The sequence below is a fragment of the Peromyscus leucopus genome, chromosome 4 (assembly GCF_004664715.2).
Source record: "Peromyscus leucopus breed LL Stock chromosome 4, UCI_PerLeu_2.1, whole genome shotgun sequence".
Taxonomy (NCBI): domain Eukaryota; kingdom Metazoa; phylum Chordata; class Mammalia; order Rodentia; family Cricetidae; genus Peromyscus; species Peromyscus leucopus.
The window spans coordinates 114,967,254-115,039,342 of NC_051066.1; the positions used below are offsets into that span (position 1 = coordinate 114,967,254).

A 72,089-nucleotide genomic window follows, 5' to 3' on the forward strand; every position below is an offset into this window, starting at 1 on the left:
CTCATGGTTATCAGGGGATATAATCCATCGTGTGAGGGAAAGCATGATGGAGTGGCTCATTCGTGGCATCACATCAGAAGTTTCTTTTATGACAGCAGAGCTGGAACAGGTGGTGTGAAGGAACCAAGTGCTAGGTATAACCTTCAAAAGCCTGGGTCCACTAGGACCCAGTAGGCACAGCCTCTTAAAGGTCTCACAGTCTCCTAAAATAGAACTCTCATCTTGAAAACAATTATTAAAAATATGAGATTGTGGAGTACATTTCAGGTTCAAATCATAAGAACACTACAGATGAATATTAAGGAAGAAAAGTAAAGGGTATTTGTAAAATGAACTATATTGGCATATATAAAAGATGATGTAAATGTGTTTTGCTTTCAAATGTTTTTCTCATGTGTAATTTTAAAAGTATTTGCATAAACCAATAATTATACATCTGCACTGATGAACCGAGCTGTATGATGTTGTTTCTATGGCAATAACAGCACACACACACACACACACACACACACACACACACACACACACAAACACACACACACACACAAAAAAAAAACTTTAGAGAAATTTAGTAGCATTGAAATGAAGTTTTGGTGTATTATAAAACTTAAATGTATGCTAATACAACTAAATGCTATATATTGAGATGTTAATTGTGATCTCTAGAACAACCACTGTTAAAATAACCTAAGAAATGGTAAATAAAACAGAATTAAAATTAAAAGACTAGAAAAACTTATTCAATACAAAACTCATTAATCGATGACTAAATGAAACAAAAATGCAGCATAGAGAAAACCAATAACAGATTGATGGGTATCAACATTACCTGTGAATAATTACAAATGTAATTGGATACATATTCAAATTAAAGACAAAATGACTTTTTAAAAATTATGATTTAGCTATATGTCATCCAAAAAAGAAGTTCAAAATGAATATGTGTGTGTGTGTGTGTGTGTGTGTGTGTGTGTGTGTGTGTGTGTGTGTGTGTAAAATATATCATGGAGACAGTAACCAAAAATGTCTTGATTTCCTTTACTATATTAACTATGGTATTGATTTTATGAGTGAACATCTCACTTAAGGGATATCCATGTAGTGGACTACATGTTATTTCTGGATATGCTTGTGGAGCCTTTCTAGAATTGTTCAGTATTTGGATCTCTGTTAATACAGGCTGTTAAAGGAATGTGCATCATTGGTATAGGTAGGCATCATGAAACACATTGAGGCTCTCACCCTTATCTTTTTTATCCTCGTCATCCAAACTCAAGATTATTAGGCCTTCAGACTCAGACTTAATTACACCAGCCTTTTTGGTTTTCCATTGTATCGTGGGATTTTTCAGCTTCCATCATCTTTTCTTGGCTGCTTTCCATAATAAATCACATACAGACGTGCATACATACACACACATTATCAATTCTAATTCTCTGAAGAATTTTAATTGATACACTAAAATTAAACATACAATACTTGTAGTTTGTACTTGAAATGTTTCCCATAGATTCAAACAATTGAACACTTAGAACACAGTGGGTGGTGCTGTTGGGGATTGCTATTTAGGACAGTTACAGAACCTTTAGGAAGTGGAGCATTATTACTAGTGGAACTGAGTCACTGGGGGTAGGTCTTGAGGCTTTATAGCCTGGCCACACTTCCTATTCATGGTCATTTCTGTGTACAAAGACAACATGACCAAACACTTCCTGTTTCTACCACTATGCACTTCCTGTTTTCTGCCATGCCTTTCCTGTCATGATGGACTGTATCCTCCTGGAATTGCAATAAAAGATAAAACCTTTCGCTATTAAATTGCTTTCCTCAATATGTTGTGGTGGTAAAGAAAAAACAAAACTAAAACAGTAGTCTAGGGAAAAGAAAACTGTTACTAGACACAGAAAGTGATATTTATGATGTTAAAATGATTAACAGAGGAAGACAGTATAATAACTGAACACATATTGATTTAAAGGCGGACCTCCAATATCTATGAGGCACAAAGTGGGATCAAGGAAGGAGGAAGCAGACAGTTCAGTGGGAATGGTTGCAGACCTTAGTGTTCTGCTTTTGATAATGAATAACAAAATTGCACAGAAGAACAGTGAGGATGCACCAGCTACAAATAATACTAAAAATCAATGAGAGTTAACAAACATCTCAGAAAGATGATACCCAAGAGTGTCAGATTAGACGTTTTTCTGAATAGTGGACAATTTCTTCAATGGGTGGTAATTTGGTGCCTGATATGGCTTTTGAAAGAATCATGTAGGCTATGTTTTCTGACTATGCTGCAATGACTCCTAAATACCATAGGTTCAGTGAATGTATCTCAAAAAATTATAATGCTTTGAAATGAATGAGGACAAGCACATACACAGAAGTTGTAAGATAAAACAGTTGCTTAGAGAAAAACTTGATGCTGTCAACATACTTAATTAGAAAAGACCAAAGGTTTCCAATTCTCAGAAAAAGAGAAAGTGGAGGGGGAGCAAAAATAATGTCTGAAGTAAGCAAAATGAAGAAAAACATGAGAGAGCATACTAGTAATAGAGAATAGAAGAACAGTAAGAGAAAATCAAATGTATGGAATGTCAGCTCTTTGAAAGATCAATAGTATTGACATACCTGTACACAGACTAACCAAGAGACAAGGTCAGAATACTGAAATTATTAAACTTGTTAATGAAGCAGTTGATATTACTGCTACCTTACAAAAATAATTTTAAGGGATTATAATGAAACAAATAAACAATTACTTGCTATTAAATTTACAACCAGAATTTATAAGGTAAGAATGAGTGGAGAATAAATAGAAGATCTGATCTGCTATATACTAAACAGAGTTAGGAATCAAGAACTCTTTCTGTAAAAATAAGCCAAGATGAGATGGCTTCTCTGACAAAAAAAAAAATCAAATTAGTGGACCAACTATTAAAAAAAATACCCCGTGGATTTCTTAAAAAATGAACAAGAATGGGACACACTACCCAAATTACTAAATCAATCAAGTATTAGTGCCAGACAAACAGGTAAGAATAAAAATCCATGTATTAAAAATATTGGGGCTGGAGAGATGGCTCAGCAGTTAAGAGTACTTGCTGCTCTTGGAGAGGACTAGAATTACGTTCCTGGCACCCACATAGCATCTCACAACCATTCATAACTCCAGTTCCATGAAATAAGATGCACTTTTCTGATTTCCATGGGCACCAGGCATGCATATGATGCATGTAAATACATGCAGAGAAAACATTTGTATTTATAAAATTATATATATATATGTATATATATACATATATATGATAAAGAAAAATTAAAAATACAACAAACAGAATTTAGCAACATATAACATGAATTGTAAAAATTCAGTTCTTAAAGTTATCACAAGAAATCACAATAAACGTGCTCTGGATATTGGCTGATGTAGGGAGTGAACTAAGCCTTGAGTGAGTGAAGTCCTGAGTGAATGTGTACTGTTGACATGGGCATGGCATGGCAAGCACTCCAAGGCTTTTGACCCATGGAAAGCTGACAAAGCTTTTCCTCATATGCATCAGGCTCCAAGTTGGCAAATCCTTCTTCTCCCTCTCAAAGTATCAGTATTTACAGATGATTGAGCCGTGTCTACAAAAACTTCTTACTTCTGAATGCTTACAGCCTGAGATGACTCTCTTACAGAGACCTCCTATGAAAACTATTATTCCTAACTACTGTTCTGTTCCTAATGAACATGTTGAAGTTCTGGGTCGTTGGTGATAGTAAGTGCTCTCCATCAGAATGCACACTCTCACCTGTCCCCAGCTTTTCTGTGCACATGTCTGTGTGTTTGTTCTTTATCATTCCCTCACCACCCCTAGACAGTGTTCCAGGAGCCAAGTCATATCAGTTGGAGTAGGGTGAGGACTTTAATAGGGTGAGAAAATTAAGCAAGTAGAAACAGAACATGGTAGCTAAATTTGCGGTTAATTTACTAAATTAAATTTACTAAATTTTTATTTCATTTAAATTACTAAATATTTAATTTACTAAATGCAAGGGTTTCTGTATCCTTCATGCCCAAGAAGTGACTAGACATGGGAGGCAAGGAGGCAGTTTTGGCTCACCACAACTCAGGAGTCAGCGTAGGATCAAACTTCCAGAGTCTGACTCTGAGAGGTTTTAGGCATATTTAAGCAGAGCACAATTCGGTGAAAACTATTTTGGTGATGACTAGCTCAGTCCTGGGTGCACAACAAAGCATAAATAAATCTCCTTGAGGAACAAAGTAAGCTAAATACATATCAGATGTGTATATCAGACTACATTGAATCTCTTTGTAGAGTCCAAAAATAAAGGTTCTTTTTTCTTAAGATTTATTTATTTATTACATTTAATTTTATATATCAGTCACGGATTCCCTTGTTCTCCCCCTCCCGCCCCCTGACTTGCCCCTAGCCCACCCCCCATTCCCATCGCCTCCAGGGCAAAGACTCCCTGGGAATTGAGTTCAACCTGGTAGATTCAGTCCAGGCAGGTCCAGTCCCCTCCTCCCAGGCTGAGCCAAGTGTCCTTGAGCCCCAGGTTCCAAACAGCCAACTCATGCACTGAGTACAGGACCCGGTCCCACTGCCTGGATGCCTCCCAAACAGATCAAGCTAATCAGCTGTCTCACTTATCCAGAGGGCCTGATGTAGTTGGGGGCTCCTCATCTATTGGTTCATAGTTCATGTGTTTCCGTTCATTTGGCTATTTGTCCCTGTGCTTTTTCCAACCTTGGGTTCTATAGATAGATTGGAAATAAACAAGATTTTGATTAACTGAGAAAAACAAATTTATGATAAGGGTCTGGGAAAGGATCCAGTGCTGGAAAGTCTCTAGCCACACAGACAACAAAGGTGACCAGGCTAGAAAATATGTCCACTCCAGGCTTGTGGGTGAATAACAGGGTTTGTGTTCCATCTCTTGAAGGACCAACCCCGTGTGCTTCACATTGTAGGTTCCCCTCATGCTTATGTATGAATACAATGGCCTCGGTGACTCCTACATCTAAATACTTTTAAACAGATACAATACAGTATTTGGGACTCACTTATACTAAAAATTATTCACTATTTTCTGAGATTCACATTCAATTGGATCCTGCATGTTTTAACTAACAACCTTAGTATACTAGGCTATTCTTCTTAGTGCACTTGCTGAGGCCAAAGAGAATTAATTAAATAGCTACTGAAGTGGATAAAGAGATAAATGAATGAACAAATAATTATGTAGAAGTACAGTATGTGTCCTATGTTATATCAACTACAATTTGATTATGTATCATTGGAATTAGAGATCACCAATGGGGACCACAGAAGGTCATTTTACCTGGGCTACCTAAGTTCAAAGGGTTCTAATTTTGATACTTCATTCTAATCATTAGATTAACTTAACCACAAGGATGGGAGTAGAATATAGAATTAATGGAGGATGTTTGTTAAATTATTTTGAAGGTCTATCTTAGTAACTAGTGGTAACTGGTTAATAACCCCTACATTTCCTTACTTTCCAATTACCATGGATACAATTTGTCCTAAAATCTAGTGGCTTAAAACTACGCAAATTTCTTATGTTACAGTTCCTGAGGTCAGAAAGGATTAAATCAAAGCATTTGCAGCATAAGCATCCCTTTTAGGTCCCTAGGGGCAAAGGAATACATTGTCTTCAACCTTCCAGAGGCTTCTTCAATGTGTTTCTATGGAGGCTTCTTCCAGCCATGCAAATCACACTTCTCTGCTAGCTCATACCACCTCTTTTTCTGGCTGACATTCCTGGCTCCTTCTTGTAAGGACTATTGTGTTTAAACTGGGCCCACTCTGGAAATCTATTACAACTTCTTCATCCAGAGATCCTTAATTTAACTATAATTATAAAGTCTCACTTATGAGAGAACTTACATCGCAGGTTCTGAGTATTAAGATGTGGATATCTTTGAGGCCATTATTCAGTCTACAACAAGCACTATGCATTAATGTATAGTTATATCTTGGTTGTTTTTTTTATATATTCTAGTTAGTTAAAAAATATAATCTAAAATACACCAGCATTTTTAACTTCTATTTCTGCATTTTTAGAATACTCTTTGAGCCTCTTGTGGCTGTGAGAGGCAGTATAATTTCTTATCTCAATAATGGAAAAATAATATAGTGTGTTAACACCAAACCAGTGGTTTGCAATCTTGGCTTCATGCTAGAGTCAGCTGGAGTTCTTTAAAGTCCCAAAGCCAAGGCTGCACACCAAATTAATTAAATCAAGCTCTGTAGGGACTGAATCCAGATTTTAGTGACTTCAAAAGCTCTCCATGTAATTCTAGTGGGTATATAAAATGGACCACCTATTATCCCTTCTGTAACCATAGTTTGGGGGGCTGTGGGCAAAAGCCTCAGCTTTAGCAGCACCAATAAACTGGACTTGGCCACCTGTCACAATGTGCTAATTAAAGGGACCAGTAATGCTGAAAAGCAGAGAAAGGAGGTTTATTCAATGCAGCTACACTGGGAAGAGGAACAAATAGTCATCCAGTAACTTTAAGTCCAGCTTTGGGGTTCTGATAAAAGCTTAAGCTTAGGCAGAGAAAGAATTGGGACAAAGGGCAAAAGGTATCCTTAAATTGCCCTGTTCTAGATTTCCGCATAGTTACCGTTACCTCAGCTCTGGTCCTGCCAGGTAATCTGGAGAAAGCGCTTATTGCTTGAGGTTACAGTGGAGGTCAGAAGAAAAATTCTGCTCCAGGGAGCTTGCTGTCATGGATACTTGCCCTCGTGTGGGGGTGAGCTATCCTACAGACTTTTGTTCCTTATAAAACCCAAGGTGACTGCAGGTTTAGGGCAATGACTTATTTCTAGACCCTCAGCAAACATTATTGAGACACAGAACAAAATGAAGGTAGAGATGTCCAATTTTTATTCTGCCTTGAGTAATTTGTGGGCCTAAAGGAAGAGCCTGTGCTTTATAGACAAAGTAGTTTACTGGGCCTCTTTCACTTTTCATACCTAATATGTATTTTCTTAACTAATATGTATTTTCTTCCTCCAGTCCTTTCCTGTTTCCTCTTCTGAATACTTTTTTTCTCTGCTGCCTAGAAGTTTGTCCCATCTACCTAGTTAAGTACATTCTTTCTTGACCTCATTTTCAATGAGGTATGATTTATCCCAGAGAGAAGGGTGAACAAAACAGAATGCTGTGATTTAACACTAAGAGGCCAGTTAACATCTTCAAACTCTCTACCTCGCATCTGGTTTACTCTTCTAAAGAATAAAGATATTAGAATTAAAATTCTCTATAGTCTTTTCTGATTTGTAAGCCTTAGGATTTTAAGTACAGAAAAAAAATCAGAGTCCTATGAAAGTTCTGAGTTTCAATTTTGAAGAATAGATGTGATTTAGTTAAGGAATGGCTGTCTTAGCCTTCCTCTCATAGAAACAGAACCAGCAAGGATTTGAGAATGTATTCTTTACCTAGGAGGTCATCACAGAAATCATTAAGAGGAGGCAGGTGACACAAGCTGTACTCCCAAGATTAGGGTGACTATGGGGAAATGGAATTCATTTCTTGTAGATAAGTCTGGACATTGGATACCAAACATGGCCTTCAGGGTTATTCTGCATAAAGCGAAATAACAAGGACACAAAATCCTGACTGCTTGGTGGACCATTGCTGCTGGGGAACTGGTGACTTGAAAGCTCATGTAGTTTGCTGTTCATGAGGACTGAAAAGTCTATAGCAAGAGAAGGCTGTAGGCAGAGAAGCAAATGCTGACATTTGGATATCAGGTCAATGTGTACCACAGGGATAATGCCAAAGGGGACAGAAGCAGATGGTGACATGGTTGCTTCATTTTTGAAATGACAGTTGATTATTTCTACCTACACATTTAATAAAAATATGTAAGGAATAAGTAAATTGATGCTTTTGAAATACATGGAGGACCCATTTGAGAAAAGGCAGAGTGTTAAGACATTTTTTTTCCTGTGAAGTTTTTTTTTTTTTTTGGCGGGGGGATGCTTTTAGAAATCACATAAAATTAGCTTGTCATATAGAGAAGATGCTATCTCACAGCAGAGGTTTTTGTCCTCTGGCTATCCTCATCTTTCTGCTCCCTCTTCTATAATGATCCCTGAGCCTGAGGTATAGGGGTTGTTTGTAGATGTAGAAGTTAGAACTGGAAACCACAATTTGGCTGCTCTCTGAATTTTGACCAATTGTGGATTTCTATAGCGGTTTCTCATTGATGGGGAAAAAAAAGCTTCTTTGATGAGGGGTATGAGCAGCACTTCTCTGTGGGTATAAAGATAAGTGTTTAGAATAGTCACTTGAAACACCAGTTGACATGCCAACATGGATGGGTGAAATGTCACAAGGGTCTGCTCCTTAATGAAGTGTTATAGGTTCTTAATGCAGCAATTAATGGTTGCTGAGAGAGGGAAAATCAGTCTTTTCTAGGAACAAGTACCTGATAGGTTATCCAATTCCTAAACACATGCATATCCTAGCAACACCTAAGAGATTCAGCAGGCTATATTTATACAAATGTTATGTACACACAGACATACACTCTCATGCCCACAGGCATGCACACATTCATGCTTGTATATGCACACACACATGAAGACACACAAAGAGGTCATGAATTTGAGAGAATTGAGAGGCATGGAAAGAGGGGGAAGAGTTGGAAGTCAGAGAAAATGTTGGAAATAATCTAAATATAGTACTCATGTGAAAAATTCTCCCCCTCCCCCCCAAAAAAAAACCCTGAAAATGTAACAAAACAAAATTAGCTTATATGGAGACCAATTAGTTATATTTTGTTTCAGGGTATAAAATGCCAAGTTTTCTTAAATATTCATAGATTAAGGAGATTCTCAATGCTTCAAGCAAGTTAAAATAAATATTACGTTCAGGCACTGAATAAATCATGCTGTAGGTATTAAGGAGATGAGGTGTGTTGGAGCAGAAGGAAGACGTGCTGACATCTGTCTCTCCCAAACCTGGCTGAAGCCTGCAGACTTACACCATGAGCATAGAGAGCTGCTTTCTTCCCAGCGAGGAAGTAAGGTTAGGGCAGAAAAAGATAGTGACAATTAAGAGGACTTGGGAGAGGAAAGGAGTCTCAGCCCTGGGATCAGGTTTAAGGCCCTTGTTGGCTAAGAGTCAAGAATTTTGATGCAGCTGAACAAATTGCCTGTGTATGAGAGACAATGTTCCTTCCTTTGAGAGATATTTCAAGCACGTGTGATACAACAGCTAAGCCCAGCATGCTGACTCACGCCTGGAATCCAAGCCTTAAGAGACAGAGGCAGCAGGATTACTATGAATTTGAGGTCAACCTGGCCTGACACAGTGAGTTCAAGGCCAGCTTGGGATACACAAAACAACAAAAAGCAAGCTGAAATAGCTAGAGAAGCTTGTTTGAGACTATGTGTACACACACACAAACACACATATATATATGTATATATATATATACACACATATATATATAATAGAATCACTACAATTCTTCCATCCTTCTCTTCTCTCCAAACTCTTTTATATACTCTTCTGCATTCTCCTTCAAATGCATAACCTCTTTTTTCACTAATTTTATTACATGTATATATATTCCTAAATATAACATGTTTAACATGTATAATGTTACTTGTATGTGTGTTTTCAGGGCTGACCTTTTGGAACTGGACAACCCATTGGTGTTCTCTTCATTGCAGAAAAATACTTCTCATGTTCCCAACTCCCCTCAGTTACCTATAGTTCTCTGTGTAGGGCTTACCCACATAATGCCTAACAACAACCTATTAACATCAGTCCTTATACCCACAGGCAAATGTAGTCTTTACTTCTCATCAAGGAAACTTCCCTTTGCAATAGACAGAGATCACCCCTACCCCCAGGAAAAAAATCAGAACCAGTGGAAATTCAGTAATAAAGCTCAGTTCCAGTGGACTCCATCACCTAAGACTCAGGGAACTTTAAGGAAAATGGGGCAGAAAGACTCTAAGTGACAAAGGATCAGGGAGTTTGCTGTGAGAGTGTGTCTTCCAATAATACCAGAAGCTATGCCCATACAGTCTCACCAACATGACTGCCCAAAAGTGAGTAGAACAAGGGTGATACCAGTGGACATGCTAAAGTGGCAGGGGAAAAATGCCACAAGTCCTCAACCCTATTGTCTTTTTCTTTATAACCCTTCTCTTGATAATATAATGTATCTTCATCATATTTACCCCTAAATACTTCCCTTAAGTAACTGCCATCTTATTTCCTTTCTAATTTCATGATTTCTTTTTATAATTTTATTTATGTAATTAATACTCTCAGTCAGCTTAGTGCTGTTCATATGCATATGAACATGGGATCATCTACTGCCTGGATATGGAGAACTTTCCTGTGGCCACACTCCTTAAAAAAAAAAAAAAAAAAAAAAAAAAAAGTGACTATCCCTCCCCCAGCAGCCATCTGCAAATAGCTCCTAATCTAAAGCTGGAGCCTCAAGAGCCCCTCCGTCTTTCACTAGAATTTTTAACTGTCTGATTTTGTGCATGTCTTGTGTAGGTAATGCCTGCTATTATGTGTTCCTGTATATAACAATCATGTTATGTCCAGAGGACAATATTTCACATATACTTCCCCACCCTCTGGCTCTACATTATTTCTGTCCCTTCTTCTGTGATATTCTCTGAGCCTTGGGGTAGGGTGTGGATCATTGATAGGAATGTTCCATCAGTGGCTGAGCACTCACAGTCGCTTTGTTCTCAGCACTTTGAACAGTAATGTGTCTCTGCATTAATCACTAGCTACCACAATAAAAATGAAACAAACAAACAAACAAAAAAACCCAGTCATTCAAAACTCTTTATTTCCCTCCAAGTGCTGGATAGTTCTTGTAAATTCCCTTCTGCCATGCTATTGTTGACACAGACCCCAAGCATGAGATGCTGTTTGAGCCTCTAAGCCTGCCCACAGCAGTCCACTTTTCAACGTGGATTTCCTGCTCAATGTTTGTCTTTCGACAATCTACTTCTAAAGGTCTTATTGAGACACTAGACACATATGATAATAATAGAATATACTTGTTTGGTACTATGCTAATCAATGAAAACATATCTCATGTATTTTGTATACTTCTTCGGGGAGATGGAGCTTTCATCTTGTATGGCATTTTCCACATGGTTCAAGATATGTGACGATCTACCACAAAATGCGTCTTTAGCCTCTAAGTGCCTTTTTTTTTCTGTTCTTTGAGTTAATACATGGGAGGAAGGGCAGAGCAAGAAAACAACACTAGGTCCTTAGTATATAGATTTTAATTCTTGGGCAGGCAAGATAGTTTATCAAGTTAATGAATTTGTCTCCAGCCCTGAAGACCAGAGTTCAATCAAAGGACACACATGACACACAGGGTGGCTTTCCTCTGACCTATGCATGTGCATTGTGGTATGTGTGCCCATGTGTGAGCGCATACACACACACACACACACACACACACACACACACACACACACACACACCAGAGGCACAAAGAAGCACACAATAAATAAATATAATAAAAAGTTTAGGTCTTGGATATACAATTTTGTTGACTCTTTTATATGACAGTTTTCTTTTTAGTTTCCAAAAAATGTTTTATAAATCTTAAAAGGACACAGAGCAGAAATCTTAGAATAATTGCTGAGTGGTGGTGGTGTGCTGAATGTCACTGTGGGAGTCACAGCAGGGTGCAAACAGAAAGTGACAGGAGTACTGTCTCAGAGTAACTAAGTGAGTAAATGAGAAAGAGAAGATCTTCATTTCATTTTGGTACCAAATTCCACTGAATTAGCTTCATTTCTCCACTTTGTTTCTGTTTCACCCCCCACCCCCGCCATGGCAACACGTGTTGAGAACAGTTGAAACTCCAGTCTTCATGACAGTCAGTAAGATTATCCCACACAGAAAGCTCTCCTTTCAACTTGATGATCTCATCTTTGAACTTTAGCCGGTTAGGTTTCAGCGATCTTACATTTCTGTAGGATGAGCCTCTGTTACTGGTGATAATTTTTAATACCACTCTGTGGGGTGGAGAGAAAAAAAGCATTGGCAGCAGTCATTGGGATTCATCAAAGGCCTGTAAGAAAACCTAACACAAACATAAAACTGCACGAGAAGTATCACTCTAAGTTGCCTCTATGGAATATGATGTAAAATCCAGAAACATCCACATAGTTGTCTAGGAGATGATCTATAAACAAAGGCAGAGCTGCCTGGAACATTCCAGCACGGAGGATGAAATGGATGCCTCTTGAATAGGCACTGAAAGATCTTTCACACTTTCTCACTTTCCAGTTCAAAGGATCAAAGGTGATGTGCAGGTTAAGTTTCCAGGTTTTATAATCAAAATATTTTTGATAAAACACACACACACACACACACACACCGACTCACTGTCTGTGTAACATTGGATACACTGGATAATCTTTGTTAGCATTGTTTCTACACTGTAAACTTTTCCATAACTCCACTATCTGAAGATTACATATTTCCTAAGGTAGAAAATGTTCATTTTTATTATGCATCACAAACATTTTTACAAAAGACTGGGGAAAACAACATAGGGAGAGAGGGGAAGCTAACAAGGTTGCAAGTAAATTCCCAATTCAGCCAGAGCCCAAATGGCGTTATTTATTTCAGCTCAGCTCATACCAAAGGAAGTGAGGTGGGGGTATACTAGTCAGTCTCCAGCTAAAGCTGCTCTTGTATGATTGGAACTCCCAATCCTCCTGATACTAGGGATGCACGCAAAATGGAGTTAATAGCTTGAGTGTTTCCCTTCACTAGAAAGCAAAGGCTCCTCTCTGTAAAAAACAAAGTGTTTATATAGCAAAGTTGGGGCTGGGGACATGGTTCAAGTGGGTAAAGCATACACTGTGCAAGTATAAGGAAGAAAATTTAAAATCCCTATCACCCAGGTAAAGGTCAGGTGGTCTTGATTTCTTGTCTATAGTCATGGCACTGGGAGGCAGAGAAGCTACCTAGCTAGCTAGCTACACTATTCAAGTTGTGTATATGCGTGCACACCTGCACACACACACACACACACACACACACACACACACACGCACACACACCACATACACACATGCAAGATGTTTAGCAAAGTAGAGAAGAGTCTAACTAAATGGTAGGGTGTATTGTTCAATGTGGGGTGTATTGAATGTGTTCTTAGAAAAGAATGTGAGATGTGAGACTGTTCACATTCTATGTCTCTTTAAACAAAAATACAACACTATCTTGTCAATGTGAAGGATTGTGTTGCTGGTACAACTTTGCTTACAAATATGAAAACAACAAGAAGTGGTGATAGATTGAATTGTTAATCCTCTACACCTATATTTATTTTTCAAAACAACTCCAGAAAACTCACAGAATAATGTTCACGTCTAAGCCTTTACTTAATTTTAATCCACTTTAGAAATAGAACCACCCAGAAGACACATGTGATCACCTACCATGTAAGCCTGCTTTTGAAGTTTCTATAATCCTAGAGTCTGAAATGAAAGAGTGAAACTGGACTCTTCTCAGTCTTACTTGATCATTTAAAACTTTTCTCTGGCTGGATGTGTGAACTTTAGAACCCCACTAAGTTCTGTGACCAAGACTTAACAATGATTTTACAAACAGCCTTACATGTGTTGCATTATGATTGAAGAAAACTATGTATGTTGTCATTTTATAATCAGAAAACTTAGAGTTCAAATAGACTGCTGTGGTATGTACTGTCCCTCCTTGAAGAAAAAGGAAGTCTGTCTTAGTTATAACTGGTTAGCATTGGAATAGAAAGCTCAGCTCATTTGTCTTGTATGATTTTCACTTTTGAGTTTGGCTTGGGACCAGACTGACAGACTCTACCCAAACATTTTTCCTGCCTCATCTGGCTTCTTGTTCTTCCAGCTCTCCTAAGTGCTTTCGAATTTGTCTTGGCTACTTTTCTGTTGATGTGAAGAGTCACCATGACCAAAGCAGCCTATGAAAGAAAGTATTTAATTGGGGGATTACTTTCAATGGGTGGGTTCATGACTATCATGGCAAGGAGCATGGCAAGGTAGCAGTCATGGAGGCACATTGTGGGAACAGCAGATCCTGTTCTGAAAGTTAGAGAGAGAGAGAGAGAGAGAGAGAGAGAGAGAGAGAGAGAGAGAGAGAGAGAGAGTGAGAGAGAGAGGGCACTAGCTACTGAGCCTGGCATGGACTTTTGAAAATTAAAGCCTATGACATGCTTCCTCCAACAAGGCCATGCTTCCTAATCCTTCCCAAAACAGTTCCAAGTAGGGACCATTCATTCATAAATGAGCCTATGGGGGCTATTCTTATTCAAACCACTGCACCACTCTTTTCTGGGAACAGCTTTTCAATAAATCACTTGCACATAAATTCTCCTCTCAGAGATAGCTGACAGAACATGAATTCAAAAGCATGTTCTTATAAGTTATAAGACAAAGGAGAAGTCAATGACACAATTTGTTCAATATCACAAAAGAAGCAAGAATGCTTCAGTTCAGCTCCTATCTGCCTTCTTCCTAAGTTATGCTCTAACAATCACTGTCTGTGTTCTCCCAGCAAACTGAGTAGACAACACCAACTAAAATAACATTAATAGTGACCCTGGTAACAGCCATTCCTTTCTTCTCATCTCAGGAACATTTATTTGACAGATACAGAGAATTGAGAGAGGAAAGAGCAAACTATGTTAGTGTACTTACGTAGCTTGAGAGAGTTTTTGTTTTTTGTTTTTCTCCAGTGAAGGAAAAACTTCAGACTGCATCCAAATTTGGAAAGCAAGGTATTGGAATTAGTTCACCAAGTCTCATGTGGAAATGTGGCCCCATAGGAAGGTACCCCCGCCCCCTTCACTGTCATCTGTATTGTGTGAGAGATGCATGTAGAGCTTTGCTGGCCACTTGCTCTCATTCTGTCCATCCAACCTGCTCTGAATAAGTCCCTGCAGATGCATGAGCTAGTTTCAACCTGAAACTAGACCTAATCAAATTACCTAGTTGCCTGAAGTTACTCCAGGCCCTGCCTCAGAGTTTGCCTTCAGAGATGTGCCTGAAGGAATGTCACTTTCTAGGTTTTGATTGCACAACTTCTCTTTGTTTTGTTTTGCTTTTTTCCCCTCTTCTTTTTATTAATGCAAGATCTTGAACTGTAGCCAAGGTTGGTCTCAAATCCATGTCACTCTTGCTTCAGCTTCCCAAGGGTTGAGATTTTAGTCATGTGCCACCAAGTTGAACTTAAAATTTGTCTCCTTTAGCAGGCATGAAACTATGTGCTATTTGTAGAGAGACAACTCCTACATGAATCCATAATTAGACAAATATTTGTATGGTGTTTTGAAATAACCTGTCTTAATTGACTCATTATACAACTTGCACATACTAATGTATAAAGAAAATAGTATATACTTATTAATAGAGTTGTCTAAAGAAAGGGACTGGAATAAGTGTTGAGTCCAGTATTATAGCCATTAATAACTGCTCCAAAGTTTAATAATAATCTAAAAAGTGCATCCACATTACATAGAAAGGTAAGTTTGTGAGTATGTAGAGAGGCAGATGATAGACAGAAATAATAGAGGCTAAATCGTCGAGAGACAGCCGGGACTGACCTACTCTGGTGATGGGATGGCCAAACACCCTAATAGTTGTGCCATAAACCCCATCCAAGGACTGAGGAATCTGGATGCAGACATCCACGGCTAGGCACCTGGTGGAGCGCTGGGAGTCTAATTAGTGAGAAAGAGGAGGGTCTATATGAGCGAGAATTGTTGAAACCAAGGTTGGATAAAGCACAGGGACAAATAACCAAATGAATGGAAACACATGAACTATGAACCAACAGCTGAGGGGCCCCCAACTTGATCAGGCCCTCTGAATAGGTGAGACAGTTGATTGGCTTGATCTGTTTGGGAGGCATCTAGGCAGTGGTACCAGGTCCTGGGCTCGTTGCATGAGTTAGCTGTTTGAAACCTAGGACTTATGCAGGGACGCTTGGCTCAATCTGGGAGAAGGGGACTGGACCTGCCTGGACTGAGTCTATCAGGTCGATCCCAGTCCTCAGGGGAGACCTTGATCTGGAGGCGGTGGAATGGGGGATGGGCTAGGGGAAGGGGAGGGGGGCAGGAAGGGACAGAAGAAGGGAATCTGTGGCTATTATGTAGAACTGAATAGTATTGTAAAATAAATAAATAAATAAATTTTTTTTTTAAAAAAATAGAGGCTAAATCATTACATCAAAACTATACATTAAACATTTGATTGGAATCCAGGGATATCTAATTCCATGCAGTTAATTGCTATTCTTATTGCTATGTTTCCTTGTATCCATAGTTTTTACTCCTTGCCAATTAAGAGCTGTTAGTGGATAAATTTTGACTATATTATCTTCTTTAAAATGTGCTACACTTTCTAATTTCATATTTTGGGACACTGGAATTGCATAATCATTAAATATTAAGTAGTAAACATATTCAATAGGAAGAAGGTATCCTAAAGGATAACAGAAAAAGTATGACAAGACAATTAAGTACCAATTTTACTCTAAGGAGGAAAAGCAGAGTAGCCCCTAGGGGAATAGCCTGTCTGCTATGTAGCTCAAGCATATATCAGGCAGAGATATTTGATAGTAAAGGTTTTCCATCTGCCTTCTAAGAAAACGGATATCTCTGATTTTTATGTTGTTTACAGTTGTAATAGAAATGGACTGGCCTGACATTTGTAATGTGGCTTATGGTGTCAATCTTATACAATCATTTAAAACCACACCCAAGACTGATGGCAACCAGGATAAAGACCTGGTATTTATATGCAATCAGGGGTCTCTGCTGAATATATCCAGCTGCATTGGAAAAACAAAACCAACTACATGCAAGGCTGAGGTCAGTCAGCAAGCCTGGGCATCCTGAGGCACAAGGGTTTCTACATCTACCTTGTTGATGTGATGGGAAAACATCACCTCATTCCCATTAGTGTTAATGGAGCCAATCATATGAATCCACCACATATCAATGCATATCCTCTTGTGTTTTGATATCTTAATGCACAAAATTACATCTCTGGGGGAAAGCTAGCATCCTCGTAAGTGCTCCCGATTCCCATTAATGCTAATGGAACAGAGACACACACACTCACTGCTGCTCAGGAAAGTGGGCAAAATATGGAAGATGATTAGGTTTGGGGAGTATCATAAGAGACTTGCAGAAGCTGCAGAGATTGCCTAAAATGATCACTTTCTAGGCTAGCTGAAGTACTTTCATTATACACAGCTATTTTTTCTCAGAATCATCAACAGATAATTGACCGCATTCTGCTCTTCAGGAGGGAAACTTTGATACTGATATCCATTTGAGAATAGACTTGGGGTGTACTGAACAAAAAAGCGAGTGGGAAGGGTGAAAGAATCCTAGATATTCTTGTGAAAACAGTGAGGTGAAGGAGCTGGAAAGAGGGGAATGTGGGGGCTTCCTTTTTGTATATTGTCCCTTAGGGTGGGAAGCTCTGGCCCAGACTGCCTATAAAGCTTCCTCTATATAGAAAAGTCTGACCCAGGAAACTGCCCACTGCTTCTCTATCTGCACTTTTAAGTTGCTTTTTTTTTTTCCTTTTAATTTGTGAGAAATGCGAGATAAGCAATTCTGGCCTCACCCCCACCCTTTTCTCTCTGTAGAGAGGGGACTGGCACAGGCTCTTGTGTCATCTGAAGTTATTTCCGAGGTAAAATTACACCACTTGGAGATAAGACTGTGATCAGAATACAAATGAAAATGAACATGGAACAGCCCTCATTTTTCTTCTGAACAAATTTTGGCTGCTGCTTTTCATCCTATAGAACAAAAGTGTGTTCTCTGGTGAACTTCTGTGGTTTAAGGAAGGAATACATCTGGGTGTGGTACACTTGTAGTTAAGACCATCACTTGTAGGTGGGATCCAGAGGGTGCAGAAGAATACTAGGTGACTTCATTTCGGGAACACAGTGTATAAAGTTTTCACTGTATGTATTCACAACTTGTTTTAAGGGTAGAACAAAGTCTATCCTTATGTCTCATAGTCAACATTTCTAGAAAAACAGTTTCATTAGATAGCCCTTGGATGTGATTCAGAGGGCCAAGGACAATTCAAGGGAAAAGAGAAAATGAAAAAAAAACAAAAACAAAAACAAGAAGACAGGAAAGAATAAGTGTTGTCGTGAATTAGATGTAGGAAGATGTTCAAATCCAGCCTGAGTTACAGATTGTGCATTCAATCCCTCCCTACAGAAGTGGCATCTTTCCTCTAGGCAGGTTTTTGTGTTTTTCAGTGGTAAGAGTTTTAAATCTATTCTGAAACTCTGATGTAAGCACTGGAATTTATTGTCAAGAATATATATCAGCAGAGACACAACTAAGCTTGAAGTATTCAAGATCTATCCTTCAGGTTTTTAGGGAATATATAGCAATGAGACTGAATGGACATTGTTGAGACACATAGGAAAACAAGGGGTTGTATTACTTGTGCAAGCAGTTCAATAAATAATGTAGACAAAGATGAGATTTAAGTTGTACTGTACACCTACAGAATTATTTGCTTACACACACACACACACACACACACACACAGCCTGAGTTCAGGTGTTATACTGGAATCATTTAAGTACAGAAGAATCAATTATTCTTTCCTAGTATTCCATTATAGAGACACTCACGTTCCTCATGCTCATCTGTCTCAGTTCTGGTGATTTCCAGAAAGAAAAGCAGTGTGTTGATACAGCATCCATGCCCTCTAGGACATCATTCCTGTTTCCAATATTTACCAGCAAAGAACACCCTTCAAAACTGTCCCATGGGGGTAGAAATAGTAGATGACATTGTTTTTAAAGCCCTTGACAGACAACAATGCAGTTGTTAAACCCTGCATTTTATAAGCCTTCAGAAATAAGAAAACTTTGCTCTGTGCGGCTGAAAGGTTTGTATTTAACAGGGTGATAACAGCCACACAATGGGAAGAGTGTCTCCAAAAGTGAGCAAGAACCAACTCCTTAATCATCTATGTTTTCCTTGATTCTCCAAGACACAGATTACTGTGACCTCAATTACTACTGAAGCAATGTGTCTCCTTTTAGCTCCTTATTTCCTAAAGGGGAGGAAAGAGGTTTTTCTTGATAAAAGTAAGTAAATCAGATAGAATAGCATGTTAACTGCTTCATTGTTTTATATTTTTCAAATTATTCTTAGAAACTGGTTCAAGTCAGTTAAAAGAAGAATTGAATTATAGTTATATACTTAAACCAGATGGATCTTATATTTTAAAAACATCAAAGTTAATTTTCTTGTCTTATAATTTCGTGCCACCATTACAGGCTAATCAAGCTTTTGAAGTTTTAGAGAAGGCCACAACCAAGATAAGGACCCTATCCACAAACTTATTATTCTTAAATATGCTTCCAAATGATTGTGACTGACTATCTACTTTGTAAGTGACAGGGTTTGATTATTGCTGTGGCCTCAAGAGCTATTAAGAGACTCCTTTGCTATCCTACTTCTAAAAGAATTGAATTTCTCCTCTGTGAAAGTTTCCCAGTTCAACTTAGACTCTATCAAGTACACTGAATTCTGTGCCATGGAGAACTAGGGGAGCCCTGTGGGTTGACTTATTCACCTGACATGCATCTTACATCTTCTCTTGTGTCTGTCTGACTGCTAAACATAAAACTTAGCAACTATGAGTACATAGACATGGAACTCCAAATGTATTTCTGGAAGGAACAGGACATCTGTTTTCTTAATTTCTGAGGTACTTTTCATAAGAAGGGTATCCATTCAGAAAGACACTTATCAAAAAGTGGCATTCACCATAGTTTTCCACTTGGTCCCTCTCTCTGCTTGGCGGTAGATGTGCAAAATGTCAGATGATGCAGAGTGAACAATAGCATTTGATTACTTTGTAAAATGAATCAGACATATGTAGAAATGGGTTAAAAACATTTAATATTTATAACACAATGTGATCTGTTAACCTGTTAAATTCAAACCTACCTCAGTTAATGTGAGTCAAGCTTACTAGAGAAGATAGCAATCAAAGATCTATAATTCTACACACCTGATACTACCAACTACATATAGACATAAACATAGAAAAAAGTTTCCAAAGTGACTGAGTCTAATACGAAAGGAGATGAATACCCTAAAAAAGCCTGTAGGTGTGTGCATATCACACTATTTCTTGAGAACATGAACCTGATACCCTCTATTCACTCAGACATTTATCCCTAGGTCACTGACATAAGACAGTGCATGTTCAAGGTAAGTGCTGTACCGAGCTCTATGTCTACATCACCTTGCTTCTGGTGTTATTTCCCTCGGTGCTGTTCTCAGAAGATAGTCGGAGTTACGGTACGGTTTGAATCACAGATAAGGTGTACAACTTTCATCTTCAATATATATTGAATGTAGTCTGAAATGTATACCAAATGGCAAAACAGAAAACCACATCATAAGAAAGAAACTTTGTCAATTAGCTTACTCACAACCAAGAATTAAAAAAAAATTCCAGCTGATAAATGGTCATGCATCTCCATTTATTCAACCTATACTTCTGAATATTCTTTCTTCTAATTTTATACTTTAATCTAGAAAGTGGAAGCTATGTTTGAATTGTATCTAAAGTAAGAACGATTAAGCTCTAAATAAGATTCTGAGGGATAGATCTGAGGAAAATCCATAGTGGATCTTGGGTGATCAATGTGTGTGACTCACACAGTTCAACACTTAAGCTTTCCTTTGTTTATTCACTGTTCTTTCCTACACTAAGCTTCTATATTATAAATCTTTGAAGATATATTGAATAGGGTTCATTAGTCCAGGTAGGTAGGTCAAACTGTGAAAGTAAACAACTTGGTGATTTCAATGCAGAAGCACAGCAAAGGTGTGCTTCTTGCCTATAGAATACTAATCAAGCTTTCAAGGGAGAATTACCTTCCCCAAGGAATGTGTCCTTTGTACAGCTAGTCATTGTACTAGACTGATGTTGTGCCATAGAGTTTAACTATACCAACAGAAAGATGTGGCATCCTGTCTATCAAAGCAAACTAGGAGAATATGGAAGAATGCATGGGCTTTCCACAGAGCATCTCTGTCCTCTCCCCTTTGGCAAGCATGACCCACAGCAAAGGGACAGGGGTATTTACTCTCCTTATGTTCCTGGAACCAGATTTGAGAGAAGTCTGTGTTACTATCTTTATAATCTCAAAGGAACAATTTCACTCACGCTAGAAAAATTCTAGCTCTCAGGTTTTAATTTTACCCCCTCATAATCCCCAGGTGCTCTGTTGACACAAAGGCAGGGAGCAGAGAAACAGCATTTCCTTTTGTTTGTGCTGAACAGAAGGGCACAGTGGCTGGTGTTTCCAGGTCATGATTTATTGGTTCCTCTGAAGCACTGCAATGCTGTATTCTTCCAGGACACTCAGCAACACAGCAGGCCTTTTTAAGAATCCCAACTGGCTCCCAGGCTGAATACAAGAGGAGGAAAAGGCATCAGTTGAAATGGAAATCTGCTCACACCAAAAATAGACCTCTCATGAGGATTGTCTTGAAAAAGAACTCAGGGCTCAGTAGTTCTGGGTGACATATGTTGAATCATTTAAATTTTGTTTCTCTCGACAGTTTAGTCAAAAATAAAAGAATTTAAAACAGTGAAAAAAATAAAAGGATTTTAATGTTAAAAACTAGCTCAGGAATTTCTCCCAGACCAGGGTAGCCAAAGCATTGGTCAGCCCAAGCTGCTTTCCATTTCCTCTTCGTGTTTCTGACACATAATTTCACAAACTCTGTTACATGACAGTCCTGTAATACAGGCTATTTTTGTCCCACACCTCTTCCAAGTCATCTGGTTATCCTCTCAGGAAATGTGTATCTAACATTTTCTCTCTGTTCTTTCTATCATTAGGGCATTCAAGGTCCCCTTTCAAAGCTGTCGGCTCCCCAAGCCTTTCTCTATGCTTTGTAAGACACAGCCCTTTTCTCTGGGATCTCTGGTAAGTGGATGAGGACTTAATCACACACTGACCAGCTCAATAAATGTTGTAAGTATGGTGGCTGTGCCTTTTCAGAGAGGTCAATTGGTTCTTGACACACCATTTTGCCTTGGGACTTAGGAACAACAACGAGAGGCTATAGTGTAGGGGCACTTTGTTGGTTGTTTGGATTGACATGACTTTTCTGTTAACATGTTATGTAACACATTAACATGTGGCCTATGTCCTCTGGCCATCTCGGATGATTTCATTTCATCCATCTACTTAGAAATGGGTGCTAGGTCTGAGTCTTCATGGATCATGAAGCTAAGCCACAAGTCATACTGTTCCTTTTCCAGTTTGAGCTGGGAAAGTGTCTGAGGATTCCTATTCCTAATCCTTCACCTTCTCCTCTGTGATATTTCCACACTTCTTTGCTATGTTGCTTTCTTCAGTAGTGGAATATTGACCCTAATCTTGCCCACTTGTGCTCAAATGACAGAATTTGATCAGTGAGACTAGCAAGTACATCGTAAGAGGAGAATGTAGCCATGTTTGGTGGCTGGCTTAACATAGTTTTCTCTATAATCTGCCTTAGGAGGAACTTACTTTTTGTATTTGTCTGGTTTCACAATTGCCAGGTCCCACCTGACTGTCAAACAGTCCTTGAAAGGAAGAGTGAGGATTGAAAAATAATAGATATGAAAAATAGAGACATAAAGGATAACATCTAGTGTAACAGACATAAAAGAAAAAGACAGACAAAGAAAAGCACCAGGAGAACCCTGAGTTTATTCCTTATGGGCTTTTTATACACCAGCAAGGAGAGAGGCAAAAGACTGGGTTTTCTTCTCAGCTGTGTCATTTTATTTGGATATTTAAGCTCTTTGGGTCTCAGTTTTCTTATCTGAATAGGATCAGTTGTAAATTATACTTCATAAAATCATTGTAGAGAATTAATGTTTTAAGACAAATAGAATACATAGGATAGCACCAGAAATTAGTATGTTCTCAGCAGGCATTAGCTATTTTTATTATTATCATCATTATTTAACCAAAATTGAGGGCATGTAAGTCCACAGTATACTGCTGGGTACCCTGTGGAGAATTTTGATGAATATAAGACTTGGCTACTATGTCAAGAGAATATATAATATAATATAATATAATGTGTTAATTTTGTATCTTAAATTTTTCTGAGTTTGTTTACTCGTTCTAATAGTTGGAGATATTAATAATTATTGTCACACACTAACTGGTATATGAGCAAGCAAACATTAAAAAAGGAAACAACTCAACAAAATTTTATGAATCTCTAATCTTTAGATATAAAATTTCACCTGAAAATAAAGAGATACATAGGATTTTGTTTGTTTTCTATTGAGACAAGGTCTTCAGTAGCCTTTGCTTGCCCTCAAACTCACTGTGCAGCAGAGTCTGTCTTGAGCTCCTTACCCTCTGGCTTAAACCCCCAGCCCCAAAAGTCTGGGATTGCAGGCATGCATAGCCATGCCTAACTAAGATAATTTTACTTCTTTTCCAACATGGACACCTTTGTTTACTTTTCTTGCCTAAAACTTCTGGCCAAGACTTTCAGTATTATATTGAATAGAAGTGATCACAGTAGACTTTTTTTTTTTCATTTTTCTTAAAATGTCTTCAGGTTTCATATATTACATTTATTAAAATACTTTCCTTCTATTTCTTCTGTCATGAAATAGTGATGAATTTTGTCAGATTTTTTTTATTCATTGAAAATATTTTATAGACTGGACTATTAACATATTAGCTGATCTTCATATGTTAAAATAACCTTGCATCACTTGACCATGATTTGTAACCTTTTAAATGTGCTGTTGGGTTTGGTTTTCTATCTTTGATGACTTTTGCATGGATATTTGGTAGAATTTTGACCTATTACTTTTCTTTTTTTATGTCGTTTTTGTCTGGCTTTTATCTAAGGTTAATGCTGGCTTTACAATGTAAAATGGAAAGTGCTACTGACTCGTCAGTTTCTTTTTAAATAGCTTAAGATAATTGACACTAATTAATTATGCTTTAAATATTTGCTGAAGTAAAGGTCATAACTAATCCTGGGCTTTTCTATGTTTGGCATAAATAATTTTTATATGAAAATATATAGAGAAGTTGCTAACATATTGAACAATGAATATATATATATATATATATATATATATATATATATATATTCACATTTGCTCTATTAATTTGTTGTTTGGCAATCATCTTTCCATGTACATGCACAAATAAATACATGCATATAATCACAGTTTTTGTAGATCACTATAAAGTAGGTCATATATGTAATTGCTATGATAACTATATATTTGTAGAGTCTAAGGATGTATATTCTAAGAATAAAGACATTTTATGTAACTATAGTTAATCAAGGTTTGCAGACTATTATAGAACTATCTAATCTAAGATCATATATTTTACTTAATTATCCATCTCTTTAATTTCATTTAATATGAGACTGTTCCTCAGCCTACTTTTAGACTTGCTGTTGCATTTTCAGATAATCATCCTGGTCTTGGGAACATTTGAAGATTTTTTCACGACTATATCAGAGTTATACAGTCTTGCACAGAGTAGTACATTCTGTATAATTATTCTTCATCCAAATGGTTATCTAGTTATTCAGTTTATCCATATAGAGATAGGCTAATATTTCTGCAGCAAATACAAAAGTATATTAAAGATGCAAAATCATGCAACTACATTTTCCTCATCAAAGTTTGTGAATCACTGATGACTCTTACATGATCAGATGTTTCCCATAATGGTTTGAAAGTCATGATATCCTGATAGTAATCAATATTCTGAGTAGTGGCCATCCTTCTCTCTTATATTTTCAATGACTTTTCGAGCTATTTCTGGCACTCAGGGATTACTATGATTAAATAACTTGTTGCTTAAATGACACTATATTTGACCAGCAACAATTCATCAAAACTAGTGTCCATGTCCCTAAACTAACATAACATTGTGGGGGGATTTAAGCTATTTTTAATTTTATGCTTTCAAATAAGCCATCCTGGGTAGATTATTTTCTATGATTTTTCCTAAAATCTCATGAGTTTATGGATCAACTTTAGAACCGTTTCCTTCATTAATATTTTGTTATAATCATGGATGTAAGCATGTGGGCCTTTGTGGAAATTTGTTTATTAGTTACATAGATTTTATCTAAAAATTCTTCTCTGTAGAAATTGCCTTGGTGGATACCTTAGGTAGGGCTTTTTGCTGTGAAGAGACATCATGACCATGACAACTCTTATAAAGGAAAATATTTAATTGGGGCTGGCTTATAGGTTTAGAATTTTAGTTCATTATTATCATGGTAGAAAGCATGGTGGCATGCATACAGACATGGTACTGGAGAAGTACTGAAAATTCTACATCTGGATCAGCAGGAAGAGAGAGTGACATTGGGCTGGCTTGAGCTTCTGAAACCTCAAAGCCCACTCCAGTGACACACTTCCTCCAACAAGGCCACACTCACTCCAACAAGTCCCGAAGCCCCAACAATGCCACTTCCTATGAGTCTGTGGGGGCCACTTTCATCCAAACCACCACAGTAGACTTTAGACATCAGCCTCACTTCCTGGCCATAGACTTAGTGTTCCCTAAGCTTTGGGCTCAGTTGTTTTCTAAAGTTTGAGATCAGCTGATGCTTAAACTCAACATGTTACCAGGCAACAAAGACCTTGACTCACAGATTCTGAAAAGAACATATTCTGACCACGTTGCTTTGTGTGGAGAAGGAGATGAGAAATGAAAGAGAGTCATAGAGCTTGTATATTTTTAGCAAGCTTCTTGATAGCTCTACAGTTGTGGACCAAACTGTCCCTATCAGAGATGCGAGTTAGATGTGCTCTCTTACAGATTATCCCAGGGGAGCAAACAAGGGACAATAAAAGAAGTGACAAATCACTAAAACATCACTTTTTAAAAAATACTCCAGGTTATTATCTAAAGTTAAGAAACAAACCCATATGTGCCAGTCATTATTGGTGTATTATCTTCAGTATCAAGACAGCACACCCCAAACCAGTGCTATGAATATCTGCATCCTCTAAAGAATTTAGACAGTGGGGACATTTATTCCCTATAGTCAAGAATCCTCTTGGCTCGGAAGCAACCTGAATCAATAGTCAAAAAAGTCTTGAATTGGAATCTTGTGTCAAATGTACCAAAAGATCCTTCTCTATAAAATCTTGGCAGAAGCTGAGGCCTTGTTGCCCTATGGAGGGACTCAGGGTCTTGCTTAGCTGGTTCTCTGGAACCATCTGTTTGTTTCTTCCCTTGAGACTTTTGAGACCTCTGTTAATTATAATATGAATAAATAATGAATTGGAACACACATCCCTTTTCCTTTAGAAATTTGCTATATTCCAGGTATGCTGATTTGAAGTCTGAAAGCCAAGTTTATTACCTTTCTGACCTGCCTCCAACCAAATGACAACCTATCCCTGTAAAAGCTTCTACTTTTTCAGCAGTGTTTACAGCCCCATTCAAGAGCATCATGACCTCTACTTTGCATTCTCCTCTCTATTCATCACCATGCACACTATGCAGCCCCTTCCAACTCAGGTAGTGTTTTCTATATCCTCTCTGCCTTTCTTCCAGACCCCCTTCTCTGCCAGTTACTAGTGACACCCTGTGTCAAGAAATAGGTTGACAATGCATTGTCTGTTACCACAACTCTTGCCTTTGAACTTGCTTTCTGTCCGTTCAGATTCTCTCTATGAGCACGCCTGAATCTTGACATCTATGAAAATACAGATCAAGTGTTACATAAAGTCGAAGATTCCACACATTAAGACCAATTTGTTTTTTCTCCCATATTTCCTGGAGTATTTATTTGTGGTTATTTTTTCCCACATGCTATTTGCCATTTTATTACCGGGGAATACATCTAACTTTGACACTGTAGCATCAGGTGCTCTAAGAAAGGGAATGTATTTTATTTCCCTCTTTTCCCATCTCTTCACCATCTGCCATTCTGAAACATGATGGTCAATCTACAGCTTGTCCATGTCTGGCATGGTCCATAAAACATAGCTACAGAAAGCAATTTCTGCCCTAGAACATGGCATATCCTTCTGTATTTGTACACCAGATCTTGATTCTTGAATCCCCGTCTTTGTGCCTTTCCTTTGTTTTTCATGTCTCTCTCTCTCTCATCTAGTTTAGTGACCATTACCGCTTGTGCATTTAGCTTTTGTGTTTGTTTCTAGTTTGACTCCAACTCACCCCTCTTTGATTTCCCCTGAAGCCTGAATAAATAGAGCTTTCCTAAAACACATGCCTACTTCGAGGTTTATAAATGTGTGTGCTTTGTAGCCCATGGGAATACTCAACTCAGTTTGTTTTCAGCAAGTATTCAGACTATCAATATGATTTCGTTTCAAGCATCCTTTAAGAAAAGCAGAGTAGCAAGGAAAGTGAGAACTGGTCTAGTGCTAACTCTCCTGTAACTCTCCTTTGAGGAGAAGGCAATGAGTCTTAGACCTTCTCCTGAATTTCCTGGTGGAACACACACACACACACACACACACACAGAGAGAGAGAGAGACAGAGAGAGAGAGAGAGAGAGAGAGAGAGAGAGAGAGAGAGAGAGAGAGAGACAGAGACAGAGAGAGACAGAGTGAGAGACACAGAGAGAGAGAGGTTGGGGGAAAGACAACAGGATAGATATAGACAGCAGGACAGATCAGGATGTTCAGTGTATTTCTGCTGCCCATATTTTCCATCAATCTTTCTCCCATATTTAAGAAAGGAGATGTCTATCCTATTAAAATTTGGAACTATTGAGTACTCTGTAGTTGAAAATGCTAAAATATTCTTTTTCTGGTGTGAATAAAGCAGAGAATTTATTTTATATTACATTTAAAATTTCCATATGACCCCTCAAATGGTCCTTAGTTTTAGCTATTCTTCCCCTCACCCTCCTCTTACCTTCTCCTCCCCATTTGATTTTACCATTCCAGTTTCCAATCCATTTATCCATAACTTTCTATTATATTTTCCCTTTCTAGTGTGACCCAACCCTCCACTCATTTATCTGTGCATATTAGCTGTTAAGTTTTTGATAAGAAAGCTGCAATCCATACTGACAGCATCATTTCGACTTAACTCCATAGCTATCCAAAGAAGTTTCCAATATTTTATGTTATAAAAAATCTGTAATATATTATACTCAATGCCACAGCTAGTTTTTAGGCACATTGGGCTGTTGAGTACTTCATACTGCAACTGATAAACTTTAATTTTAATTTAATTTAGTAATAGGTGACCAAGCCTTATGATATTGGATAGTACAGATTTACAGAACAACAGAGAATAGGCAGCATATATTCAGAGGGCAAATTTTATATGCCAAGAGGATAATGTAGAAAAGTCCTAAGTATATTGTGAGTGCTTCAATTTTTGTTTTCCAGGATGCCTCTTCAGGAATAATTGTGCCCATTCCACTTAATAGACACTTGAATTTTTAGGCATGCCATTAATAAATAACTGAGCAATAATTTTAATCCTAGCATGTCTGAATCTTGAATCTTCTCTATGTGAGTTACACTCTCTGTTAATCCACAAAGAGGTCACTTTCTTATATTTCTCACTTTCCAAGCAGAAGTGTTTTAGTTGCAAAGCACTCTGCCAGTGGTAGTTGCAGATGATTTAGCAACTGATATTTTAGGCAGGGAAAACACATTCATTCTGGATGGAACTCTCTTAAACTTGAGAAGCTCTGAACTCTGACATCTCATTATTATCACAATTACAGCAGGAAAAGGAGCTTTAAAGCCAAACCCTAGCAATTACATGTACAAGGGTAAAAGTATCTATTAGTTAAAATGCATAACCCAGTTCAATTTTACTTAAGATGGTCATTAAGAAGAGGTCCTGTGATGCAAAAGTGAGGGTATGCCCATATGTTCAGATCTGGATGTCAAAGCCCCATGAATATGTTTTTAGTTCTTTCAGCCTGTCACAGATGTCTTCAGTAAATTATTGTGTGTGAGACATGGTATATCTCTGTGGTCTTACCAAAACACAAATAAGATTCTAGCTTGGTAATGTATTGATTTATTATATAACCACATGGCAAATGTATTTATTACAAGCTTAAAAAATGTCCCTCCCAAACTATTCAAGGCAAACTTTGTAGTTAGAACCAGCCAAATCAGAGGACAGAACTATAAGTTAGAGATTCTCAGCCATGTTTGTTAAGAAAACACATCTAGAATTAAGAATGACTATCTTTCCATTCCTAGTTGGATAATATTTTGCTTGTTGATTTGCCCATTCACCCATCTATGTTTGTACAGCAATATATTTTTTTATACTTTAAATCTGAGTTTATTGAAATATTTTTAAAACCCCCCCACAAAGGCAGACAAGTCCAGCTAACATTCTGTGCTTCTACAGAGGAATGAAGATTACAGCATGCTAAATCCAAATCTATGAATGATATACAGAATCACAGTACCATCCACCTGGGGCTTACACACTACAATTCATCAGAATTGCATTCTGTAACCAGATGCCAAATTATTGCACAAGTGTGTAGGCCTAGCACATTATCTCCAGGCAGCACAGTCCCCAGCCTCATTCTAGCTAGCATCAACGCCAGAAAGTAAGTACCAGATTTTAGTCACATGTATGGAATCAATAACAAACACTTAATTTACCTGTCTATCAACCTACTCTTGTTAGACATTGGCAGATGGACTAATTATTAACAGACATTATTATAATCACTGCAAACTCTTAGGACCTAAGAGTCACCTACAGCTGAAGCTTCATAGCAGCTTTGCAAAACTTTGTTGGTCCAATAGTAAAGTAAACACATTTCCTAATTGCCTTGTAATGACCTGACAGATCAGTCTTTAACTGATTTGACCTGTCTATAGCTCAACTCTATTATCTTCTTCCCTACTTGCTAGTTACATAATGTTTTACTTAGGCAGGGATTAAAGTCTCTTAAGGGGAACTAAGAAATGGGGGAACTAAGAAAACTGGGTGGTTCTGCCATCTTTCCTATTAAATGGTTCCTTTTCCCCAAAAAGCTGTTAAAACTGAAATAGCACATCCATTATAAGGAAGGCCATGCTGTCAATCTTTGTGAACTACTTCATCAGAAGATTCCGGGGTGCTTCTCTGGGGGAATATTTTCTTCCTGTCCACTTCAGATTGACTGATGCTCATCTGTTATAGACACAACTGAGGTTACAGGATCTTGCTGGCCTGAATGTGCTGAATGTGTAGACCAGACTGGCTTTGAACTCACTGAGCTGCACCTGTTTCTGCCTTCTGGGTGCCGCGACTGAGGCGTGGCTGCCACTCCTACCTGACCATATCCCTTTTGAAAGCAGTATTTTCCTGTATCCCAGAATCAGAGAAAACTACGGTTTCTAGATCCTCATTTGGAGGTGGCATGGTGGCATCTTTTATTTACTCCTGCTCTGGCATATATATCTCTTCATATTAGAGGAAGAAGTTGGTGTGGGCTGCTGATAGGCTCAGGTCACTCAGAAGGAAGTGTCAGAGGTCTGTGCATCTCTACTTTTTTGGGACAACATGACAGGTAGAGAAAGGGAACCGAAGATTTCATTTCTACCATCTTAAATGTCAAGAATATGAGAAGTAACAGGTTACTGCAGGGGCTGTGGATTCTGCCCCATACATTTTCCTATGGCTGAAGGGCATGGATTTCCTAGAGGAGAAGCTAAGGTTTCAGCTCCCCTGAAGACGGTACTGAGGGAACATAGTTCAGGCTTTCCAGCACCCTAAGAAAAATGGAGTCCCCTTCCAAAGCTAGACTGAGCACATGATTTTCCCCTTTCCTTCCTTTTTGACATGGCATTTTACATCCATGTGTTGACATGGTGTGTGTTACATTCCAAATTCTGTCCAAGATCCTGTAATCTCAGTTGTGTCTATAGCAATATATTTTTTTAATTTTCTGGTTTTACTATTTTTATTTTGAAATAATCACAGAGGCACAAGAAGTGTCATAGGGAAAAAAATGATCCTGTGAGTTTTTCACTCAATTTCCTCCTTGTAAACATTTTGCATGTTTATAGCACAATATTCAAATCAGGAAGTCAACATTAGTAAAATATGCAAAACATGTTCACACTCACAAGCACACGTGTATGACTTTATTGTAGTGCAATTCTTTGTAATCAACAGCATAATCAAAATACAAGAAAGTTCTTTTTAGCATGACTTCCCCATGTTGACGCCTTTATATCTATGCCCACTTCTTTATGTGATCTCTGTAAAGCTCAAACCTCTTCTCCATCATTCTAAAGTTCTTTTAGTAATATTACATAATGGAATTGTGCAATTATTTTATAGTAACTGTTTTCATTCAGCATAATTTCCTAAATGCTTATCCAACTTTATGTATATATTAATGGTGTTCCTTTTTCTTGCTGAGTGGTGTTTTAAGATATGAATGAATCAGTTCCTTTAATGATTCATCCATTTTAGGTTACTTAAAGATAAATGTGTATTCAAGAATTTCTGGGGATTCATTTTAGTAGAGTGACTCACAAAGTTTAGATGTGAAGACCCTATGCTTTAACTTTGTTGATTACAGACTAGGGTACAATTTCTAATAGTTCTCTTTTAGTGAAAAAAGAATTGGCATAAGGTGGACATTTAGAGTCTGAAGATGTGGCCATGATATTAGCTCTGGATGTTTGCAGATGCTTCTGAGAAAAGAGATCAAAAGTAAGATTCAGGGCTGGATAGGTAGCTCAGTGGTTAAGAGCACTGGCTGCTCTTCCAGAGGACCTGTGTTCAATTCCCAGCACCCACATGGCAGCTCACAACTGTCTATAACTCTGTTTCCGGGGGTTTCAATACCCTCATACAGACATACATGCAGGCAAAACAACAATGTACATAAGATACAAATAAATAAACTATTTTTTAAAGTAGGTTTCAAATCAGTTCCTGAATTTAAATCTTTTACCTCCAATTTCTAGATTGGCAGAACATAAACACTGTATTTTCCAGGGTGCACAGATCTTGTGGATGTTAAAGATCTTGTGAAAAGTAAGGAGTTCTGGAGATGGGGGATGGCATAATGTTATAAAGGAGACACAAAAGAAATGAGGGCACTAACTGGGGGTGGGGAGGGAGGGCAATACAGAGAGACCTGGGGGAAAACACCGAAAAATGTTTGGCAAAGCCATACAGAACCCTAGAATTTTAGAAACTTACTTAAAAATACTCAATATTATAGTATAGATAGAGAAAAATCACACACAGAGAGAGGGGGGGAGCATTTTAATGGAGCTGCCCATGTGGTAGGATAATACTCTACTCAGTGTCTATAGCCTATCTAGCAAAGGCCCCTTGTTAGGCAAGGAATGCCTCTCTTTAAGTTGTTGGTTGTGAGGGGGACCTAAGAGACTTCTAAAGCAACATAAACTATTTCCATCCTTCTCAGTTAATTGCCTAACCATGAAGTTAAGACCCTGTTGCTGAAGATACTACAGATTTCTCCCACAAGGCTTAGAGAAATCTAGCTGGTACTACCTGGAAGCTTCCTGCCTGAAGGTTAGCTCTCATAGTGTTGGGAGATGCTATGTAAGCATCCAAGGGAGCAAAGTAATAAGCAGCCATACTCATCCGTCAAGCATCAGAACTGCACAACTGGAACAGCAAGGTATCCTCAGTGGTGCGGTGGTATAGTCGAGGCACTTCTATCTCAGGGGTAATTAGCAGCTATGTGATTGGACCTACAGCCTGCTCAACTGGAGGGAACTCATGCCTGGAACTAACTATAAACCTAGTGAAGAACATGTGGCCAGAGAGGTCAGAGGCCTTAGAGGAGAATGTATTACTGCTGGGCCTGAAGTGATATAGTTTACAATGGCCTTCTAAATGTTCATCCTTATACCCATAGGTAAGTAAGTGCAGCTCTCACCTCTCATCAAGGGTGCTTTTTTTTTTTTTTTTTTTTTTCAGCAGACAGATGCTATTACAGAGATTTACAACTAATCAAGATGCACTGAACAAGTTACCATGCTGTGCCCAGCCTCAAACGGGACATCTATGAGACAACCCTTACACTTAAGATCCAGGAAACATTGCAGAAAAGAGAATAGAAAGATTATGATAGCCCATGGACAAGGAGGGCTGAAGCATTATAACATCTTCTGTATGAGTTAGGCATGTTCCTCCCACCAACTCTCAACAATACGGTTGCCTGCATAAGAGCTGAAAGACCCATATTAGTCCATGCAACATGCATGAAGGAAAATTTCACAAGATCTTGCATCTACATGAAGAGCCTCAGCAGTGCAGTCAGTGGCTACTAAGGAAGGGAGAATGGTTTTTATAAGAGATGGAACACCTATTTTAAGAGCTCAGCCCCAAACACATGCAAATAAGGACGATACTAATTGAACTCAGTAGGTTGAATGTGTGTGTGTGTAGATATATATTTGTGTATGTTTATATGTGTACACATACAAAGAGGTAATGAATTTGATGTATTAGAGATATTAGATGGGGCATGTGGGAGGAGTTAGAGAATGGAGAGAAAGGAAAATGATACAAATATAGTCTACTTATACATGAAATTCTCAATTTAAAAAAAATTTCAAGAAGTAACAATTCAGAAAGTCTGAGGGGTGCTGAGGTCCCAGTTTTAACACACTCTAGAAGATGCTGATGCAGTTTCCCATGGACTTGTCTTTCAACAACACTGCATGAACTAGTACCTAAGTTCGCCTCATAACTTAAAATGCCTCGCTTTCTTTAGAGGGACTTAGAAGCTAAGGATGACAAGCATGTAACTGTCAGGAACACAGAGCCTGCAGCTATGGCACTGAGAGAGCTGACAGGCATGAGTGGCACACCAGCCAGGGATGCTACCTCCTGGGATTACCTGGGATGGTCAAGTGGCAACCTCATAACACCTCTTAAACCTGAGCAACTTCCTCTGATGAAGCCATAAATAAAAGCATGTTGTGTTTGGCTGTAGGAAGCTTTTTGGTATCTGTTCTTTAATACCCAGAGTCTCCTGTGGGTACCTGAGAGCCTACTATAGGTGACCTGAGGGGCACTGAGAGGAATTTAGTGTAGCAGTCTCAGTGATACCAGCACCTCCTGTATCAATGTTGCCAAAAGAAAATGTCTTTAAAATTTTGTCTTTGTTCTGGGAAGTTAGTGTATACAGTCTGAATCATTTTACTAGATTTGATAATTATTCCCAGTGGGATGGAGATGAGTTCAAAGTGAGAAGTCTTGTGAGGATTATCATTGCTGTCAGGTCTAGGCCGTTTATGTGGTGGTGCTCTGATCACTGTGGGGTTAAGGTGAGTGCATAGCCCATCAGATCTATCATGATTGGATAAGACGACACTCAGCCAATTGACTCTGGGAAGAGCCAGATGGTATTGCAAGATCTCAAGTCAATTCTACTGCTGTTGACTAAGACCATCTACAGATAGCACATAAAGGAAGACATGACTGTACTCCAAATGTTCCATGTGGACACAGAAATGTTATCTCACACATTTTTTTACATGTTTTGGAATATTGCTCATCTTTTTTTCCCATCTCACAAAACAAAACCATTTAGAAATGTGAAAACAATCTCAACCATACAAAACATAGAAGGGCTTTAGGTCTCAGACCCTAATTTGAACTTTGGTTTAGTTGAACCTTAAAATGCCAGGAATCTAGGGTGTGAAGACCTTGACTTTACTTGGCATACTCCACTTAAGGAGGAAGGGTTTGCCTTTCCAGGGGATTGGGAGAATTCCAAGGAATACACAATGTGTTTCAGAGGGGCACATATATTTCATTCACTGTCATCCACCTGGACGATCTGATTCACCAGTGTTTACTACTTCCTGAGAGCAGGTCTGCCTCGCTCAGGCTCTGAGCAGGCCACTCTGCTGTGGTTTGTACTCCCTGCATCTGCAGGTTTCACCTCTATTTTTAATTGTTATTCCTTTTTTCCAGCATGTGCTGCTGAGCGGACTGATTGTACCTGCTCACAGCAACCCTTCAAAACAATCTCTAGCTCTCTTAAGACTCCCAGAGGCTGGAATCTGTGCTTCTTTGAGTTACTGTGACAGGATCTTCGTGCTTGCCCTGGTTATAGGGTGAGCATCCCCAAATATCACCCAGGTGCTTCTGGCGGCAGAGAGCAATATGACCCCTATCTGATTATCACTATTAGGAGTGACAACAAGCACAAATGTTCCCTAGGCAGATAATTAAAGAGAACCAGTCCCCAAGTGGATGCCGTCTTTTGTGTTAACCTTTCCAGTTCTTTAATCTCATCAGTGAAGTTTCTTAGATCAGACAAAGGGGGCAGAAAGTGGCTTGATCTCTGTTTGAAGAAGAAGAAATAAAGAAAAGGAAAAGGGTTGAGCAATTTCCCTAGGGTCACCAAGCAAGTCCTTTACTGAGCCAGAATGAACGTGTACAAGTACGAAATTGTCAAGCTTGCTAAGTCCTTCTACTATTTATAAAAAATCCCTAGTCTCTTCAGAACAAATTTACATTTAAGAAACTTAGTTGGAGCCGGGCGGTGGTGGCGCACGCTTTAATCCCAGCACTCGGAAGGCAGAGGCAGGCGGATCTCTGTGAGTTCGAGGCCAGCCTGGACTACCAAGTGAGTTCCAGGAAAGGCGCAAAGCTACACAGAGAAACCCTGTCTCGAGAAAAAAAAAAAAAAAAAAAAAAAAGGAAAAAAAAAAAAAAAAAAAGAAACTTAGTTGGATGCATTTTCAGGTACAGTACTTGTTTCCTAAGACCTTGAGATGAGCTTGAGAATTATAACATTCTAACCAGAAAGAAAAAATAGAAAGAAATACAGCTTCCAAGAGAACTGGTAAGTCATTACCAGCAAATAAACGCTTCTATAGGAGACTGTTGTGTCATAGAAATTGCATACACACACATGTGCATACACACACACACACACACACACACACACACACACACACACTATTATGCTCATAGATTAGTGCATTTCTCAATCTGCATGGTGATTGATTGAGCAGCCATAAATGAGAAATCTGTATCACAGCCCCTCCTTTTTGAGATCAGTGATCATTGTGGAAAAGGAAGGGTGATAGGATGGCCAAACACCCTAACTATTGTGCTAGAAATCTCAACCAATGACTGATGGAAGCGGATGCAGAGATCCATGGTCAGGCCCCAGGTGGAGCTCCAGGAGTCCAATCTGTGAGAAAGAGGAGGGATTGTATGATTGAGAGTTGTTGAGACCAAGATTGGAAAAAGCACAAGGACGAATAGCCAAACTAGTGGAAATACATGAACTATGAACTAATATCTGAGGAGCCCCAACTGGATTTGGCCCTCTGGATAAGTGAGACAGTTGATCAGCTTAAACTGTTTGGGAGGCACCCAGGCATTGGGACCAGGACCTGTCCTTAGTGCATGAGCTGGCTGTTTGGAACCTGGGGCCTATGCAGGGACACTTTGCTCAGCTTGGGAGGAGGGGACTGGACCTGCCTCGACTGAATCTACCAGGTTGAGCTGAATCCCCAGAGGAGTCCTTGCCCTGGAGGAGATGGGAATGGGGGGTGGGGTGGGGGGAGAGCAGGGGGACAGGAGGAGGGAAGACAGGGGAATCCGTGGCTGATATGTAATATTAAATCAAATTATAAAAAATAAAAATAAAAAAATAGGAAGGGGGAAAGTTTGGAAAATTCGGAGGAGACAGATAACTACGAGGAAACAGTATTTTCCAGACACAAGAGGGGAGGTACTCCTGTGAACTCACGGCAGTGTGACAGCATGTATGAGATCCGTGCAAGCTCAAGCCAGACAAAACTCCAGCATGGAAAGGAGAGGTAGGCGTGAAGCCCCACCACCAGCTGAGGAGCTATTGGCAATTGATAGGTATTTCGAGAGGACAGAGTCAGTTTTCTTTGAATGTGTGGCCCAAGGTAGGTTGAACATACTCCAGTGTGTATCTAAGTACTCAAGAGCATATATCCAGCACTAATAGGATTGGAGGCATTTGTTTGTTCTTGTTTTTTCGTTTATTTATTTTAAAATGAGCCCACAAAATTGGTGGATATGGAATAAAGATGGATGTAGGAAGAGTTAAAGGAGGCAGGTAAGCATGATAAACATACAATGTATGAAATTCTCAAAGAAAAATATCTTAAAAGACAAGAAAAAATCAAATTGAAATCAGAATTAACTTTATTAAACTAAATTGATAATTTTTAAAATAACACAGCTCATTAAAACCACAGTGAGGTAGCACTACACATCTATAAGAATTACCAAAGTAAGAAATAGTGGCACCCTCAATTGATAAGTGTATCAAGGTTCTCCCTGGTGCTATCATTGGGGCACAGTAGGTAAAAGGACTTTTTTGTTTATTAGTTACTTGCATCAATATTACAAGCTGTGGTAGTTAAAATTTAAGAAGGTGTGATGAAACCTGCCTTTTGCTTACCCAGTGGATGTAGTCCCATCCCACTTATGGGTAAATTTTGTTTTTAACTTTGCCTTAAACATCCCCTGTGTCTGACTTGGCAATTCTATTTATAAAGATTTGCATTGAGGAAGTATTGCACAATTTATATTAAGTAATCTCTGCAAATAGTTCCAGCATTGCAGCATTTGCAAGATTTTCAAATAGGTATGTAATATCTCGTAGTTACATATCTAGAGAGTATATACTGTGAACATTTCATGAACTTTAATGCAGACATGAAATTCAGATTTTCATAAAGTAGTAAGGCAAAAGAGGACAACAGCATATGGTTAAGTTCATAGGCTTCAGGCACAAGAGGACAGCAGAGTTTTTGGGTACATAGACTTCAGGAAGAAGAGGACAGCACCATGGTTAGGCATATAGAATTCAGTCTAATGAATTAAGACCTAACCTGCATGATGTGTGGCCTTGGACAGGACATTTGACATCTCTCCATAGCAACCATCTCATCATAAAATAATTAAGTGGTACTGAAATTATGAGACCACAAATTAAAATCTGTACACTGACTGACAGTAAATAACAACTGATATTTTTCCAGATTTTTTGCTATTTTTAAATCTTCTTACAAGAAGCATGTATCATTTTAGAATTAAAAAGTATGCAAAGTAAACAAAGTTGTCATGAGAGAGAAGTGAGCCGTAAAATATTGAAACAGGTACATATCAGTGGCAACCATTCAAGATGGACCTTGATTTCTCTGCACTGTCTCCCAAATGGTTTGTGATAAGGGTCTGGTATGCTTATGAAGGAAGGCTGTGTTAATCAGGGAGTAGACAGCATTCTTCAAGCAAGTCTATGTGCTCTTCAGCTTTCTCAGTGCTACACACCTGCAGCCTGCTTTCACTCCCATGCCTGACTCATCTGTACGTATTGCTCACTGGACCCTGTGGTCCCCAGCAGCCCCCACTTAATGTCAGTAGCTACCCTCTTCCCACCCCCCTCCCGGTGCTACTGTTTCCTTCAACACCATCTAACTTTTAAGTTTAATTACCTCCGTGAAAACTTGTACCCGTATAATTCCTCCAATATGCTGACCTCTCTTTATTGAACATCCTTTTGTATTCGGGTCACCTGGAATGATTCAGCATTTTATGGTGATGCAGAGAGCATGTTCTTATGGTAGTGTCTTCTGTAGAATTCTGAGAATGAGCGCTTGCATTTTTAAATCCAAGGCTCTGTGGCCAATGCTGTTTTCATCTTCTGTTCTGCTAGTGAGACAGGGTCACTGCTGAAAAAGAGGTGAACCATACTCATACAGCCTGAATTGGTTTGGTCTTCAGGGTCTAGATACAGGTGTGCCTAACTATGAACTCAGCTATTTGGGAAGATAACCTACAGGAAGTAGCTATTCTCTGTTCAGAATAATTGTGTGGTGCAAATAAACACGAGGAAGGACCTTGTAAGATCTGAACTAAAACATACCCACTCAAGGCAGGAAACCCAAGTTTTCGAGATATTGATCTACACAGTGTATATATCTGGGGGCTTGTCAGACAGGTCTGTCAGGAGGACATGGAGGACAGACATATTCACTCACTGAACAATGTTTCCAGCAAGACATCTCTAGTTTAAAGGTAATCTTACACAACCCCAATATATAAACAAATTGAAGTAGCATTTTGCCGAGATAAGCATGCTTTCTTATTTTAAATTGATGATGCAATCACTGTCAAAGGAACTGCTCTCCTCACTAGTTAAAAGAGCCCGAATTATGGATGCTAGCTTCTGGTATACTTTCATCTCCACTTTGCCGGCTGGTTTCATGCTCTGTTGTTTTGAGCTACAAAATCATGAAAATTTTGATCTGGCACATGTAATGAATTTTAATGGATACGAAATTGTGGGTTCTGTTGCTTTGCTGTTAAAAAGCCTGTCTTAGCATCAAGATATTTTTCAATCAAACTTGAAAGTGTGAGAAAGAGACGTCACATATTCCAGTTTCTATGCTTACTGATTTCAGATTATTCCAGCAGTTGTTTACATCATAGTGTCTGCAGCTATTTTTTGAAGCATTTCAAAAGATTGAAAATAATGTAACAAAAACTTAATAAAGATCTATATTCCACTAAGAGTTTTCGTGTTTTGCCCTAATTGCTTCAAAGTTCTTTTCACATTTATTAACATTGTGTTACAGATATCTGAGACTCTGTCAGCTCCAGCATCAAAGACAACCACTGTTTAGAAATTACTTATTTTTCCAGTTCTTGATAGTCTCAGTATTCTTAATAATAGTATAGACCTAACATATAAAGTTCTCAAGCCTCAAAAAGCAGATTTCTGGGTGTCACCTCAAGAGATTATGAATCAGTTGATCAGATAATTTTCATTTCCTTTAAGCTCCAAGAAAATAATGTTATTAATCTATGTACCAAATTTATCTCATTGTTTATATATATTTCCTTATTTTACAAATATTTTGTTTAATTTATTGTTTTTAGAAAACAGTTTATGCATAACACATCACTTTTAGTTCAAAATTGTTTGAAGGTCTGGACATGTGAAATATATATATTACATCCATACTAACCACTGTAGAACAGTGGCACATCCATTTCTCTGTTGTTGATAACTCCTGCTTTTCACATTCTCAAATGAATATGCAATGAAGTAGTTCCAACTCACATGCTCATCAATAATCTATAAAAGTCTTCAATTTTTCTCCTTCTCAACAGCACTCAATTACGTTACACTTTTGTTTCTCACAATCGATGTGAGCCATTCATAGTTCATTGACGTTTTCAGTTTCACTTCATAAAGTTTTAGGTGGACAACGTTTTGTTATTATTGGTTATTCATCATTCTATTTATGGAAATTATACACTTGAAGTATTTTGTCTCATTATTTTGTATTACAATATTTTATTACTGGTTTTTCAATAAGTAATTTTTCTATACCCTCTTTGTATATTTTTAGAGATATAAGTAGTACAATACCATTCTATCTTAGAATACCACTAAGGAAATTTATTTCTGTAGGTGGAAAATGATTTACTGCATGTCATAAAAGAAGACATGTGAATAGCAACAAGAACACAGCATGGTGTTCTTTCACTGTCACAATAAACTTAAAGTAACCCAAAATTTGGGGGTGCTCAGATGGTCCTGGTGCTAAAAAGCCCTTTACGTGAACCTTGGTGATCTTAATTTGAACCTGGAACTCATATAGAATTGGATGGAAGGAACTGACTCTACAAAGCTCTACTCTGCATCTACATACCTGCCGTGGTAGACACATACCTCACACATCACACACACATGCACACGCCCATGCACGCGTGTATGCACATTAAGTAAATAAATAAATAAAAATAGACAAATGGATAAATAAATTCTTTAAAAGACCTCAAATTAAAAAGATCATTAGGATCAATGTTGGGGAGGATGGGCTGTAGTTGTTTTTACTCTTTTGCTCTTTTTGGGGCCTGCCACTGAGCTTCCAAATAAATCACACAGAGAGACTTATTCTTACCTATGAATGCCTGTCCTTACCTTGGCTTATTTCTTGCTAGTTTTTCTTAAATTACCCTGTCTATCTTTTACTTCTGGGCTTTTTCTTTCTTTATTTCTGTATATCTTTCTTTACCTCTTACTCCATGGGTTGCTGTGTAGGTGAATGGCTGGCCCCTGATGTCCTGCTTTTCTCCTTTTCTCACTCCTACATCTCCTCCCAGATTTCTTGAATTCTCCTATTTATTCTTTCTGCCTGCCAGCCCCACCTATCTTTCTCCTGCCTTAATATTGGCTGTTCAGCTATTTATTAGACCAATCAGATGTTTTAGAGAGGCAAAGTAACACAACTTCACAGAGTTAAACAAATGCAACATAAAATAATTAAATGAAACATTTCTTTGCATCATTAAACAAATGTTCCACAGCACAAACAAATGTAACACATCTTAAAATAGTATTCTACAACAATGGGCATCTACAGAAATTCTGTATCAATAACCAGAGTATATATCAGTGTAAGTAAGTGGAGCATCGCTAGGCACTTTTGAGTAAGTTTATCATGGACTTACTCCATGATCTAGCATGTTTGTCATGGATGTACTCTCAGGAATGATGAGAGTAAGGCTTTACCTATAACACAAACACAAATGATTATAATAACATTTTTTATGAATCATAATACATTATGTACAATAAAGGAAGCCGAGCACAGAAGAGAACATACTCTAGAATTTCTTTTATACAAAACCCAAGACCAGTTAGAATGGTGCCCACTGTCAAGCCTGAGAATACATGTAAAGACAATACCTGGTGGCATTCTTGAGGTTCCTAGGAAACATGTAGTTCTTTCTGGAGGCAATTACCAGGTTGTACATATAGGTAAAAGTTGCATGGTATTGTAAAATCAGTCCATGTTACTACACTATTCCTCAATGAAGATACTATTGAAAAAATATATATAAACCTCCCCTCCTGTATGTGATTGGGTGAAGAACACTTATAAGGGAAAGGAAGCTGAAATGTACTTTCTTATAATATAAATGCATATACTCAAGAATTATTGCTTGTATTTTGAAAGTAATCACAATTAGAGATAGGAAATAGACTCTTGCCAGCCAAAGGAAAAAAAATGAGGCATTCAAAAAGCAATGGAAAATGTAAGGAACAGTAAGCAGAATAAAATCAATACTTCTGGTGTTTCCTTCAGTGAGGGCAAGCTAAATTGTCCTAAGAAAAGCACAGATGATGAAATTCACTTACAAAATGCAGTCTTATTGTTTACAGCATACAAAAGAATGGGGACAGAAACACTGCTAGCAAACACAAACAAAGTATGTTCAAAGTGCAAAAGGAGTCATTTAAGAAATGTCATCCAACCCTGTACTGAACAAAAAGAAATTGAGGATGTACATGTACACAGATATGCATGTACAGTATATGCAAATTAGATATGTTTTCTGAATATTGCTGCTTTTCAATTTCCAATACTAAAATATATCTTTATTTTTATTTTTTAAGTGTATGAATGGTTTGTCTTCTTGTGTATCTGTGTACCATGTGCATGCCTGGTACTCACAGAGGCCAGAAGAGGGAATTGGATTCCCTGGAAATGGAATGGGTACTGCAAATCAAACCCCAGTCCTTTGGAAGAACAGCCAGTGCCCTTAAAACCCTAAGCCATCTCTCCAGATCTCCAAATGTAGTTTCAAAAGACAGTAGCTTACATTGAATAAAGCTATAAATTTATGTTATTGTCTTTTACTAAAATCTTTGATGATATTTAATGGTTTAATTAAATATATATAATATACTGAATGAAAAATATACATATAATAATAATATAATATGCTGAATGAAACTGAGACAAGTATCTTAGACTGGTGTGATTCTGTGTAAAATGTCATGTTGTTTGTTTGATAGAAATGGCTATAGATTTATTTTGCTGAAAAAAATTTATTACTGTTTTGCAAAAATCTGAAGGTAAGCCACAATAACAACTGTAACTATGGTCACAAGGTAACCTGATGTTCCCTTGAATATCTGGAAAGAGCACAGGGAATGCCCTTTTACATCCAGCATCACGACGCTCATCTATTTCTGTTGCCAGAAATGTAGCAGGAAATAGCTATGAAGACCACGTGTTCCCCTGGCTGGTTTCCTTTGCTGTAGTGCAGAATGAAGCACTGGTATCTGTGTCTGCAAGTTTGGTTTTTTGTGCATTCCAGGGCTAATTGATTCTATTTCTGCTTCACTATACAAACATCTCCCACTTGTATCTTCAAATTTTCATTTCAAATAACTTGCATTTAATCAAGAATCAATTTCTGTCTTAAATAAATTTTATCATGAAAAATGTATTAAAGAAAAAAATGTATTAAAATATAGCAGACCAAAACCATACCAAGCATAAAACAAATGCAACATTTTTCATGAAGTATTTCTCTTGTGATGAAGTGTGGAACATATTCTCTTACTGTTGTAGTCAGCTGGGAGTTCACAGTAGAAAATGCATTGAAGCAACATGCTAGCTAGGGCTTTATTTTCAGTTAATGGAACATGCTGTCCTTGTTCTCTATGTTTGAACTTACTTGTAGAATTTGAAGTAAATGGATGAGATCACAGTCCTGAAGTCAGAAAGGTCAGTGAATAACAGCACCTTTTATATCCACAACACGTTTCCACAAAACCCAGGTACCTGGGGAGGCTTTGCCAACTCAGGAGATGCTTTAATTACATGGAGGCAGCAGGGAGTCTTTCATTTAGAGTAATACAAAAATGAGTTACCCACAAAGTGACACTTGTGATCCTCAGTGCAGTCAATGTTTCTGTTTATGAGTTTTTTTTCTCTCAATATTTAAAAATGTGTTTAAAATATTTTAAAAGGAAAAATGGATGGAGAATACTGGGAAGTTAGAAATCTCTCTAAAGACTAAAGTATGTAGAGAAGCTTAAATCAAGAATTTATGGAATCCTTTTAATTTTTAACTCTCTAAACCCATGCTTAAGTAGAGCAGTGATCATTAATATTGTTATTATATTAATTATTCAAGAACACATAAAACTTAGAAGTAAGGTTGACTTACACCAAGTCAAGAAACAATCCAGCCCTCCAGTGGATAGTCAATCCTCATCCCCTTTGTTTAAATACAGTGAGTGATAAGAACATCTCAGGATATGAACATAGCTGAGCAAGTGCTCTTGTGGTATGATTGAGCATTCCTTGGGTATATGCCCAAGATGTTCACATCAGCATTGTTTGTAATAGCCAAAACCTGGAAACAACCTAGATGCCTTTCAACTGAAGAATGGATAAATAAAATGTGGCACATATACACAATGGAATACTACTCAGCAGAGAAAAACAATGACATCATGAGATTTGCAGGCAAATGGATGGATCTAGAAAAAATCATCCTGAGTGAGGTAACCCAGACTCAGAAAGACAAATCTGGTATGTACTCACTCATAGGAGGATACTAGATGTGGAACAAGGAGGACTGGACTGCTACTCACATCACCAGGGAGGCTACCTGGAAAACAGGACCCCAAGAAAGACACGAGGATTGCCCAATGGCGGAGAAATGGCTGAGATCTACATGAACAGCCTGGACATGAGTGGGAGTAATGAAGGGCAAGCGTTGAGGGAAAGAGAGCCTGTGGGAGCGGGAGATCCCAGCTGGATCAAGAACAGAGAGGGAGAACAAGGAATAGGAGACCATGGTAAATGAAGACCACATGAGAAAAGGAAGAAACAAAGTGCTAGAGAGGCCCACAGAAATCCACAAAGATAACCCCACAATAGACTGCTGGCAATGGTCGAGAGACCGCCAGAACTGACCTACTCTGGTTATGGGATGGCCAAACACCCTAATAATCGTGCTAGAAACCCCATCCAAGGACTGAGGAATCTGGATGCAGAGATCCACAGCTAGGCCCCGAGTGGACCTCTGGGAGTCTAATTAATGAGAAAGAGGAGGGTTTGTATGAGTGAGAATTGTTGAAACCAAGGTTGTATAAAGCACAGGGACAAATAGCCAAACGAATGGAAACACATGAACTATGAACCAACAGCTGAGGAGCCCCCAACTGGATCAGGCCCTCTGAATAGGTGAGACAGTTGATTGGCTTGATCTGTTTGGGAGGCATCTAGGCAGTGGGACCAGGTCCTGTGCTCACTGCACGACTTGGCTGTTTGAAACCTGGGGCTTATGCAGGGATGCTTGGCTCAATCTGGGAGGAGGGGACTGGACCTGCCTGGACTGAGTCTACCAGGTTGATCTCAGTCCTCGGGGGAGGCTTTGCCCTGGAGGAGGTGGGAATGGGGTGTGGACTGGGGGGAAGGGGAGGGGGGTAGGAGGGGGGAGAACAAGGGAATCCGTGGCTAATATGTAGAACTGAATGGTATTGTAAAATAAAATAAAAGGAAAAAAAAAGAACATCTCAGGAAACATCGTACACTGATGGAAATGGGTGACTCTTATTGTTCTCATACATAAAATCACTATAGAAACAGTCACAATGAGAGGATGATGCTGCTTTATGCAGCACCTTGAAGTAGTTATTTTCTCATAGAAATTTCCCCTGGTACTTTTTGAATTATGGAGATTTTTGATCAATATTTCACAACTCAGAATAAGATCATTTATTTTATATAGATAGTGTTTTGGCACTGCTGTTTGAAGGCAAAAGTCCCCAAAGAGAAGGTCGAAAGTTTATGAGAATACAATTTCCTTATTAAATAAAAACCGCTTTATCAAGCTATGGTATGAAACTGAAAACACATATTGAAATTTGATGTTTTGCATGTGTATAAGTGCATGAAATTGTTATCCGTCAAGAAAAATAAACACAGCTCTCACTTCCAAAAACATAACTGTGTCTTATGGTAATTCCTCTTTTCACTCATCCTTTTGGGGTGCTGATTTTGTATCACAAAATCTTGATACTCTCCTCTTTTAGTTGTTATGTCTTTATGGAGCTTTCACATGATTTCCTAAATTGAATGTGAGTGGGAGAGCATATAGGTGTACTTTTTCTACTCTAAAAGGTACAGCATTTAGTCTTTAACCATAAAGTATGAGGTTAGTTGTGGGCTATTTGTAGATGTACTTTATTGGATTAAGAGACTCTTAAAGAGTACTTATCAAGAATGGATGTTGAATATTTGCAAATGTGTTTCTGTTTTAATTGGCAAAATGGCCACATAGATTTTCCTAACTTTCTAATATGGAAGCATTCATTGATTTTTCTGGGGTTAAACCAATATGAGGCTCATTACAAAGAGTTCCTTTTTGTGCATCTTGGTGTTGCCCTACTCAGTTTTCTTCTATGTCATGGCTTCTTATCCTGGCTCCTCTTTTATTTTTATCACTGATTTAGAGTAATGGGTTATAATACAGCTTGTGTACTCATCATTTGGGTGTGAAATCCTTATGCATGTTTAGATGCATGGCTTGAACACTTTTTATCTTCCTACTCTTTCTCCACCCTGGGTACTACCCTCAAACATAATCAGGCCACATGAGGATGCCTGCCATTTTACTGAAATTGTTTCTTTTGCTATTGTTTTTCTTCTCCTTTTATTTGTTTAGTTTTTTCTGTTGCTCTGTATCCAGACTTAACTTGTTTTTTTTTCTCTTGCCATAAAATTATCTCTAATTCTGTCCAGTGTGATTTTTCTTCTCACACATTATGTTTTCATCGCTAGATGTTGCTTCATTCCCACTGCTCAGCAAATGTGAAACATCCTGCTTCTTTCTCAAGTTCTCTGTATATTTAGCTCTTTATCCTGGGAGAACTAACTAGATAGCTCTCCCAAGACTAATTTCTCACTCCTCTAGTCAAAGAATTAACTGTTTTCATTCTTTGCTCTCGTGCCTGTGCATTGGACTAGACCCCCTCCAGGCAGCTGTGTGTGTCTGCTGCACATTCCTCCTTTTAGGGGTCCCTGTCCCTGCCCCTCACTTCCCAATACTCAGCTTCTTGAAATACATTTTCTGTATTTTTTCATTAAAAAATTCTTTCAGATGTAGCATATATTCGGCACCCTTTCTTCTTCATATTCCACTTAGCCACAGTGAACTCCCAATTATGTCCTCCAACGTCCCTTGAGATAGACCAATTTAGAAAATGCTTTCCTAGTATCCAAAGTCACATGCTTGAAATTTGTCATTGGAGTAGCTTTATGATACATAAAAAATAGCATTACAATTTTTGGGAGATTTAAAAATAAAATCTATAAATAAATATTTAAATATACATGCATGCATGTAAATATTTTGTAGGATGGTTAAAGCAAGGGTTCATAGTTTATTACTTCATCTCTAGCTGTTGGCCTTAAGGTGGACTCTGTTACCCATTCCTTAAATCAGGGCCAAGTTTTCTCTTATTTTGACCAAAAGAATTTTGCAAAGATGATGGTGAGTCCAGTTCTAGAACCAGATAGCAAGAGACCTTGGCAATTCTGAGATTTCTGTGAAACACTCGTGGAGAGAGTAAAACAGGCACTTCGAAGTGGTTTTTGCTAAAAAGCATTGATTTCTCACCTGGATCCAGGCTGAAAGCCTGGTTTCCTACCCTCATGCTGTGTCTGTCAGCCTCTTGTGCTTTAAGTGAAGGCATAGAGATAAATTACTATGCATAACCTTTCTTCTTGAGTTACATTAAATTCCATGAAGAACAGAAGCTCACGGGATAGATTATCCACCCTCTCCAATGAGGACAATTATTTATGATGGAAAGTCTACACCCTCAGGAATTAGCAAAAGAACAATTAATAATTTTTCAAAGGGACCACTGTACAAGACAAGCTAAAAAAATAATAGTCTAGTGATAGTTTGAACTACATTTTTCCTAGGACTGCTTGATTGCAAAAGCCTCTTGCCTTCCCTCTAAACTTAACCTTCATGTTGGTACCCTAACAGGGACTGAATTGAGGTCATTGGATCCCTTTACCTGTTTTCCCAACATGTGTCCTGGTGAATCAATCACCTCTCTCTGCTTTCCCTCAGTATTCTTCTTTATAGTTGGTATATTGCTGATGAGTAGCTGAGTGTATCTTGTAGCTACTGGGATTTTGTCTCAAAAGTCCTGGTAATGAGAGAAATTCTGGACTGGATTGATAGGATGCCAGAAATCCAGTGCAAAATATGCTAGTGACCCACACTGAGGACTGCCAAGGACAGTGAGTCCTCAACTGCACTTCAGTTGACTGTACAATCATGGGGGAGAGCCCACCCAAGGTCAGCTATCCCTGCTTAATGACCAGAAAACACTCAGCTCCCCATAAAATTATGAGCTTATGGCTATTTGCTTTCAGTCATTGTGTTTTAGGGTGACTGATTATCATCAGTAGTCAATGACACTACCTGTTTACAGACAGTTACTATTGATGAGACTGCCACATATATTAGCCGTGGTTAATTTGATTAGTAAAGCAGAAGAACAACTCGAGGGATATTTTCAGGTTTTAGTTCAGTATCACCATTTTGGGTAATAATTTTTAATGAGTAAAATGACATTAGTAACACAACTAATACCATTTTAAAGCAATGTGTAGGGAACCTAAACATAATGCACTATCATATACCACATTATAGGTACAATATACTTTGAAAATTAGGACATAGGAGGCTCTTGAAAGTTTCAGAGTTCTGTGAACAACTTCTTCACTTCATAGAGATGCACTATTAAAACTGCCTTTTAAATGAAGTTTCTTTGCTTTTAACAATTTCAATTCAATTTTTGCTATAAATGCTCCATTATAAAAATATATAGAATTCAATTTACAGAAAGTGTTCAGAAAGATTTCTTTTGTGAACTACAGTAATTCAAGGGAAATTTTGGAAGATTTTTGAAAAAAAAAAATTCCCTGTACTAGTAGGATGTGTATAACTGTGTACCAGTGTCATGTCAACACAGAGTTCAGACATAGGAAGACTTTCCAAGGCAAATCACCTTGACAACCATACATGAGGCAGTCTAGTGTTTTTGGAAAGAAAGGTTGGCCCATTAAGTGTTTCACTGAACAGAATATTTGAAGGCAATGTGATAATATTTTAAAGAGAAAATTGCCTGAACAATTATCTAGTACTTTTGGAAAGTCAGGGAGCAAGAAGAAATTATTCATAGAATTACTTGGGTTTTATAAGATTTCACAATGAATAATGATTTGCCTTTATTGTGTTTGATTAAGAGAGGTATCAGAGGACTTAAAATCATAGATCTTGAATATAGAAAAATTCATAGAGATTCATGATCTATGGAAAACTAACATATGGATGCTATCCTCAAAAACCATGGTTTTTAAATACATAAAAATACTTATCTGGAAAGGAATTTCAGCATCACTTTGTAAGGTCTGGAGAATGATATACTAATGCCATACTTTGATTATGTGTGAGTAAGTTTACTAAATATATAAAGCCAAGGAAAAGAGTAAGTAGTAAGGGATAGATAGATAGATGGTAGATAGATAGATAGATAGATAGATAGATAGATAGATAGATAGATAGATAGATAGATAGATAGATAGACAGACATCAAAATAATCTCCAACAAAACTGATTGGGTTTGCTGAGGTGATTTGAATGAATGGGAACACCAAGGCTGTCAGCTGGTGCTTGATTGAGCTTTTCTTTACCACTGTAGTAATTTCTTCTTCTTCTTCTTCTTCTTCTTCTTCTTCTTCTTCTTCTTCTTCTTCTTCTTCTTCTTCTTCTTCTTCTTCTTCTTCTTCTCTCTTCCTTCTCTCCTTCTCTCCTCCTCCTCCTCCTCCTCCTCCTCCTCCTCCTCCTCCTCCTCCTCCTCCTTCTTCTTCTTTCTTGGTTTTTCAGGACAGGGTTTCTCTGTAGTTTTGGTGTCTGTTCTGGATTTCACTCTGTAGACCAGGATGGCCTCAAACTCATAGAGCTCTGCCTGGCTCTGCCTCCCGAGTGCTGGGATTAAAGGCATGCTCTGTTCAGTTGTTTTTAAAAATACATTGTTTGCACTCTTAAGCTGTTTAATTGTTCTCTTCTGCCTGCCACAGAGTCAGGGGAACCAGCCTATCCCCAGACAAGGAGTCTTAGAGGAGACTGAGACAACATGCTAGCATCTAAAATGGGTTTTGTGGGGAGCAACACCACTTTTAGAGCCAGTTGTTCAGTGAGCTCAAATAGCACATGACCATTTGTATAATTAATAAATATCTAATTGTATAATATAAGTTAAAATTGTTCACAATACATCTATCATACTTAGAGTTTTAAGTGACAATCATTTAAACAGAAATGTTAATAGATATTATGCTTATGATTGATAAAGAATGTAAAAGGAAGGTTCTTTAAAAATTCAAAAACATAGTATTACAGATTGAATATCCTTAATCCGAAAACCTGAAACAAAAAATGCTCCAGAATCTAAAATATTCTGTGGACTGGTATAATGTCACATATATTTTTTTCTGTGAAACTGTTTTATACACAAAATTATTAAAAGTATTCCATAAAATTTACCTCCAGAATACATAAAGTATACTTGAAACACAAGATAAGTTTATTTTTAGACTTTCTCATAACCAAGATATTTCATTATATACAAGTAATACTTTAGCATTTGAAAAATTCTAAAACGTAAAACACTTCTGTTCTAAATCATTTCAGATATTCACCAGTAATAAAAGTGGAAGAATTAACAATATATACTTTAAATAGGAAAATCCAGTAACATTATCATTGGCAATACTAATAAACATAGAAGAAATTAATTTATCAATGATTTTCTTTTCATGATGAACTATTTAAAACAATTGAGATTCAGGAATTATTGCTAATATCAGAGTTTGACATAATAAGGATAAGTATATTTCTAACTAAATATCCTTCATTGATATGACTAGGGAGGCTTTTGGCAAAAACCAGAAAGCTATGACCTATAGGATTAATCTAAGGTACCAACTGTTTAAAAACATAGTTTATTGCAACAGCCACAACTGACCCATTTAATATTCTCTGACTACTTTTGTACTAGAGGTGACATAGAGAATATCTGTGGATACTAGGTGGGAAGAAATACTTGAAGTATTTGCTGTCTGATCCTTTATTTTAAAAAAGTCACTACCTCTAGACCTAAGAGAAACAGGACTCAGCACTGTCACCTCTAAATTTTGATCCCACAAAAAAAAATCCAGAAATTATGATCATACAATGATGTACTCATGTAGAGGAAGCCACTCACGAATATCTATTTCTTGCAGTAGTTGTATTACAAACATGCTCTTAGATTGCTCATCTTTCTTGCTTTATACAAGTTCATAGTCTTGTGTGACATCTGTATTTCCAGAACTTTCTTGTAAATAGAGATGATTTGAAACATATCAATGATTATGAAATTATGTAAAGAATATAGTGTAAATCTGGTTGCTTTAAAAATAAAAAACACTAATCTGTGAGGTGTAGAAAGACAAGCAGGCTCCTTCCTCTTCTACAACTTGACCCTGAATTTCTCTGAGAGAATAAACATCAGTAAAGTGCTGCCCTTCCAGGGCATGGTTCTTACACATGACTGAGGAGGAAGCTTCCACCACCATGTCAACAACTCTAGTTTATTAGTTTCTAGGAAGAGGAAATAAGAACTTTATTATTATTATTATTTCAAAACTCTGTTGCCTGAGCCTTGCCACACCAAGTCAGAATCTACTTACATGGTTCCCATTTATGAGAAGGAGCCATATATTGAATATATTGTACTTTGCTTTAACTCTGGAAAGATGGGGTTATCTTAGAAAAAGAATGAAACTTTGGAAATCACATAACCACAACCAAGTTGTTTAAAATCATAAACATTTATTTTTTCACAATGTAGAGGTCTTCTTCTGGGATTATCAATCTCAAACTCTTCCTTGCTTCTGCAGGACCAGTGTTAATGTTTGCTAAGAGAATACAGGATAAGTTCCTCCCCTCAAGACGCTTCTCATTAAGTCATCTGGCATGCTATAGAAAAGTCACTCATTCTTTTGCCTTATCATGTGATAATCATAGGGTCTGGCAATTGGGATGTGGGCATTTGCTTTAAAGAACCAGCATTAAGCATTTAACATTGTTTTAAAGAAAATCATATGAAGATTTTCATTCCTTTAAAAATCTTTGTTTATTGAATTTTACCTCAGAGCTTGGACAGTCCTGATGTGTGTAGACTGTAAATACAAGTGAATTCACATTTCAGTTGGAGCTGTGCTTGGGTTGTTGCTGTTGAATTTATATCTGGGTTGATCTCTTACATTATCTTCTGAAAATTCTGCTTAAAAGTTATAGCCTGCCTGTTGTGTACTGTTGGAAATCAAACAGGACCTGTGCTCATACTTGAGTAAAAGATATAAGTGTTTTAGATACCTACACCTCCTATCCATCAAAAGCATGGCTAATATTTGAATATATGTTGTTCTATGAGGAATTATGGCCAATAGGAACACTGCTAAATGGAAAATGGAAGCAACCAGGGTACAAGAACATGACATGTTTGAATGCCTATGATACAGGATTATGGAAAACTCTGGATCATAGCCAAGGGCATTTTGAGATAGAAATAGGAGCAATAATTTCTGAAGAACTGCTCACCAAGCTGATGGATTTAGCCACAGTGGTCCCTATGGTCTTATAGGCCATGAGGCATGATCATAAAGTAGCATGAATAATACTTGCTATTTGGGGAGAGGTAATGATTTTCCATGCAAAGAAAATTTTACCTTTGGTTCACTTCAACTATATTGCACTGAAAACATAAAGCATTGATACTATGACTAGAAAATAGAGGTTTGTGATTGGAAGTAGTACAGCTTAATTTTTCATTTACTTATGTGGTTTTATATGGCACTTGAACAGCAATAGACATTTTGTTTCCTTTGCAGGAGAAAAGAACATAATAGTTTTACAATCACCGAGTGTAGGCTTGGAGAACACAGGCAAATCATTCTGTCTTTTAATCCAGACCCAATGGAGGCATGTCAAATGCAAAAACTGATGACAATGGTATAATAAATCGAAACAGAAAGCAGCTAATGATGCTTTGCACATTTTAAGAAGGATGAAAATACAATTTGAATGCAGAGTTGACCCAAAGGATAGTTTGGGAAGATGGAATTCTTCTTGGTCCAGAATCTAGAAAGATTAAATGCAACAGGAAAGCTATGAGCAGAAAATGGACATAAGACATCTGCTGTGGGATGATCTGTATGTCCTGTGGGAGCCCTTCTTGGGTTCTTTGTGTTACTAGCAGTCATATAGAGATGATTAGGACATGGCCTGAGTGCAGGTTTGAGATGTCTGCACTTGCTGTGCTGGGATGTCTGTATGTCAATTGTTCTGATTGATCAATAAATAAAACCTGATCGACTGTGGCTAGGAGGAAGGATAGGCTGGACTAACAGAGAGGAGAAATAAAAGAACAGAAGCAAAGACACAGAGCTGCACATGACAGCAGCATGTGAAGATGCGGTAAGCCACCAGACTGGCAAGTATAATTTATGGAAATGGACTAATTAAGCTATAAGCACGTTAGCAAGAAGCTGCACGCCATACAGTTTTAAGCATATAAGTCTCTGTGTTTACTTGGTTGGTCTGAGCGGCTGTGGGACTGGCGGGTGACAAAGATTTGTCCTGACTGTGGGCAAGGCGGAAAACTCTAGCAACAGACATCAGACAGCATAGTCCTTTTCTGGCATATTGCCATGGAGTTATTTTTCAGACTTGTATGTTATAATTGAATAATCCATAATAGACATTGGCAATGGGATATTTCAATATTTTCTGTCCTCAAAATGTCACTGTTAGTTAGGAATAAACCATTCCTACCATAGTTCTTGTGGACACTATTCATTTTGTCAAGAAGGCTGAAGCAAATGCATTGTATATTGTAATCTCAGTTACTGAGTAAGCCCCAAAGTATAAGAATAATAGGTGTGTATCATAACCAGTAAGTGGCCATGGAATGCTATTTTCACCTGGAGGTTTTTATAATGGTGGGAGGATGCTCTGGATGTAGAGACTGCCCTTGGTAAAGTTCATGCCAACATCATATATTGCTCCAGTTGACAGTAATTCATGAAATGTTAGAAAAACCAAAAGTCATGCTTATTAACTGTTTTGTGCCAGGTACATGCTAAGTGAATCTTATCACAATGTCGATTATTAGAGTTAACTATTGTATAGTTCACTGTTCAAGAGATTAAAAGACAGATTGAAAAATTAAAAGATGATGAGGGTTGACAGGTATACTACTGTATGACACATATGTATATAAAATATCCATACACATAAAATAAAAACAAATGCTTTTTATATAGTAATCCAACCCTTTTGGATTGGATTTAAGACCTGCTCCACCAGATGGAACCTATACATAGCTTCCTGTGGGACAAGAATCTGTGGTTAGGTTAGTCATAGACTCTTGGTGAAAACCTACTACTCTATGGCCATATTACTGAATGGACATAGTTTTAAAATGACTCATTTAAAACTCATTGTACCCAGGGACTGTGCATATGAGGCAACCTCTCTAATGGCCTCACCCCTGAACTGTGCTTCAGCCTTGTATGTCTTTTATTATTGGATAGTAAAAACCTTTGTGGCATATCAAAGTGCATTGATGATTTAAGCCATTGTATTTTTTTGCAAATATTTTTACCCTCTCTTACTATTCTTTTCATTCCCTTATATATATTTTGAAGATGACTAATTTTAGTGAATCCATGCATACATATGTATGTAAATGTATGTGTGCATGCACATATTGGTTGCTGAAAGGAAAGAAATCCTTATCCAGATCTGCCTCAGGAACATTCTCTTTATGGTTAGTGCATGTTTAAGTGCATTTTCTACACAGTCATATGAATACATCCTCTCACATTGTCTCCTAGAGCCTTTATTGGCCTACTCTTATATTTTGTCCTATAACTGTGACCAGGTCTTGCAAAAATTTCTATAGATGATAGAGAGGGAAATTGATATTTTTTTCTGTATGGAAATTTAATTGACTCAATGTAATAGTAGAACAAACATTTTTGACTCACTTTAATTGACTCAATACAAACTGAATAAAGTTTACCTACCAGTCTACAATGTCATATTATGCATCAGTCAACTGAGAGTTGTCTATGAATTCTAATTTCTGCTGCACTGACCCATTTATTTGTTCTTTGGCCTATCCTATTCTGACTTCTTGATGTCTTTTCAACAACAAGAAGTCTAATACTTCATGTCCTGGTTAATTCTTAGATTCTTTGGACTACTGTGCCTAACACTTCTTAACACTTTCTGGGAAACATTCTTATATAATTGTATTAATCTCTTGATTTAGTTTTAAAAATAATTTCAACTTAACAGATTTGTACTAATTAAAAAAATTTTAAACGAGTATACAAAACACTGGGTTTCATTATGACATTTTCATGCCACATATCATGAGCCTTTCAATACATTTGGCTCTTCCATCCTTCTTCTTTGTCCTTCCTCACTTCTGTGGGTTCCTTTCACAACGCTAAATAGTGTACATTCTGTTTTCATGCCATAATAACCTGTTATTCCCTACTTCTCCCATGAGACCCTCCTCCTCCCATGTACATATTCTTCCTTCTATTTTCAGGTGTGTGCATGAGTGTATTTCATAGATATATTTAAATCTAGATTGCACATAAGAGAGAAAACATCCAAATCTTTGCTATTTATCTGAGTGACTTATTTTTTTGATATGATAACCTCCAGTTTCATCCATTTGCATCCCTCCAAAAAAGTGGTATAATTTTATCCTTTTTATGGCTAAGTAATACTCTATTTTCTATAAATACCACATTTCCTTTATCCGTTCATCTGTTAATGGACATCCAAGCTGTTTCCATGGAAGTCATGACCTAGGGTCCTTTATATACCAGAATGGTAGATAGACCATATGGCAATTTCATGTTTAATATTTTAGGAACATCAATGCTGTTTATTTTCACAAAGGCTGCACTAGCTTAAATTCCCTTCAGCAACACATAAGTTTTCTTCTTTTCCTCACACCCTCATTAACATTCATAGTTGATTTTTTTCCTTGTTTTGTCATTCTGATTGGGGTAAGTTAGAAATTCAGTGTGGTTTTAATCTGCATTCTCTGATGAATAATGATACTAAAAATGTCTTTCAAAAAATTAGTGGCCACTTACATTTCTAAATTTTTTGTCATTCATTCTTTTATATTATTTACTTTTAAATTTATGACAATTCCATAAACATATACAATGTGTTTTTATATTATTCACACTGCATCATTTTCTCTTGCCCCCCTCTCTTTTCACTTAAAACCTTCTTTCCAACTAGCCCTTTTCCCTTACTTGTTTGAGTGTGATCCACTGAAGTTTTTTTTTAATTAATTTTTAAAATGTTATTAAGGAATTTTTTTATTCATTTTACATACCAACCACAGATTCCCCCTCTCTTTCCTCCTCCTGCCACTCCAGCATTCCTCCCGCAATCCACCCTCCCCATTCCTTCCTCCAACAAGGAATGGCCTCCCATGAGGAGTCAGTGAAGCCTGTTATACTCAGTAGAGGGAGATCCAAACCCCTCTCCCTGCATTAAGGCTGGGCAAGGTGTTCCACTGCAGGTAGTGGGCTCCAAAAAGCCAACTCATGCACCAGGTATGAATTCTGATCCCATTTCTGGGGGCCCCTTAAGCAAATCAAGCTATACAACTGTCTTGCTTATGCAGAGGACCTAGTCCAGTCCCATGGAGGCATCACAGCTGTGGAGATCCACCGAGCTTATAATTAGGACTGCTTACACGATCATGGATGGATGGAGGTTGTTTGTTCAATTTATTTTTCTCACTTACTGAATAGATGATTTTGGGTTTTGTGAGGTGTTTTTTGATGCTTTTTAAAAATATTTTAGTTATTAATCTCCAGTCAGAGAACATAGTTGACGAAGATTTTCTCCCATTCTGTAGGCTGTCTCTAATTATTTCCTTCATTGAGCAGAAGCTTTTCAGTTCATGCAATTCTGTCTGTTGCTGTTATTTCCTTGGTGCAATTGGAGTGCTGTACTGACAATATCGATGTTTTGAAAATCTTTCTCTAGATTCTAAAAGGAATTTTCTTTCATGCTATCACAATCAGCAACTACTTATTTATTTATCTGTTTCTTTTCTTTTATGACAGAGTCTCATTATATTGACCAGGATGGTTGATAAACTCTTGGGCTGAAACGACTCTCCTACCTCAGCCTTCTGAAAGTCAAGTCCTTAACTAACCTAGCTATTACAAATATCACCCATCAGAAGTGTTCATATGTCAGTGCTTAAGAATAATTTGTTAAAAATAAAAACCTACACCTTGAATAATAAAAGTGGATGTGTGCATTTGAATGACAAAAAATTTATGTGTATGGTAAATAAATAAATTTTAAGCATACAGGGAGTATGAATAATATTCAGAAAACTTCAATTAGGATCTCCACTATGAGGAGAAATATGTGTTAGGAGTTATTTAGGATCATTAATATTTAAATAAAAGATCTCAATGGAAAAAAATCACCCCTGAAGCAATCAGCAGGTTTGTTATATCCAGTTATTAGTGCAAAGAGTTTATATTTTCTGAATAAACAATATCTACAAATTATGTTTTATTTCTTCTTTCTAATCCCTTCCCCTTAAAAATCCAACATTTTTTTTTTTGCTACAGCACTGGCCAGACTTCCAGTGCAATGATAATTAGAAGTTATGATAGCAGGTGTCTTTTACAATATTACAGGAGAAGATTGCCCAGGCACCATTTAGATTAAAATGTTCTCTTTTATCCTAGCCATCTATGGATTTTAATATGAATATTGAGTTTTGCCAAATGCTCTCTCAGCATCTTTTGAGACTTTTTGTCCTTTATTCTTTCTCTATGGGAATTACATTGCTTCAGCTTTTAATATACACCACCTATGGATTCTTGAGCCACCTCCCACTTTATCATGATGTGCCATTATTCTTTTTGTATATAACTGGGTTCTAATTATTATTAGTTTATGTTTGCATCAATGTTCATGACAGAAATTGATCTCGATTTCCATTTCTTTATTGTCCTCATTAGGTTTTGATGCCAAGGATATTCTGAAGGACAGAAAAAAAGAGGCCAAGTAAATTTCTTCTCTGTCAATTATTTGTGATATTGTGTGGAAGATTCTTCTTATTTCTTCCCCAGACTTTTGATAGGAATCACAGGTGAGTCACTCTGGATTCTGGGGCTTTCATTGTTGAAAATTCTTTCATATAAAATTTCTGATATCCATCAGCATCATTGCATTTTCTACTTTCTTTCAGATTTGGTAAGGTTTTTATAGTCTATACACTGAATGTGTTTTATTTTCAAAATAAAAGTTTTCATTATATTCTCTGATTATCTTTTATTTACAGTACTGCTCCAGTTTCCAATCTATCTCTTGGTGCTTTGTGGCCCTTCCTTGGCTGCTCAGTCTGTCAAACCAAAAGTTAATGAATTTCATTATTCTTTATACAAAACACACAAACAACAACAAAACTAGTAGCTATTGGCCTTATTTATCCCAAGTATTTTACATGTACTCTGCATTTAATTAATTTCTCCTCAGCATTTGCTATATTCTCCTTTCTGTCTTATCAGGTTTAATTTGGTACTCTTTCCTTACTTTTTCAGATGGATACTTAGACAATTGCTTTCAGGTTTTTCTCCCCTTATGTATAAACTCCCATTTATCATAGATTGAACTACATTCCTTGGAGATTGAAGTATTCTGTATGTTTTTATTTCAGATTTCTCTCTGATTATTTTATTTACCCACCAGTAATTAGAGGTATATTATTCAAGTTCTACACATATACATATTTCCTTTTAGCTTTTGGGTTTATTTTTATTATTATTTCTACCCTTCCAAGAGACAATACCATTTATGATTTTAACCCTATGAAATTTCAGATGATTCATTTTGATAAACTTATATTGTATATTTGAAAGTAATGGTTAATGGGTTTTGCCTGCAGCATGCATTCCAATTATCTCAAAAAATGCAATTTATAATTCACATTTGCTCTGTTCATGTGCTGGGAAACTGCAACTGAAACCCTTCCGTGGGCAGGATTGGTCTATTTTCCTTTGAGTTCTCCCATGCCGTGCTTTTCACATCTTGAACTTACATTGCCAGGTACCACCTTATACCCCACTTGTTACAAATCATATGAGTATTATAAGCTTATGATATTTTCAGAGGGTATAATCCATAAGCCAGCAAAACCAAGAATGTGAGAAACTACACTATTCTCTATTGTAATCATGATTGTAAGCTGATTGGAGAGCCTACTGCACTGGTCTGAAGCCTGACTTTCCCACTTATCCCTCTGGATTTGAATAAACTTGTCATCCATGGCCATCTCCCAAGGGCTGACTCCACCTTCATTCAGTATTTTCACTCAGGAGTTTACATGTACAATTCCATATTTTACCCTGTGAACTTGTTTAAATCATTACATGGAGAACCTCTCTAGTCCTATACTTAATTTTTGTTTAAAAGTCTTTTTTAAAAAAATTTTCTTTTTTCTTTCTTTAAGCTTTAAGGTTTTTGCTGTTTTATTTATTTATTTATTTATTTATTTATTTATTTATTTACTTACTTACTTACTTATTTATTTTACATCCAAGCCACAGTTTCCCCTCTCTCTTCTTCTCCCTGTCCCTTCCTCAATCCTCCTTTGTACTTCCCTCCCCATCCACTCCTCCTCCTTTCTGTTCAGGAAAGGGCAGGTCTCCCATAAGCATCAACAAAACATGGCATATCAAGTTGCACTAAGACTAGGCACCTTTCCATGTATTTAGGCTGGGCAAGGTGACCCAGTATGTGAGGAGTAGGATCCCAAAAGCCAGTAAAAGAGTCAGAGACAGCCCCTCCCCTGCTCCCACTGTTAGAAGTTCCACAAGAAGACCAAGCTACACAATTGTAACATATATGCAGTGCCTAGGTCAGTCCATTAAGGCTCCCTGGTTGTCAGTTCATTATCTGTGAGCCTCTATGAGCTCAGGTTAGTTAATTCAGTGAGTTTCCTTGTGATGTCCTTGACTCCTCTGTCTCCTACAATCCTTTCTCTCCCTCTTCTGTAGGATACCCCAAGGTCTGCCTAATGTTTGGCTATGGGTCTGCAGCTGTTTCCATCAGTTTCTGGATAAAACTTCTCTAATGACAGTCGGGGTAGGCACCAATCTTTGTGTATAACAGAATATTGTTAGGCATCATTACATTGATATTTTTTTCTCCAGTCGTGTTTGGTTCTATCCTAGGTCTCTGGGTCATCTAGCCTGTGGTTCCTGGTATTCCAGGCAGTGTCAGGGATGGGCTTACTCTCCTGTCATGGGTTTTAGGCTAGACCAGCCATTGGTTGGCCACTCCCTCAATCTCTAGTCCATCCTTACCCCAGCACATTCTATAGGCAGTACAGACTGTAGGTTTGAAGGTTATGCAGTGTAGCTGGAGTTTTCTCAGGTCTGGCCTGGGCCCACAGCCACTCAGACCCAAATAAACACATAGAGACTTATATTATTTTCAAACTACATAGGCTATTGGTTTAGGCTTCTCACTAGCTAGTTCTTACATCTTAAATTAACCCATTTCTATAAATCTGTATATTGCCACGTGGCTTGTGGCTTACCGGTACTTTACATCTTGCTTCTCCTGGTGGCGGCTAGCAGCGTCTCCTCTCTCTTCCTTTCTCTCTCTAATTGGAATATCCCACCTAACCTTATTCTGCCTCACCATTGTCCAAACAGCTTTATTTATCAACCAATCAGAGCAACACATATTCACAGCATACAGAACAATATCACCCATCAATGTGACTAGGTTGATTTCCCACTCCCTCTCCTTGAAGTCTTGCCTGGTCACAGGGGATGTCTAGTTTAGGAGTCTTAGCTGGGGTCATCTTTGCAGATTTCTAGGAGATTCCTTTGTGCCACATTTTTACCTGACTTGGAAATAGAGTCCTTTCCAGTAGTCTCTTTCAGTACTCTCCTCGTCCACTCCCCACTCAACTTTATTGCTCATGTTTTCAAGTATTTTTAATTCACTATAACACCAGGTATCTTTTAGTCAAGATTTGCCTCATCTCTTCCTCATAATTTCACATAGTTTTCATTGGCATAATTATTGGGAATACAATTAAATAATGTGTGTATGGGAAAAGTATATGGGGAAAAAATGAAACGTGTGGAAGAAACATATTCTTCAGCATTAGTGGAAGTTAGTTCAACAAGTAGGGATCTATTGAGGTCTGTATTTCTCCTCCAGGGCTCTTAGTTGCTCATGTCTGCCTTGATTTTACCCCCATCTCCATAATTTAATTTTGTTCTCCAGTTTCCTTCTTCCAGTCACAGTGTGGAAGACCTGAGTATGACATTCGCAAAACATCTGGCCATGGAGATTCTTGAGCTAAAGGCAAATGAGAAGCAGATTTGGGGAAGCCCTCTGCTTCATTGTTGCCTAAAATAAACCAGGATATACATTTCTGAAGACAAAAGATGGATGATTTCTCCTTTTAACTAAGTCCTAGCTAGATCAGAGATCTCTGGAATCCTAACTGCCAGGCAGGAAATTATTCCAAAGAAAATAAACTAAAGTAAAGGCAAAAGGACAAGAAATGGTTTTATTTCAGATGGGCATTTGGGAAATATGGAGATGAAGCTCATTGTGAACACTGACATGAGCCTTGAGCTAAAACAGAATGAACTGAACAAAGGGTGAGAGGGGCAGGGTGAGAGGAGCAGGTGGTAGGAGGAGCAGGTGGTAAGAGGAGCAGAGGGTGAGAGGGGCAGGAGTAAGAGGAGTATGCAATTGAGTCTATAAATAATTTGGTTGATCATTGCCTCAGGCTTGATTTTAAAGATGAGCCCCTGGGAAGTACCTGTCACTAGATGTGACAACCTGATTTTCTCCAGACAAGTGTTCCTGCTTGTTGGTGATTTCATCCTGGGGTGATTTGTCTATGTGCTATTCTCTGTCTGAAATGCAAGGTAACTGAAAATTTAGGAAAATAACTAGAGATTTCCTGGGGTCTTGAGTAAGACACTAAATGTTGACAGTAAAATATTTCAGTTGCTCTTACCTCTGTCTATTCTACCTTGAACATAGGAAGCATAGATTAGATATCACTGGTTTTTAGACACTCCTTGAAAATTTAGTGTGCTTATATGTGGCTCAAGATATGATTCAGTAGTTAAGAGCCCTGCTTGTTCTTGCAGAGGAATCAAGTTTGAATCCCAGCACCCATATGGCAGCTAACAATGTCTATAACTCCTATTCCAAAGGGACCCAATGTCTTTTTCTGGCCTCCTCTGGTAATACAGGCACATGGTGCATGGGCATACATGCAAGCAAAACATCCATACACATACAATAAAAATAAGTAAAATTTTATTTATCAAAATTTTAGTATGATTATGTATATAGTTAAGCAGGAGTCTCATCTCCCCAAAAATGAAGTGTGAAAAATAAAGGCAGAGGGGACAGATATTTATTCTGCATTTAGCTACCTTGTGAGGCTGAAGAGTAGTGCCTTTTAGCAAAGGCACTTTGGTGTACCTGTTATACACATTCTGTAGCAGGATGTAGTTTAAAATCCATATAGAAAATGTCATGCTGGAAGTAAAAATGGTCCAATCCAAGAGCAAAGGCTCCTAGCACCAGTACAAAGCCTCATCTCAGGAAAGGGAACTTATTTCCCAGTCTATGTAACAGTTTCACACATAAATCTGCACATGCACATGTACTTGCTTTCATTTCATCCTCTGTATTAGTTGGAACACTGCTCTGAGTAGGGCAATGGCCAAGGAAGAATTTCTATTTCCCCAGTTTTGTCTAAGACTATATGTAAATTAATATTCCTACATATAGTTCTAGCTGTCTGCCTGTCTGTCTCCTAACTATAGTCTTTTTGTCTTAAATCAGGTAGGTATTTGAATCTAGAAATTTTGAAAAAGAAATTTTGACCCTGTAAAGCAACTTTGACCCTCTGTTTTGTGAATTGTTCTAGGAAAACATAAATGAACTTCTACTCACCCCAACAGTAGATAAAGAAAAAGTGTATCAACAGTAGATAAAAGAAAAATTCCATGTAAGTTTGGCTTGCTTGACCAATTGATTGAAGTGTGGTTAATTATAGGAGTATAGCTTATGGTTACCTTCAGAATCATGGGCATCTTATGAGCAATTACACCTTGAAAAAGTCCCTAGTCCACAGCAAAAATTAATTGCTTATATATCCTCTAGAGCACTAACTCCAGACCTTCTTCCCTTCCATGATAAATGTAAATGGGTCCAATCTCATCCCCCCATTACTGCCATGTCATGCCTAGAGGGCAGCATTCTACAATTCCTTGTAAGCCTTGAGATGGCATCAAAGAAATTTATATAATCAAATTTCATAATGCTTGTGACTCTGTTCTATACATGCCATTCAATACTTTGCCTACAAATTGCCCCCTTTAGAGACTCAGAGCCCTTTTCATTTGTCTTGTTGTTGCTAGCAATAAGGGATGGAGGCATCCTAGGAATAGAGAAATTGAGTCATCTACCCAGGGTTTCCAAAGACTTAACTATTGTATTAACTTTTCTAGGGCAGACATAAATGTCAGTTTACTAACCCTCAGACAAGGCAGAGAGACCAAAAAGATGATTCCATTCAAGTCCAGGTAATTGAGGCAGAGTTTATGGAGCCTACTTGTAAGACCATGGATTAGGGGTTACTTAGAGGGAAATGGGCAATATGAAACAGTTGCCTCAATTATAGTCCTGCCTCAGGATGTGTGATGATCTTATAGCAACTACATAATTGGAGTTCTCCCTCCATCAAAATTCCATCTCCTATAATTGAGCATTCACTGAGACCATATACCTGTAGCACAGAATTACATGCTGTTGAAAGGTATGCATGGGAGAGAGAGAGAGTACCTCTTAGGTGATGGTCTAATGACCCTTCCTATTTATGTTTCTATAAGGGAATGTCAGCACTTAGATCTTGCTGAGGGTCTCCTCTGGGTATTACCATAGCTGTCATGATTAAGATGGAAACAGCTATGTTATGTCCAGAGGACAATGTTTCACAACATTGTCACAGAAGGGAAAGAAATCAAAGATGAGACAAGGAACTGAGAGGGAACAACTGAGATTTTATTATAAAGTAAAACTCAAAATGCCCTTTTGGGGCCCTTCAGGAGGAGAAGCAGCTTCTGCAAATGGGTTGCAGTGCCTGGGGCCTTAGACAGTTCGTTGTGTGGAAAACTCCAGTAGAGGGTAATTTATTCTTGAATTAAGGTGGAGTAAAGATGAGGAATCCTGGAAAGGATAGGGATATACATTTCATTATTCTCTACTTGTAGGGATGTTTTGATGTGCTACAGCATCCGATGCATGATGAGAACAACAGCTCTGCAAGGCTTATACATGGAAGAGTCCATTATGATATGATGAAACAGACACTTATCATTGTGCTGGTAGAACATATTGGTCCCAACTGACTTTAGCTGGTCTTGTTTCTTTGCTGTAAATTCTTAATTTGTTTGTTCGTTTTTGCTTTTTTGCTTGTGTTTTTGTTTTTTTTTGCGACAGTGTTTCTCTGTGTAGCTTTGTGCCTTTCCTGGAGCTAACTCTGTAGCCCAGGCTGGCCTTGAACTCACAGCGATCCATCTGCCTCTGCCTCCCGAGTGCTGGGTTTAAAGGCATGCACCACCACCGCCCGGGTTTTTTTTTTTTTTTTTTTTTTTGGCTGTAAATTTTTAGAGCAACAATGTGGTATCCTAGATGAGCACAGGAAAATAAGGAGAGCAGGTGCACAGTTGGTAAAGGCTGATAGAAGAACTGCACTACTGTTTACCCACTGTGCTCACAGCCTTTTTTATTTCTCTGTGTCACTCTATAATTTAATCATCTTTCTTGAAGATGCTGTAGAAGTTGGGATTTTAAAGCACGTCTTTGGAAACTGGCCATTACCTATACTGTGATGGATATATGAAATATGCATGTTGATAAATTTCTATTTGGTTTATTTTTCTTGTTAATTTGTTTGCATCAAAGAATCTTTTCTAGCCAGGAGATTAAGAGGGTGGAAGAAAATTTATTTTTCTTCTCAAACAAGTAACTAGCATGGCTTTGCAGTGGGATTTAAAAATCATTCTTTTCCTTCCACGAGTTTAATCATTTTGGTCTATGAAACAAATTGACAGGAAAACTATTAAATTTTAGAAACATAAAAGCTGCATTCAAACTAGGACTCTAAAATGAAGGGCAATATGGCTGAATCTTACAGAGAGCTGAGTAAGCATAGTGGAGCTTGGGCTTTGATGTGTGATAGGCTGAGGAGGTAGGAATAGGAGATAGATTCTAGCAGGGATTCTCTCCTTGGCCGATCAAGCTCCTGGGTGAAGGTTAATTAGAGTACTATGTCTAGGCCAGATGGTTGGCTCCCAATCACTTCCTCCTGTGAGAAGATCTTTTCTGAGCAGAAAAGAATATGAGACAGAAGAGCCTGTTCATATCCACTGATGCTTCCCTTCTCCATTGTGGATTCTCTTTACACATCCATATTTCTTTAGCAAGGGGGCACCTCCCACAGCTATTTTTGTATCTGTTCACCTTTGTTTTTTCCGAATTACCAATTCTATATATGACAAAGAAATCGATTTGGGGTAGGATAATCTTTCCCTCAGCCCCTATGCCTATCTCCCATCAGCTGGCACTGGGCTCCTTATATCCTCTTTTAACTATTTTCTGGAACCTAGATTACCTCACTTAAATCAGGAGTTAAATATTAGCTTTATGGTTAATAAATGACAAACACCTTTAGTGCAATGGCAGATAGGACACAGTCCAACCAGGATCTGGCAAGCAGAGCTGCATCTGGCAGTGTGGGTGGCCTGCCAGCTTCTGGTGAATATGAGAGGAGTCAATCCCTGTCTAGAACTCCAAAATGTCTTAATTTAAATGTGTGTCAATACTGACAGATAACATGGAAAAATATCTGACCTCCTAAAGATTCAGGAGTCTTGAGAGCAGCAGGACAACATTCCAACATGGAAAGGAACGAGATTTTAATGAAACAGCCCCCACCCCACATGCATATACACCTTGCAGATAGGGGCTGAGATTTGCACACTGTCACTGGAACCATTTTTTAAAATATATATATAATTCTGACCTGAATGCTTCTAAGTCTGAGAACCTTGAAAAAATCCTGAGAGTAAACACATTGCTTTGTGGCAAACCGTCTTAATTATCTTTAAATCACATCATGCTGAAGAATGCCTGGACCACATTTAGCAACCAAATTGAGGCCAGAGAAATAGTTCAACAAAAGCTGTCTGTTTATAGAGCTACTTCTTGATTGTTACCAATGAAGGAGATTTATTATAATTGATACCTGATGTCACAAACATATCAATTCATGCAATAATTTCTTCTTAAGCAACACATGACAATTAGAGGTGCTAACAGGGAATAAAACAGACTGGGCCCAGAACTGAATTCCTTTTGTTGGGTACATGTCGCGTCCGCCTTGACCAGCAAGGAAGACGCAACACCAGGCTCTTCTCCAAGCAGTTTATTCAGGAACCTTGAAACAATCTTCTGACTTCTGACCCCGGAGAAAGCCAACCCACAACCTAAATAGCTTCTGGGCAGCCAACCCCAATCTGCCACGTGGGTACTGCGGATAGGTCCAGGTACGAGGAAGCAAGCCAAATCTTTAGCCTTAGCCAAATAAGGAGTTGTTTATCACAGAGAGCACTCACCGTCAGGAGGGTGGAAGGCGGAAGCCAGCACCATCTTTGAGGCGCGGCTACATGCAGCTCTGTACAGGTACAGGAAAACCATTAGCATAAAATGGCAGGTAGGTTAAGAACTGAAGAGGCACCTCAGAGTGCCACAGACCTCACTTTGATCCAGAGGTTTCCTTATAGCTCTGATAATTGCCTGAAGGAGTTTTCTGGGACACACTTGAATTCAGGTCACATAACCTAAAGGACATAGTTATGCCATAAAATGGAAGAATGGAACACCCTGTTAATCGATATGGGGATAGCACCTTGCCAATTATTGAAGAATTCACTTTAAGAGTTTTTGGGTTTTTTGTTTTGTTTTGTTTTGTTTTTCAAGTATTTGGAATGGTTAGCTAATGTAGAGGCTACTGACAAATATTTGCTTAAGCTCTCCACAGCAAAGTCCAAGTCCCATGCACAGACACCAAGGCATCTATCTGTATGCTGAGGTTTCACTGTCCCTCTGTCAGATAAGTCAGGCAGCAAATGCTCCTTCAGAATAGTTTGACCTTAGAAGACTCTGGAACATCCACAGTCTGGGAAGGAATAACAGGATTTATTCATACTGATGGGAAAGGGCCACTCAGCACCTGGTGATAGCACCACATTCAATCAAGGGAAATTAAATTCTAATAGGATTAAAGGAGTCAGCAGCTAATACATGGGAGCCTGATTTCCCCTAAGCCTAAATACACACTGAAAGTCCATCTCCTACAGGCAAAGCCACTAAGGACAAGACATAATGAATCAAGGAAGGAGATAGTTAAAATATCTACAGAAAGTCTAGCTTTTCATTCTGCTGTGGAAACACAGATCACTTTTGAATCTCCTAAGAGTTATTGCCCTGTTTTCTGACAGTGAATATAAAAACATTCATCAATGTATGTTGTGGAAGCAACCTAAGCAAACTGAAATTGTATCGTTTGTGATATCGCCATACACAATCACACACACTAAAACAATAGAGAAAATGATAGAAGTCATTCATTTCATGATCCCCAAAATGGCTTTTTAGCATTTGTTACTGTACATCATAAACATGGCTGCTTTCATCTGACTTTTTGTACTTCTGATTGCACAAGCCCTTTATAATCCAAAGAGATACCCACAGTTTATGAAAATCAGGTACTGACACTTCCCTAACAGCAGTTAAAAGGACCTGTCTTCTTCCCAGAATTGTTTCTATCCCTGGAAGAAAGACACCATTCTTTCAGGTGTAATGTTACTTTCTCATATTGCTTCCTGTCATAACAGCAATGTGAAACAAAGGATTCCAGCTTTCTGGGTTGCTTCATTCTCCTTGTTAAAATCGATCCTAGGCAATTTGAAGCTATAGTTCTTTTAAAAAAAAAAAAAAAAAAAAAAAAAAGCAAAGAGTTGTGAAGGACCCAGGCAAAAGAGCCAGTCTGACCTTCAGAGAGGCCCTGTCTTAGCTGAAACTTGCCCTTCCCTGGGGACCACAGTTGCCTGACAACCTCTCCAATAGGCTTATTGTTGTGCTCATTTCCAGGGGTTCTCAGCCAGGGAAGGAAATTGGTCTCTGTGGTAAATTGACTGAATTAATGACTCCAATCCTTCACCCCTACCAGTATCTTTACCCTCTGGCTCCCAGCTTTCTAGTGCCCACCTCTTCTGACTTTAAGACCAATAATGCGATTTATTTTGTTCTCTGGGGTGACAGTAGGTGTAGCGCAGGGAGTTAAAAAGAGTGAATATTAGGTTGTTTCTCTTGCTCTCACTCGGTGTTAAAAGATCAATGTAAGCCTGCTGAGAGCATGGAGTCCAGCCCAGTCAGCCCAGCAGAGAACATCCTAAACTAGGCAGGAGCCAGTGATACTCAGTGAAGAGCTCAACCAAGGCCCACTTCTTGTGCCACCTGCATGCCTTTGTTCTAGTTGGATAATCTTACTTTCTTCTACAGACCTACAACTTCAGAACCATAATAAGACCTGAACGTTCTCCCTAACATGAGCAAGAACTCTCATGTGCTCGGCATTAGCCCTAGCATCTCTCTAGTTACATCTGGCCATGTTTCTTACAAAATGACTAAGTGCAATAAAATAATAATAATAATAATAATAATAATTATAATTTAGTCCGGTAGTTAGGTATTCTCTTTGCCTCTTAGATAAGTCACTAGTATAGCTAAATGTTAAATGCTTTATCCAATTTGATAGACATATTTCTTTTGTTACTCTGTGAAGGTTCTTTTTTTCTTGAGAAATGAGATGAGCCAAGAAACAGTGTATTTTTAGAACTATTTTGGCACAAAATTTTCTAACAGAATCAAGGTGAAGACAAATGAACTTTTAAAGTTGCTGATTTGTCTTTATGATAATAATCAATTATATGACAGAATCCAATCTGTGATTTGTATGAGAACACCCTCTGTACCTTTACTCATATAAAATTAAAGAGATTTAATTTAAAACTCAGTTAATTAATTCCACTTTGTGGGAAAGTGATAGGAATTGAGAATAGGACCTTATGTCTGATTAGTACATTCTCTTCCACCAAGGCATACCCTAACACATTAAATTCTAAAATTATTAAAACAAGTAAATTTTGAACCATCCTTGCATCCCTGGGATACATGGTCATGGTGGATAATATTTTTGATGTGTTCTTGGATTCGGTTTGCCAATATTTTGTTGAGTATTTTTGCATCAATGTTTATGAGGGAGATTGGTCTGTAATTCTTTTTCTTTGTTGCATCTTTGTGTGGTTTGGGTATTAGGGTAACTATAGCCTCATAAAAAGAGTTGGTAATGTTCTTTCTGTTTCTATTGTGTAGAACAATTTGAAGAGTACTGGAATTAGTTCTTCTTTGAAAATCTTGTAGAATTTTGCACTGAAACCATCTGGTCCTGGGCTTTTTTTTGGTTGGGAGATTTTTGATGACTGTTTCTATTTCTTTATGGGTTATTGGTCTATTTAAATAGTTTATCTGGTCTTGATTTAACTTTGGTATGTGGTATCTATCCAGAAAATTGTCCATTTCTTCCAGATTTTCCAATTTTGTGGAGTACAGGTTTTTGAAGTATGACCTGATTATTCTCTGGATTTCCTCATTGTCTGTTGTTATGTCTCCCTTTTCATTTCTGATTTTGTTAATTTGGGTGCTCTCTCTTTGCCTTTTGGTTAATTTGGCTAGGGGTTTGTCTATCTTGTTGATTTTTTCAAAGAACCAACTCTTTGTTTTATTGATTTTTTTTGTATTGTTCTCTTGGTTTCTATTTCATTGATTTCAGCCCTCAATTTGATTATTTCCTGGCATCTATTTCTCCTGGGTGAGTTTGTTTCTTTTTGTTCTAGAGCTTTTAGTTGTGCTGTTAATTCATTAGTATGAGATTTCTCCATCTTCTTCATGTATGCATTTAGAGCTATGAATTTCCCTCTTAGCATTGCTTTCATAGTGTCCCATAAGTTTGGGTATGTTGTACTTTCATTTTCATTGAAGTCTAAGAAATCTTTAATTTCTTTCTTTATTTCTTCCTTGACCCATTGGTGTTTCAGGTAGGCAATATTCAGTTTCCATGGGATTGTAGGCTTTCTATAATTTTTGTTGTTGTTGAAATCTAACTTTAAGACATGATGGTCCAATAAGATACAGGAGGTTATTCCAATGTTTTTGTATCTGTTGAGATTTGCTTTGTGACCAAGCATGTGTTCAATTTTTGAGAAGATTCCATGGGATGCTGAGAAGAAGGTGTATTCTTTTGTGTTAGGATGGAATGTTCTGTAGATATCTATTAAGTCCATTTGAGTCATAACATCTGTTAATGTCCTTTATTTAATTGTTAAGTTTCAGTCTGGTAGATCTGTCTTTTGGTGAGAGTAGTGTGTTGAAATCTCCCACTAAAATGGACTAAAGAGCTAAACAGAATTCTCAAAGAAGAATCACAAATGGCTGAAAGACATTTAATGAAATGCTCAACATTCTTAATCATCAGAGAAATGCAAATCAAAATGACTCTGAGATACCACCTTACACCTGTCAGAATGGCCATGGTCAAAAACACTAATGACAGTCTATGTTGGAGAGGATGTGGAGCAAAGGGAACACTCCTCCACTGTTTGTGGGAATGCAAACTTGTACAACCACTGTGGAAATCAGTATGGCAGTTTCTCAGAAAATTGGGAATCGATCTACCTCAAGACCCAGCCATACCACTCTTGGGCATATATCCAAGGAATGCTGAATCATACCACAAAGATACATGCTCAACTATGTTCATAGCAGCACTATTTGTAATAACCAGAACCTGAAAACAACCTAGATGCCTATCAACTGAAGAACGAATTAAGAAAATGTGGTACATATACATAATGGAGTACTACTCAGAAGAAAAAAAAAAATGACAGCATGAAATTTGCAGGCAAATGGATGGAACTAGAAAATATCATCCTGAGTGAGGTAACCCAAACCCAGAAGGACAAACATGGTATGTACTCACTCATAAGTGGATACTAGATATAAAGCAAAGGACAATCAGACTGCAACCCACAGAACCAGAAAGGCTATATAGCAGGGGGGACACTAGGGTGACTGTGGCTTATAATAAGTTTTGGTTTTACTCAATTACTGAGCAAACCTCAATGAAACATTTCACTATCACTATTAGGATAAGAATTTATACTGTATCAAGCTGATAATAGAAAAATAAATAAATAATGAAATAATCAAGTAAATTTATATATTTTTATAAGAGACATACTGTCTTACTTAGGTTTCTATCATTGATAATAAAACGCGATAACCAAAAGGGTTTATTTGGCTTACGTCATCAAAGGAAGTCAGGGCAGGAACTCAAGGCAGGAATCTGAAGGCAGGAGCTGACACAGAAGAGAAAAACTGCTTACTCTTTTATTCTCTATTCCCTCAGCTTGCTTTCTTATCCAACTCACTTCCACCAGCTCGTGAGTAGGACTGCTCGCCAGCTCATGGTTTGGGCCCTTTTATATTCATCATTGACCAAAAAAATGCCACACAGATTTGCCTGAAAGCAATCTGATGAAGGCATTTTCTTAGTTGAGCTCCCCTTCTCAGGTAAGTCTAGCTCCTGTCAAGTTGACAAAATAAAACAAACAAAACCAAAACAACCAAGACACACTGTTGGCATTCGGACCCGACCTCGGGGACCTGGCAAGTGCACAGGCCGTACCTTGGCCTGTTCAGGGTCAGGACAGCATCATGTGCTTCACTGTGAGGTCGTTCTGCTCACATGC

The 72,089-nt window shown here is 37.9% G+C and overlaps 1 long non-coding RNA gene across 1 annotated transcript; it reads left to right on the forward strand.

Moving 5' to 3' along the window:
* The first annotated feature begins 20,634 nt into the window (after positions 1 to 20,634).
* Positions 20,635 to 58,948, forward strand: LOC119087898. The gene is made up of 3 exons (XR_005091415.1): positions 20,635 to 22,062; positions 58,125 to 58,255; positions 58,707 to 58,948. It is a non-coding gene; the product is annotated as an uncharacterized LOC119087898 (long non-coding RNA).
* The last annotated feature ends 13,141 nt before the right edge of the window (positions 58,949 to 72,089 follow it).